General features: G+C 44.1%; 1 pseudogene; it reads left to right on the top strand.

Moving 5' to 3' along the window:
• Positions 1-57,941: 57,941 nt before the first annotated feature.
• Positions 57,942-58,117, top strand: LOC120849273 (annotated as a pseudogene).
• Positions 58,118-72,089: the final 13,972 nt, after the last annotated feature.

Below are 72,089 nucleotides of genomic sequence, written 5' to 3'. Positions count from 1 at the left end.
CGAATCTGGTTGACTCCACTTCTCCTCTAGTGTTTGTCTACAGGCATCGCTCTTTACGTGCTATCGATACACATTTTCTATTATTTTTGGTCACACCTATTTGCTGCCTCTCTTTAATTTGTGTTTTTCATTTTGTTTTTCTACTGACTTAGGCAGTTTTATCTTTTTCTTTCCGGGGCAAGGGAGTGATCCGTTTCAGTAGTTATAGTCGTTGATTACCATTTAGAGTTAGTTTAAAACTCATCCCGCGCACCGCTAGGACGCACTTAGACGTCTATATTCCCTCCTCCGTCGTATGGATGCAATCCATCTTTACTTGTTTTTTTTTTCTTCGGTTTGTGGTAGTGGAAGATGCCAACTTTAAACAGTTCCATCCTAAACTCTACGTCACTCTTAAAGTTGCAAAGTTTGGGTAACACATCTGTTCTTTTTTTGAGTGCAGCTCTTAGGCGCCCGTTTTCGGCTTGAGCGGCGTCGGCGTCGGCGTAACCACGCGTTGCAGTATGGGTAAATTTCCCCGCTAAATCTAGCGGAAAAAACTCCCCAATAAATATATCGGAAGCACTTTGCGTTAAATTTAGCGGACAAAATGCCCCGCTAAAATTAGCGTAAAAAATTTACCCGCCAAATTTAGCTGAAAAATTTCCCGCTAAACTTAGCGGAAAAATTTCCCCGCTAAATTAAGTGGAAAAATTTCCCCGGAAAATATATCAGAAAAAAATGTTCAGCCAAATTTATCGCAAACCCCGCTAGCGGGATATTTAGCAAAAATTTTTCCGCTAAATGGAGACGGGGCAGGAGGAGGGGAAGGTACGGAAACGAGGCCGGGTATGCCCCATACCTTCCTTTCCGTACCTTCCCCTCCACCTCCTCAAGAGCTGCGCTCTAGTTCGGCTTTACAAGGGATTGTAGACGTCTTCTTTTAATTTCGTGTTTAAAAATATTTTTGTTACATTTAGGATTGTTCGGCTGACTCAGATGTGAGTCCTTTTGCTGCCCAGTGTCACTGTTCTTGGACCTCTGTTTTTAATAATATTTGACTTTCTTGTTATTGTTTTTTTTTTTTTTTCTGGCGAGCTGTAAGAAAAGGGGGAAGCAGAACCCGCCATGAATCTACGAGCAAAGGCTTTTAGAGGGGCGCCTTTCTCGTTGTTTGTAAAACCGTTTGCAGAAAGATGAAAAGACGAACGCAACTCTATTTAGTATCTTCCACCCCGTAAAAGGACGGAGCATAAATAACACAACAAAGAATTCCCGACTCTTGAATTCCCTTACATTTTCATTTGATCTGTTGAAATAACTTCCGTTTACTTAATTTTACACTTACTAAACGAAGAGGGGTAAAGTATCTTTGGAAGATACTGTTCCTGGGTTGGCCCTCCCGCAAAAAAGGTCCTCCCATAAAGCCGAGAACTCGCTCCCTGGATTTAGAAAGGCTGCGGATGAATCCTTTTACAATTTCATCTCTCTGTTTACTCCTTTACTGACTTTTTCGCCTCACTAAGTTTTGAGCCTCGTTATGAAATCTATACGTTGCGATCCCGTGCCCCCGAAAAAGCGGGTTGTCTTAACGACACATCAGTCTCTGCGCCGAGACATTCAGGGAGGCTGCTCTGAGACCTGTCCTTCCCAGCTTCTGACGCCTTGTTGTGTTACCCATTATTTCACCACAGCAATTTCATAAAGTATACAACCCGAAGTTCTACGTAAGCTTTGATTGTAACAACGTCCATGTCTAGAGCAACGGGACATTTCTTGTGTCCAGCCTCATTTCACTATCATAATGCTAGAACAAACCTCGCAACTAAGTCAACATTGTAATTAATATTATTAAATAAACCAGCAAAAAAAGGGAACGTAAAAAATAGTCAGATTTATGACTTGAAATTACCCCGCGATAAAATGGCTGTTTGAATTCCATAGGGCGTGAATAAACTGGTGTCAACGTTGTGTTTAAAAAAAAGCTCGTCTAAGATACATGAAACACACGCCCATTGTGATTTAATGCAATTTTATAATATTTTGTACGTCTTAAAGCTTTCTACAAGTAGTACCAAAACATTTTCACTCCCTTTTTCAAAAGGGTTACGCGTCGAGATCATAAAAAAAGACACACAGCCATTGGACCGCCCACGAACACCTCAGCGGTTGTGGCGACTCTTACAACCTTTTGCGAACACATGTTCTTTGTGGCATATTTGTTACCTGCAATAGTACAAATAGGTCGTTCACAAGGTATATTTTGACTTGTGCGCGAGATATAGTTCTCTTGTTCGCACATATGGACTATGCTCTCATCTGACCACCCAGTGCTATTCGGAATGTACAGTTTGCCAATATGAATGACCCCTGTGTTTTTCTTTTCTTTTTCACATTTCCTTTTCTCTTGATATGCCGGTGCCCGAATCGGCAAGACGGGAGCTCGAGCGGCTCGCCGTCGTCAACGCCGACGACTTCTGGCGACTGCGGTCTGAATACCGATCGAGTGTGCCCCGGACAAGCACGACCCTCCACGACGGCACCTCGGAGGCCGTACCCTTCTTCGCCTCGGAGCCCGACTGCCACTCCGACGTCGCTGTTGACCGAGCAAACGTCTTCGGGTGGCCTCCGCCATTCTGTTTGCAGGTGCATCAGTGTGTTGCTTCGGGAGAGCCCTGCCCAGGGAATCGCGCCATCTGCCCCCGAATACGAGGAGGGCCGAGTGGCGAATGAACCAGAAAATCGAGAGTCCCCTCCGAGGTGGCTGTCGAGCGGAGACGGGGAGCGGTGGGCGCGTCTACTGAGAAGGGGTAGAAGGCGCACCCAGATGTGCAAGCGTGGTGGCCGAAGTCGTATACTGTAGTGTAGGGTTGTACAAGCGGATCTTCCGCTCTAAACGGAGACAAAACAAATCGGCATCTGCACATAGAAAGCTCGAACTTTCATGGAATGTGCACAGAGCAGGTCATTTTCACCTTGTGAAATTTGAAGGCGTAACTTTTTCTATCAAGAATGATGCGAGAATCCTGGCAAAGTCAACGTTGATCGCGTTCGCGGACGACCCGCCGCTAGGACGCCCATATTGTAAAGAGGGCCAATCTAAAATCGTGGGGAGCGTTTGCAATTGAATGTCTAACGCTTCTCGCGCCGATTAATCGCAACTGCGCATGCGCTGCATTGTCTCCTGGCGAGGAAGAGAGCAGGCGGAAAGGCAGAGACCGCAGAGACGTTCGCAGAATAATCAACGCGTTCGTTAATGCCGCGCAGCTCGTGTTGCAAACACAACCATAAAACACGTGACCCCAAACGAGCCATTCGACAGTCTTTGTAATAAGGCTCCCTAAGCGCTGCTATCTACTCGTGGCGCTATCTCTCGATAGGCGCAGCAAGCCGACAATAAAGTGCGTCGTCTGCTTTGTGCAGTAAAAAAAATATTAATTAAAACGACAAAGTGTATAATCATACTCCAATACTTGCTGTTATTACGCATTTAGGAATTTCGCACTCGCGTCATTGGTGGCACATCACTAGAAACAGTACGACCTACGGCCTTGCCTACGGTATTCTCATTAACCATGGTGGCAGTTTTATTGTCCGTTCCATCTTGATATGAACTGTGGGAGGGGAGGCTATGAGCGCCATCTGCTTTATTTTCAATGCGTTTGCGAACTACCAATTTTCGCTTGTCAGCTCTGCCACAGTCCACGTCAAAGTAAGACTAACTACAATCCAGAATTTAAACAAAACGTACCGTTCGTTCACTGAGCCTATGAGCTCCCCCGGAGAGTTCCAATGGCGGCCTTGCCGACGTATCCATTGGATTTCTTTCGCTTAAGGACTCCTCGGTGAACACAAGAGGGAACGAAAAACACTCTAAGGGACCCATTGTGCTCTTCAATTTTTTTTCTTCTTTACCATATAGACCACTTACCACTCGCTTTGTGCAGACGGATGGTCTTAGCGGCGGAAATGGAGATGATGCACTCGTGAGACGCCTCTGCCAAAGGAACTCTCTGCGGGGGCTCTGTGCTTTGCTGGCGAGGAGGGAGAGGAGGTCATCTAAGACGCCGCGTTCCTTTTACCTTTCTTCTGTTTTTGTCTTGTTTATCTCTATCTCTCTTTGTGCGCACGGTGTGTTTTGTTTGCTAGCAGTATCGAACGAATTATTCGTCCTTGCTTTCTGACGTGTGCTATCGAATTGCGCTGGCGGAGACCGGATGCCTATAGGTCACCTTTCTTGACCTTTTTGCCTTTTTTTTTATCGGCATGTGTGTTTATTCTATATTAATAGGGGATGGCGCGCCATTTGATTTCAAAATCTAAGGCACTCGGCAGCTGCAAAAGGTCTTTGTTGTTCGAGAATGTTTGTTTTGCTTGCTTGTGTTATAGTATTCGTTTGCTTGGTTTAAGGCTTGACCGGATTGGACTGAAAGGATAAGGTCTCAGACGGGTGATGAATGCTCTCGTTCATGGGGGGTAGCGGCAAAGCTCAGACTGGTTTTGGAAGTGGTAGTTTTGTGAAGGACTCCTTCGACAAAAGAAACCGAATGTCAATAGCAAACATAATAAAATTGACAGCTCATGGGGCGACCCATAAAACAGTTTAAAACCCAGTCCTTGCCTAAGGCCTTCTTGTTTTTCGTTTTTTTTTTATATATTTGACAAATTTATCTTTCGACGAAGCTTCGCATTGTGGCAGAGCTGGTTTATTTTTTGTTCAACATTGGAAAACCGATTTCGACGTGGGATATGTCTCCATTTTAATGTGAGATATTCTTTAAAAATTTATACATATAGAAAAAAAAAGATTACCAAAGAAGAGGGGAAAAAAAAACACGTTTATTGGAAAGATGAAAGATCAAGAGGTAATCCAGCGGGAAATTGCAGGATTGCTACTTCATACATAAAAAAGGTGAAAGTAATAAAGACTAGAAAAAAAAAAAAAGAAGAAAATTTAGAAGATGATTGTTAATTACTTTTGGGGCTTGTTCTACAGTGTTTTATCAAGTTTGGTCACTTGGAAAAAACGAATCAATGATCTCGTCGACTTGACTCCTTGCGATGTTGACGCCATAGCCCAGGGAGATGATTGAGCATGAGCACTTCTCCGTTGTGAAGAGCCTGGGAGTTTATCATTTCATTTCTTTTTTTCAGGGTCGAAGACTCAGTGACAAAGGACGTGTTCCAGCGTTTCTACGATGTCACAGCTCTCGCAGTCCAGCTGACCGGTTAGATTTAGTTAATATTTCGTCGATGCCACCTTTAGTCATATTTGGTGAAGAGCAGTTTGTGTCTGACGTTTGAGACCCTGGTGAGAACAAAACGCTAGAAAGGGGTCCATCCTATGAAGGGGCCTGTAATTATATAATGAATTCGTCAAGAGGGTGTTTACTAGAGCCGCAGTAGTACGGTTGGTTGTAGCTCTGTCGTCTGAACGTGAGAACGCAGTTACCAGTCTGGATGTATAGAATGAGCATTTTTGACTGCAAAGTCAGCACTTTCATTGCCTTTAACCATAATGGCTCGAGATCTACTGTAAAATTAGTGTGTGACCATTATTCATAGCATGTTTCTGAATTTTTTCGCGATCTGATGTACGAGCTGAGCATTGATGTTCTTGCGTTTAGTAGATTTGAAGCCCTGAAGAACTTCCCTTGAATCAGCAAAGAGCGACCAATTGTTTTGGGGAACTTGTAGAAATGACGTGGATGGCTTCTCAAATCACTACTAGTTCTGCTGCCGTCAATGATGTTACATGGCATAGCTTTTCTTGGAGAATTTTATTTATTGATGGTATAACAATGCCGTAGCTGGAAGTTTGGTGAGTAAAAGACCCATCAGTGTACAGATGAATTCGGGAACGGTGATGCATATTAATGGTTTCGAAAGAATATTGCCTCAATACCTCCAATGAAGTATTTTTTTATGTATCCCCGGAACATCTAGTTGTATAGCAATTACTGGATACATTCACGGTGGTAACAACGAGAACTCTGCTGGTTCAAAATCTAGTGGAAGATCCGAGTTTTCAACGTTCACAATTTGGGAAAAACCAGACGCGCTTCTGCTGTTTGCGACATTCCCAAAGGAACGATATAAAGTTTTGATTGAGGCTTAATATTTGAACTATTTGATTCCATCTTTTCGCTTGTTTATAGTTTCATTTTTATTTATTTGTATTACCTCGAAGGCATCTAGCGAAGCAATACATTACTGTAAAAGCTAAAAAAAATGCACGCTCGAAGAGCAATACTTTTATGTTGGTACTTACAAGAAACAAAAAGCGAGATCTTGAACAAAACTAAAAATATATTGAGATGCTTTTTTTTTTTTTTTTTAATAACAGCGCAAAAAAATAATTATTAATACAAAGTTCAAATACAGCGATCGATGTGCTGATTGTACATATAAATATGGTTCTTGATTGCTTTTTTTATGAATGCCAATTACGGCGACAGTTTATTGAGCACGGTATCTATACTCCCTTTTCAGCGACATAAGTTGTCACCAACCGGCTTCATCAGTTATTAGCGCTGAGAAGTTTTGGTGGCGCCCTCTGATGGATTCCGCTCCCGACGTCACGACCAGGATCTTCCTCGCCGCGATTGGCAAGATTTGCCACTGCCTCGCTATGATTGGCAGGATTTGCCTCGCCACGAACTGACGATTGAACATGCATTGTCAGTGTCCAGGAAGCAATGGTTTGACCAATAGCGAACTTCAATTACAACGACGCATTTGTTGGCGCACGTCGCTGATAAAGTCACTGACACCATAATGAACGTTTAGCGTGGTGGGTTCCACGCATCTCATTATTGCTCCTTGGCCAATGAGATCGCGGTATTCGCCTATAAGAACTGCGAAAAACCAGTCACGAAGCACGAACATCAGAAGCCACGCCTGTAGTTTCTTGAGCTACCGGTGGCGACAACCAATCACGGGCGCCATCGTGACAGGCGTTTTATTGCTACGTTTTATATCCTCCAAAACCGGTGTACTAGCTGCCGCTACAAAAAATAATATAAAAAAAATGTAGTTGAAGATATTGCGCGCCCGAATTTCCGGAACATGACATGGGAATCCAGTCAGCGTGTATTCATTATTGTTAAAGACACGAAGTTGCGAAATGATGCAAACGAAAACACGCTACGAACGCGTGGGGATCTGTGACACGTTATACATTTGAACGCAATAAACCGAGTGGAACACTGGGTTTATTGCAAATCGGGGCTGCACACGGAACGCGTGCAGCCCCGACTTGTTTTCGACAAACGCCCTTGTTGTTAGTTTTCTTTGTTCGCCGTTAGGGTGACCTGCATCAGGAGTTCATATTAGTCAGGTATAGAATAGCGTACGCGAAAACTCTACGTCCGCAAAGAAATAGTGCTGTCTCCACTGGGCATCAGAGAATCCCAAACTGCGTCTGTGATTTGCGCATGGCGACTTCACACATGCGCAGTGAGGAGCACGGAACGCTAACGCAAACGTGCAGCACTCCCGTTTGCTCGTATACGGGATACTAAAACTCTCTACTGCTGAAAATATACTATGCAGGAATATCCCGAGAAAAAATAACCGTGTTTTTCGGCCAGAGTATGTAAGCAATGCATCGTAGAAAGCTTCGTGAGAATCTTAAGCTAGCGGCTGGGATACAACGCGAGAGTTCCATAACATGACGTCACCTGGATAAAAAAAAAGAAATGATGTTACAGGCATATAACATCTATTACAGTGACAACAAACTTGTCAGAAAAAAAGAAAGCAATATCATCTGTCTTGCTGAAAATTTTTTTTTTTTACTCAGCTTTTTTAAGGGGTGTAATAAGCGCTGGAAAGATCTCTTGACTAGTCAGAAGAGCTGTGATTTTGGATTCATTATTCGCGCTTCTGCTTACAAAAATGGCATAAAAAGGCTTTGTTTTAGTTGAACCACAGTGTACTCGGAGAAAAAAATACGTGTAGATACACGCTCACAAAAAAACTGCCTTAAAAAATAGAAACAAAAATGGAGTGGAATGCTTAGTTCGCACATTCAAGAAGCCGGTATGTTGACCGGGCAACAGAAAGAAGATAAGGCGGGATTTACTGTCGTTCGTTCACTTCATTTTATTGCCTTTTTATTCGATTTTCGGTGCGTTTATTTAGTATTCGTCTTTTATTGAGTTAATCCCATACTGATCTTGATTCCGACACAAACGGCGTCTCCTTTCTTCCACGGCGCCTTCAGATTTTTTTACTACTGTCTTAGGGCTTATTTTGGTCTTCTTTTACTTGATTTGCTTTCGTGTTTGTGTTTCATTCTTGCACCAATAGAGCGTCTGGTGTGTATCTTATTCTACCTATATCGCCCATTGAATATATTTTGGTTAATGTTTGAATAGCATAGTGTTCCCCGTGCAGTTTCACGTTGTTTATAACCGTCTAATATAATTTTAAGCGCGATTTTTTTTAGTGGGCTCGAAACGTGTGCGGAAGTTAATAGAGTGAGGTAATATATTTCACGTGCAACATCAACTTCGGACAAAGTCACAAAATTGTTCGGCGCACTTCCAAATGTGTACATTTCGGTTTCTATATAATGTGACGTTTTATGCCTTTTACATGCGGAAAACAAACCTAGAATAGTGCAAATTAAAAAAAAAAGAAAAAATATTGTGATAGTCTACGCGGCATCGCTTAATAATCCAGATGATTCATTACCACAAGTTTGTAAATTAAGTGCAAATAATATATATATATATATATAAAGTTCGTAGCGCCGGGTCCCGCAGAATACTGCACCGACGAACTTATTACGGGCTTGAGATGATGACGTACATACAACCTACTCTACTGAATTTTAATTTTTATATAAAATGTTTTTATTGACAGGGTAAATAAGAAACCGATCGCCAAAATATCTTCCTCTTGCCGATCAAATTCTCATATCTATATCACTGAATATGTTTTCTTTCTTATAAGGTAGTCATTTTTATGGCGGCCTATCTCTCAGTAGGGCGAAAGGGGTATTGTAAAGATGCACGTTTACACCTTCAGAATGACGCTTGTCATTCTGAAGGTCATTCTCCTCACCTGCGTCGCCCATTTCTAATTGGGGAGTAAATAAAAATACAGAATGCACAGAAAGCATAAAACACATGAAGGACAAACACAGAAACACACAGTTCCTGAAAGAACTGTGTGTGTCTGTCTTTGTCCTTCATGTGTTTTATTCTTTCTCTGTATTCTGTAGTTTTCAACGCGCTCTGCTACGCCCTATTGAAAAAACCAGCTTAAGCTGGTCCCAGCTTCAAGCTGGGTTATTGCCCCAGCATGCCCAGCTTGGCATGCTGGTCATGCTGGTTGATCTGGTCATACTGGTCATGATGGTTGATCTGGTCCCAGCTTCAAGCTGGGTTATTGCCCCAGCATGCCCAGTTTGGCATGCTGGTCATGCTGTTAAACTGGTCATGCTGGTGAACTTCCCAACCAGTTTAACCTGTTTAAATTAATACACAGAATAAAAAAGCCAAGCTCGTCAGAAAAGCCAACTCGGCATCCAATTTATTATTTTCGTACTTGCGGCAGCCTCACATGAACTCAAATGCTACACATCCTCGGCGCTGACACAGTACTAACCGACGCACAGATTCTCGGTGCAAATTGTCTACAATGTTAATAAAACCAGATTGCTTATCTCTCAACACGAAAAAAATACTAGACACAGGCCAAAAACAGGCAATAGCAGACGAAAATACTACACGGACGAGAGAAGCGAACCTGGGTCCCGCCAGCGATGGGGGCGAAGCGGCAACTTGCGTGGTCGGCAGAGGCGAGGAAATCCGTGTGGCTTGGATGGCATTGGCGATACTCCTCGGCACCGCCGTCATTCTTGGGCACACACACGTTCGAAGACACGAAGCGACGCCGCAGTCGGGACGTCTGACATCTTCCCGCACTGAACGGACTGCCGCTCGCTGTCTTCTCAAAACCCGCTTCGCTTGCACCGTCGTTCAACTAGTCTCCAAACAACGCGCACACAGCCGTCCCTTCGATCTGCCCTCTGCCCAAGCTATCCAAACGCGTCTTCGATTCTCCGTTTCTACCACTCTCTCTCTCTCTCTCTCTTTTCTCGCACACAAAGGTAGCTTGCAGCGCGCCTGACGCGCCCGGTGGTCTACCAAAAACGAGAGGACAAAGAACAGGACGTGGCCTCGTTCCAGCAGCCGACCTTGTCGCGCGCGCTCCCAGCAATGCCAGTTCGGCTATCTCTAGCCGACCTTGGCGTGCGCGCTCCCAGCATGACCAGCTTGACCACCACGATTATTATTTCGACCAGATTCACCAGCTTGTCTCCCAGCATGACCAGCTCGTCTCCCAGCTTGACCACATTGGCTCCATGAAAAACCAGTTTGACCAGTTAAGACCAGACTGGCTCCCAGCTACACCAGATTGAATCTAAAACCAGATTCGAGTGAGACCATGCTGGTTTTTACTTAGACCAGACTGACCAGCTTAAATTCCAGCTTGCCCAGCTTAAACCAGCTTGATTGCCAGCTAAACCAGTTTAATTACCACATTGACCAGTTTGACCACCTTGATTACCAGCTTGACCACCTTAATTACCAGCTTGACCAGTTTGATTTTCATGCTGGTTTTTCCAATAGGGCGTGTGCTAAATAAAATTAATTCAATTTAATTAAATTTTTGCAGTAGACCAGAAGAGGCTGCGAAGTTGTTGTAGGAACATCGGAAAAAATTCTAACTACTTTAGGAAGTCATAGTAGTAAAGAGAGCTGAAAGTTGAAAACCATAGATCACAGACATATTCATAAGCCAAGACTTTGATGCGTCTGATTCTTCAAACGCTTTACCTTCGCTGGCAGTTTCTCTTGAAACGGATTGTATCCTTGAAACAAGCGATACATTTTTTATAATCTAAGATCAACTACGAGCCGTGCTTGTTATTATAACACGAAGCTGCCGTCTTTACTTTGTGTTTGTTCCAAAAAAAGGCGCTCTTTTGCCACCCACCCCCCCTCAAGAAAACTACACTACTCGTCGGTTGTATGAATCAAACTTTGATTGATTTGATTCAGGTTTACCCAATCATTGTCTGGCTCCAACTGCCGCGTGCAGACAGGAAGCTCCGGCTGAATTCATAGTTACACAATTGACTTCCAGAACAAGGACGTAGCCACCATGATGGCGTATTGACGTCATGTGGGTAAAAATAAAAAAAAGCGTGAGCACTACTGGTAATGATCTCCCATAAAAAACAACTTTTTTTTTTTTCATTGTGACTGTGATTTTACGATTAAAGGATTGAGGTTATTTGGATTGAGGTTCCTTTTGGCCGGTGTCGTCCAAGACCTGCTCGAAACAGGATTGTGGGCTAATGCTTTGGCTTCGCCAAAAAAGGACAGAGCTGAAGGCGGTAGAAGAAAAGAAGAGAGGGATATAGCATAATCGTTTGTTCGAGCGACTGTAAACAAAGCTAGCGTTCTAACCTACCGTTTCTCGTGGCTTGGGCCCGCGAGCGCACGGAGAATGGCGAAGGAAGGTTAGAGGAAAATGGCCTTTGAAAAATGTCGCTCGCGTCGGTGACGCCGACGGACTCAAAAGGAAATAATCTTCGATGCTGCTTCCCATCTACAGCCACTTGTCACCCCCAGGGGTCCTATTAGGCGCGTTTTTTTTTTTTTTTTTTTTCTTCTTACGGTTGTTTTGCTGTTGCCGCTCCGTCTTCTTTTGTCTTTGTTTTTATTTTTTCGTGCCTGTTTTGGCAGTTTTGCTTTTTACGTTTCCTACCCGTTTATTTATCAATAGAGATAGCTCTAAGCAGAAAAAATAGCGTTCCAAACAACGATACCTTTCTGAGGGAAGTTTAGAAAAGGCGAGGAGAAAAAACATAAACGAAAAGTAAATAAACAAATAAACTAGATAAAGGAATAATAAATGAAGCCTTCGCACCGCGAACTGTGACTCACGGCGTATCGGTCTTATTTAGAGGTAGAAACCCCGGTCATAAAACCAAGAGTAAATGTATATATATATATAACGGGAATAACACTAGTGAGGGGATCAAATAAAGGGGGGGGGGGGGGGGAGGGGGGGGGGGGACGGCCAGACAAAAGTCTGAGACTGAAACGATTTAAGCGACGTGTTTGTGTTTCACCGTCCTGCTTCGCTTTTCGGGCTGGAAAGGACGCTTCCGAAAATCTGTCCCGATTTTTTTTTTCCTTCTTCGTTTCAGGGAGAACTCCGTAGATGACAGATGAACGCCGACAACGACGCTCCGTCGTATTTCCCTTCACAAAGCGTACAAAATAAATGGATAGGGAAACAGAAACAAAGGCCATAGGTCATTTGCCTGTCTGCTTCAGTTGTACGCAGCCTCGATGAGCTATATATAATGACAACGGGATCAATAAGTTTTTGTAAACTACCACAATATCTGTGTTTTCTTTTGTCCCCTTGGGGTGTCACGGAATACAGTTGATGAAGGTTACCCATTCTTTACCTTAATCTTATTCATTGATGTACTTTTTCACTTGATCCTGCTAGTTTAAGCTATAGAGCTGACTTACTACGCGGACAGCGAAACATGTTATTGACTGTTGTTCACCGATTGTGTTGACACGGTCGGTTGTCGGTGTTTACGTCTAGTTTCAACACAAAATAAGTTTTATCAGACGAATCTTCATTATGATAAAACAGCGATAAAGATAAGTCACGAGGAACCGTCACGAAGATTAATCGTCACAAGAGATCATCACGTCATGTGATTGTGACCTCCCAGGAACGTGCGAAGTTCTGTGAGTTTAGGTCGCCACACAATGACACAGAGTCGCATCACGTCTACCTTTAATGCTGTAGGTGATCTTGCCTTTATTTTATTGCCTTCGTCTAGTCCCACCGACTTGACGTCATCATTGATTTCTATCTCATTATGAACTCGTACCCGGAAAACAATTCCGCGGGATTTGCTGAAAACATTTTTGTTTTCTTACGATTGAAGATACAGAAGGAAAAAAGAGGAAACTGACAGCAGTGATGGATTGCGCTTCGGAAGCTTATGTCGCAGCAATGGGAATGTCTAAGTTCAGAGTGAATTTAGTTTTGTTGTACTGCGATACCTAAACTTTTGAAACAAATTTTGTTCGAACGGGATCAACGTTGTTTCTTTCTTTTCCAATTTCAGGTGAAGTAGACTTCCGTTCTACATTAGCAATAAAAATAAATAAAAAAACACCAATTCACAAAAGAAAATGGGACCGATCTGAGAATGCATTCAAATATTTGAGGGATGTTACGAAAAAAGTCGTAATTTGTAAAATAAAATAATTTTATTGTGACAAAGAAAACGACGACGCTAGTGAAATGGCGTGCCTGACCATCGAGCATCAGGCCGATGCTCAAAGCCCGGCGACGATAAAATCTTTCTATCTTATGAAGTGGACGCGCATTTGTCATTTCCTGTCGGCCGCACATCTTCGTAATTTTTGGTGAAGGTGCGGGGTGTATCATCTTCTGTCCATCGTTGTCATCGCTCTGAACCTTAGATGCAGCAGACCTCCGCCAAAGCCGATCGACCTTCAGCCCATAACGCCGCCGCACAGCCCCGCTCACCTGTACAGCCGCAGATGCCAAAGTGTCGACAAAACAAATGCTCAAAGAACGTAAGTTATGAACGTTTTAATAAAATAATAAATTAAGTGCGGCTTGAACAAGCTGAAGTATTCACGTTAACGAGTGTTAGACGAGTACTTCTTTCTCCTGCAATGTCCTCAACCCAGTTTGTGTTAATAACGTTAGATGAATTTTCCATCCCGGATCGCGACGTTAAGGTGCTGTGACTGGCACAGAAGTCTTGAAGGCTGCGGAAAGGGTCTGCTAGTCAAATGACACTGGAACCAGGGTGTCGAACCGGAACTGAACCGAACCGAAAACCGGAACAGAACCGTTATTTTTAGCCGAACCGGAACTGAACCGAACCAAAATCTTTGCCGCCATCTTGGAACTGAACCGGAACTGAACCGGAAAAAAATATAACGGTAACCGGTTCAAAACGGTTCACGGTATTTTTTTTTGTTAGTATTACAAATTTTATATTTGGGAATAAAAAAGTGGCACGTGTATTCCTCTACATATTGATCAAATCGTCATATACAGAATTGCAATGTATAATAAATCCTGGGTTCTTGCAGCACTTTCTTATTGGCACTACGATTAGGCATGTGTCACATCGTCACGTGACGTCATGATGTCAAGACATGCTGTAAAGTAATGTCACATCACGTGACCCCGTGACGTCACGTGACTCACCGCGTTAAGTCGATTCAAATTGAGGACGTCGCTATATCTATTAACGTTGTTGATACCGTGACGTCACATGACATCACAACTTTGCACTGAGAGTCACGTGACACCATGATGTACCCGATTGTCATGATCCCGAGTCGAATGCTCTGGTTCATGACAACCAGCATCGCCAAACATTCGGGTAACGGCTCGTGTTCAACACAAAGATTATGATGGGCCCGAGTCCCACTAGAGCTAGAAACAGAAAAAAACGACAGCGACAAGCCTCAGACACATGCCGCATGCTCGCAATGGTATACGTTTATACGGCTTTGAGTTGTTCGGTGCTCGTAAAGTTAGCACGAGTGTTTACAATCCTGCAAATGGTAACCTCGTGTGCGTGATGCTCGTGTTTGAGCATAGCCTTCTTTATTCTACAAAGCCTGTCAAATCGCGAAACACTCTGGTTTAAGGCTTGCCGCTGTCGTTTGTTTCTGTTTGTCACTTTAGTAGGGCTTGGAGCCCAACTAAAACTGTATCTGAAGATCAGCCCATGTTCTATGCTTTGCCAACCCTCCGTATGACTATGATAAACACTGAGGATGTATATATTAGGATCAGATCACGTGGCTGATAGTTCTAATTGCGAGTTGAGGAGGGGAAAGCCGTTTCATTTCTTTCTTTCGACTGCGTCTACCATTCCGCAGAGGGGCAAACTATAATGGATGGTTTTGCAAGTTATCAACGTCAGGGATTACATCTTAGCGGTATTTATTGAACTTAAGGTAAAAAAATGCTGCACGACCCATTTTGCATGTATGCACGCCATTGAGGCTCCCAAACATGTTTTCGTTGTTGCTAAACGGCCTCAGAAAGTTGTACCGGGAATAGAAGTGTTAAAGAGTCTAAATGTAACGTATTAGTCCGACATTACATAGAACTATTAGTGTGTAGGGGAGGGACACCTGAAAAGAAAGATCCTAGTGGCCTCACGGGGATAGCCGAACGTTGGCAGCCGCTCTAAGTCTCACAGGAGTGTCGTTCTCAACTTCTCCAAGTTTAGACCGCCCTGTATTTTGTTTAAACTTCACAGTGTGGTGCAAAGTAAAAGCAGGGAAGAATTACTGTTAACAAGTGACACAAATATAATTGTCGAATGAACACCACCCAATAAGGAGCAGGCAACCCCTGAGGAATAAAAAGTATCTTGAGGAGCAACTAAAAAAGAAAAGGGAGTGGGGAGGGGGTGTAGTTTTAAAACATAATGTGTAGTAAAGAATCCTCTGCCCCGCATTTTCGGCGCAGACTAGGAAGCGTGGCCTGGAAACGATAGTGACAGATGGGTAGTGGGTACAACTTTTATTTGTGAAAACACTCTTGCCAGAAAGCACGTTTTTGTCGTGCCAGATACTCGCGTCGTGCCTAACGGCGATGCACCAACAAGAAAAATATGTGCCTCTCAGATACATAGCTTGCACAGAGTGCGAACCTTTTGCAGCGTGCATTTTGCCCCACCGGATTTGATTTTTTCAACAACAACTCGCAATGACAACCAGTATATAGTGCGATTACGTCACGTGCAAACCGTGTTAAATACTTCAGCTTTCTGGTGAAGTGCTACGTTCGCAACACTAGCCCTAGACGTCCAAGGTGTAAAGTTGTGTAGTATTTATAGCAGTATCGCGATGATATACGGCAGCCTTATGAAATGTTGGAGCACATGACTGATAAAGAACAGTCCTGAAGTATGGTCCCAAAACAAGTGAACGTAAAACCTGAGATAACATTAGCGTCCCGAGGCAGTATCTCGCGACGTTATGAGCTGAGGCAAGCTAATGCCCAAACGTGATTTATATTAGGATTCTAAGAATATTCGTTTGCCGTTCGCGCAATTTATGTTTAATTAGGAATACTGCAAAAAGAGATGCATTTCTATGCATCTCTTTTTGCAGTAAAGCATTGTGTAAGGGATTATTTAGAAAAATAACGTGTTATCTCCTTATTTCTGCACATTTCCCGTATTTGCCTTCTGATATATCATGTGACCACAGTGCTTTTTGGCATCCCTGCAACTCAGTATTTTACACTGCAAAAGAGCTAACAAAAGCACGTTTCCGAGAACTCAACATGCAGCTGGCGTATTTTCGAGTATCGTCCTTCCGTGTCGGTCTCAGGAGGTTATGTGAACTTCATAAAGTCAAATTTATCGATGATAATAAAAATATACTTAATTCCTGTCTGAAGATTTGGCAGCATAAATAAAAGATCCTCAGCTCAAAGATACACATATAAGTAAACGCACCTTCAAATTATCTGAAAGATGTTCTGCAAATCTTTTTCGGTGCTTTAATCCTCTATAGACACGTTATAGGTGATTTGGGAAAGCTTTAGATAATGTTTTTTTTTATTTTGAAGCTAATTTAAATAGCTATGTGTTCCTCACGCATATATAACTTCTCAAATATATAGACGTTTATTATCGCGTCTTTTATCTGTTAAACAGAACTTTTACGTGTCTGTGGGTCGAACCAAAACAAAATACACTGGGACGAATGGTGGAACTATGGCGATTACACACGCAAACTGTAAGAAAGTGTCCAATTAAGTAGCTTCCAAATTGAGTAGAGCATGAAATACCACTTTGTTCTATTTAACAAAAATCATCAATTAGCGAGGGTGATGCTTACTTGCAAATTAAATTGACCGGCATCTTGTCAAGAACAAACCTCAACCGGCTATGCCAGTTTATCCAATATAAGAAAATGTTCACATGGGTAAGCACTGTTTTAGGTGAGATTCGATCTCAGTACGAAGGTGCTCATAAATTAGAGTGAACAATTTCAGCCACTCCTTTTTGCATGATTCGTCGCCCGCATCATGGTGCTGAGAGCAAACAATGCTGGTTAGAAAAACAAGCATTGTGATCGTCGCTTAGTGTATCTATAAAATATAGACTGGAAGGGCTTGTCTCGTGACTTTCGTGACATTTTGAAAATTATATTGCCTTAAGCTCAGTCGTCTCGTCATTATATATATATTGTGCAACGTATTCCGTAAAACAGATATCATAATATATATGGCGACGAGGTGCCCATTTTATGATTTTCTTCACTGTAATTAATTCCTTAGTTTAAGGGCAAAACAACGATTCAGCTCCTAATACTGCGATACGGAGTTGTACCAATCACGGTTTTTTTAGGCAACCTACTTCACTTCGCGAAAACATTTCGATTCAGGTACAATGTATGTGACTGGTAAACGAAGGGATGTTGAGTCGTATAAACACGATGTTTTGTATGTTAATGTAGATTTTTTTTTCTTGTTGTGTAGGAATAAATAACAGAATTTTATAATTTCGGTACCTGAAAATAAAACTGGATTGAACAAATGATAAAAAAAAGAAAACTATATACTGTAAATGACTTACTTTTCGTGGGCTCAATATTTCGCGATTTAGGTCAAAGCTGAAGTTTTGGAATAATTCGCGGGTTGTAATTTTCTTGACGCGGTGGAATCTCAATATAAATTCCAATGTGTTTAAATTTTAGCGAAATTGTTCGCGGGACCCATTTTTCGCAAATTGTAGGCGATTCGTGAAATTCTAAAAAATAGGTCCTCGCAAAAATCAGATCGTTTACAGTAGTTAGTTTCACGGCCTAAATAGTGCCTATTGACAGAACAACGCGGAAAATATATTCTCAATTTAGCGGTTCAAACCGGTTCGAACCGGTTCGAACCGGTTTGAACCGTTATTTTTGCGCCCCGGAACTGAACCGGAACTGAACCAAAAACCGTGAACCCGAACCCGAACCGAACCGATAAAAATATCGGTTCGACACTCTGACTGGAACACATTTTCATTATTCGCAGCCTCCAGCATGCCTTTCGTCTATCTTTGCGTCTTCGCCTTTTTCGTCTTTGGCTGTGTCTCTGTGCTTTTTACTTTTCACTCGAGTCTGCTACATTCATCGGAAGGGTCGTCATCTTTAAAGGAGGGGGAAATATGACGAGGAAAACAACGCGGCTTGGGCAGTGGCGCGCCTGACCATCGCGCACCATGCTCCATGCGCACGGTCCGGCATCCATAGAATAATTTCATCTCATTGAGCAGACTCTTCGTCGACATTTGCTGCCTAACGGACATCTTCGTAACAATATCGTAATATTGTGTTGTACTGAGTAACAATTTAAAAAGTTAAACAGTATCACAAAAAATGTCAACCCGCATCCTCAATAAACGCCGCCATATTTTTAGTTCACCTTAAGATGAAATGATTGGATATCACACATCACGCTTTCTGAGCAAGGGTTCACCTCTCCATGAATGCATGCGAAGTGATGCAGGCTGCGTTCGGAATGCTGGAATTGACCTAACCCCGTGTCACGTGATCTCGTGACGTAATCAGACCTGACGTCCGGACACTTCTTAAGAAATTACTAAACGTTCATTTTTCACTCTCCGAAAAGTCTGTTTAACGTCTTCCAGAGCAATTGAACCCGTAGCACCTTAATTGCATTATTAGATTTTGAAGATAAAAATGACACCCGATTTTGAATGTATTTATCTATAAATGCTTGTCTTAAAGTTCCGCAAAAAAAGAAGGGCAGCCAATATGGGGCACATGATAACAAAATATATAGCTTAAAGAAAATACAACGAAATAACAACTGCAGTCATTGGCAAAATAAGCACGTACTCTGTCTTTTTCCGTGGTGTAGCTGTGTACGCGGGCTTAAGGTGAACAAAGCGCCAAAGCGTTGCCAATGCAAGAAAGCTCGCGCTGAAGGCGGGTCAACATAAGCTGCTACCTTTTGTCCTCACCTTTTTAGGAGAATAAAAGATCCCTAGCACAGATTGAGCCCGCGTTGTTTACAACTGCATTACAATATGACTCATCGAGGTTTGGATTTTATAATACTCATTCGACGTTTGATTGCATCCTAAACATATACCTCTGCAGGATGCAGCGGGTCCCAGCGATAACTTAGCATAACTACCTTTTCCTTCCACGAAGAGTCTTGAAAAGTTTGTAATGCTTTAGCGAGCACTTTTAGGAAGATATAGTAAATGTACACCTGGACAAAGAGTTACTTACTTCACATTGAATGTGAACATCTTTTTCATTTCCTGAACTGCAAATTTTTTTTCTTCTTTTTGTTTTCTGCCAGAGGTATATAAATGAGTTATAGAACTAGTAGTTAACAACCTGACGACAACATAACATAGAAAATGACCCAATAAGTGGAACGAGGCAACTTAAGGGTGGAGTGGTTGAATCCTTACCTGACTGTACAAATACATAAACATATCTATTTTCTTTCTACATTTCTACAGAAAGGTCCTACTCTAATCCAACGTAAATCACATAGGCACTATGCAAATACCGAAAAAGGTTGAGTGGGAAGGTATGCTCGTCGAGATTTAGTCGGAACAAGTAATACCCTTGCCTCAACTAAAAATAGGTATGTTTATTTTATTAATCTTTTTTTTTTTTCTTTTTTTTTTTGGAAGTACGGCGGCGGATAAGTGACGGGAACTCGACTCAAGCGCCTACGCAGCCGCCGACGGGGGTTTCACGCTCCCAAGTTGTCCGAAAATATGTGCGTGCGTGCGTGCGTGCGCGCACGTGTGTGTGTGTGTGTGTGTGCGAGAAGGGGGAGGGGGAGGGGCAGGGGGGAATTCTTCGCTATCAGTTTTACTGCGTCGTAAACCGAGATGCGAGTCCAAATCTGGCGACGCGATGGATCCTTGTGCATTCAGCGGTCACGGATTAGCAAACAGTGGCCCGGGCGGTCGCTCGCACCAACATGTTTGGCCAAGGAGCTCATGTGGAACCGACGCGTGAGCGTTGATCACACATGATCCTCCCCCCAACGAAAGCCTCCGGGGATATTCGCGTGGTCGGCTTCCTTCACGCGCCTCTCAGATTGGTGGGTGACGAATTTTATGCGGAACCGTAATTGCCGACTGCGTAACGAAACGAGGGGCTTGGGCGTGACCCAGGCATCCTTTGATCACTCCGCAGTCAATAAAATTCAGGTATCACCCGTTAGGAAACAAGAAGAATTAATCAGAAAGCAAGAAGTGCTAATATTAAAAGCAACACCTTGCGTTTATGAGGATGTCAGTGACAGTAGCATTTACCTTCAAAGTCACAAATATTTCGTACGAATGTCACCGCGTACAAATGTCAGTCGGCCATAAAAAGATATCTCGTCTTTTCATCCTGAGAAGCTCTGTTTGGTTTGTACAGTATGTCTGTTGACAATGGATGAACACGGGGCTTACGAAATTACTGTGGAGTAGTCTTGAGCGGGGACGAAGCTAGATAGATATGTTTTATGTTTATTCAAAATAAAGTGTTGGTGTCCTTCCTGGAACGCGGCGGCAGGTCCTCGAAAAGCACGTCATTATGGTTGCCATATCGACATATTTACTGCAAAAATTATTTCAGTAAAGCTCTATAAGATGATAAAAAGGGACAGCTTATATAGATCGCAAAAGTGCATGTCTAACGGCGGTTTCTAAACTGTGTTGTTCGTGCTGCTGATATGTTTTCTTTCAGTCAAGCGAGAGTAAATTATTGTTTTGCACACACCCTGCTAGTGAAAATATAAACAAGCTCGTAGCATTGTTCATGCCTTACTCGGTCATGTGCTCCGTTGTGTGTTTTATATTTTAATGACCCAATTAATATATTTTTCGGTATTCGAAATTATTTTGTTTTAATAGCGAAATATAAACTGCGCAAAATGATTTTCTGTTGCGTGCATAAATAACAAAACAGGAATGCAAATAGGAAAACAATATAAACTCTACTATTCAATTTAAAACACTTTATGCAAGGCCTTCATTAAGAAGGAAAAAAAAACTAAAACCTGCAGCCCGGAAAATATTAGGTCTTTCCTGTGTATTTGGATCCCATTTTTTCCATCTTTTTTTATCATAGGTCATAAAGTATAAACAGGGTTACGAAATTAAATTTTATGGTTTGAATTATCCTCCTTCTTTTTTTTTCTCACGCTCCTCTCTTCACCTGTTCACTTCCTTCCTCCGCTTCGGTACATATATTAATGATTGCGCATTCCATAAACACCGGGAACGAGAGTGGAAAAGTAAAAACAAATCGCCTTATCCAGTAGCTGAATACCGGAACGTCTCGGCACAGTAGAAGGGGATAGCTCTGGCCCCTGGCGATAATTGTCGCCTAATTGGACGTACTAGTGATATAGATATCATGAGCAACCACTAGTGTGCTTGTTGTTACTTCATATTATTTTTTGAGGTGACACCCCTTTTGAAGTTACTGCATTCATTGGCTGTCATATACACTGTACTGAGAGCAAAACGGCGGCTGTGTTAAACAGAATTCTGGTAATATTTGCAGAACGGGTATCTTGGGTATCTGGCAGCGGGGCCCCGTCTGATACCCAAGACCAGAACCTTAAGCGCAATCGTAGAAGCGTAATATCTTCTAATCCTTAATTCCTTTTCAAATTTTTTTTCGGTTAATATCCTTTTGTTTGGGAGAGGCAGGGAAGATGTAGCACAGCGTCACTACCTCATACCAAGTCAGCTTTGTCATCGGCACGGCAGCTGCACCGCTAGGGCATACTGTATATAAGGCCTCATGGTGCGTCCCATAAAAGTTGTTGGCCTCGCTACTTGCGAACAAGCCACAACGCCCATGCGCAAAAAAAAAACAAAAAAAACAAAAAAAAACTTTTATTTGGAGGAGGCTGAAGGGACGGAGAGGGAGAGAAAAGAAAGGTGAGGCCACGACAAAAGGGAAGCTTTCAAACAAGAGGATCAAAAAAATTCCACGGCAGCAGAACTAATGAAAATCCGCGTCGAGCCGCATGTTTACCTTGGACGAATGAAAAATGGAGGCCTGTTGCCTTCGCGTTCCGCTACCGTTTGTCATGCCGAACGGATCGATGATCACGTGGGTACAGAATTCACTGCTCCCGGCATGTCCGATGTTCCCGATGCAGTACGTCTTTTAAGATATAGTACGTAAGTGGAAAATAAGCACAGTAGAATAAACCCTTTCGCTCATTAGGTGAATCGGCGGGTATCGCCGGAGGTAACGTTTGAGACCGAAAGCGTGAGTGCGTCGTCGTTGGACAGCACGGGCGGTGACTGTAGCACTGCAGACTCTTAGACATGACTTCGATTAGGTTTATTTTTCTCACAAGGTATGAGAAAAGCGCTGCTTTGATGTTCGACATCCTCGCTTCGCAAAGAATCACATTCGCTACTTCCTTTCGTTCCCCTTTTCTTTGTCACTTTTTCTGCCTCTTTTGATACAGGAAGACGCGGTAGTGGCGTGAGTTCGCGTAATTACTTTCTTGTAATGTACCTTTTGACATAGCGTCATTACCCTACTAAGGTGTCTAAGAAATAGCCGTCTTAACAGGTTTTTCAATTTAAAAAAAAAAGATAAAATCCGAGACTGAAAACACTGAAAAAAGCGAAACGTTAAAGCATTACGTTCATTATTATTTCTTTCAAACATAACCCACAGAGTGCCCCTCTGACAGAATGGTAAATGCATTCTTGTTGTGACGGTTCTCCGATACGCGGTAAAAAACTATGAACTCGCCTGCGGGGCTCGTCATTAATTTTCAAAAGCGACGATCCGAGTTTCTAGAACCCTTCCCTCCTCCCGTTCCTTCCCATTCCACTCCTCACCGTGCCGTACTCCTTCCATTCCTTCTACTCGAAAGAGCCGAACCCCCTCACGTTTTATGGCATCGCTGGGCGTTCGAAGTCCCCCCTTTGAACCGCCCAAAGCCCTCCTCCTCCCGCCTAGACCCCCCTCTTTCTCTCTCCCCGTCTCACAGCCGAAATAACGAAAAAAGAGGGACGCTTTCTTCTTGTTTTTTTCTCACCGCTGACCAAACGATTTCCCTCTTCCGTTATCCACAAACCTCTTACATTTTTCCAGTCTGAGGAGGTCGGGGAATTTATAGTGGGTGGTGGCACAGAGAGTCTGACGCGTGACACCTCATAGGTGGCGCTGCAGAACCACGTCGTGAGACTCTCGCGCCTCGGCACACCTGTCCTCTGGCCCCCTTCCCCCCTTTCACCCCCCCTCTCTCTTCCTCTTCCCTCTCTTATCTCTCCTTCGCGATCGATGACGGTGTTATTGGGGAACAGAGGCATTACGAGCGGCCTCCGTCTCGGAATTCTTTTCTCTTTCCTGCGCGAAGTTGTGCGGCACTTGGTGCGCGCGTGTGTGTGTGCGTTTGTTCGAGGCCGCCTCTCCGTGTGCGTGCGTGCGTGCGTGCGTGCGTGCGTGCGAGGGAAGCAGGCTTTTTAGGAGTCGTGGTGGCATGCGAAAAGACCTACCCATTGTCCCAGCTGGAGGCAGCTGCTTTGGCAATGAACTAGTCCCCGCATTGCTCTTCGGGCGTGATTACTCCATTTTCCCCTTTTTCTTACCGCTTTAATTCCTCTCGGGCTTTTTTTACTTTATTTTTGAGAAAGAAAAAGTGAAAAGTTTCTTGTGTGCAGCGATGCTGCATCCGTGGTATCGCAAAACCGGTTTCGGCATTAACGGAGTGAAGCGCGGAATCGTGAAAAAACCGTAAACATCGTGTGTTACTTACACGAGCCAGTGTTTCGAATATGGCATTCACGTCACTGGACACAGCTGTGACCTGCAAGCAGTTTTCTTGTACGCGCGCTATGTCCGAGAAGGATCAAAATTTTGCCATTCAACTTACACTCCTCGAATATACTGTCTTCTAAAAACTAGTAATCACGGGTTATGCGAGGCGTAAAGTGGTATCGTCTATGCTCTCTTCGGGGGAATAACACCTGCGAAGACGGATAACTTGGCGATGACTAATTTGTTAAATTAGGTTGGCTGAAGGTGCTAATAAACACTACTGGTAAAAGTATCTCTTAGAAGAATGAATAGTTGGGCGAGTTGGTAGTTTTCCTCCTAAAAATAGCACGAAAACATATAAGATGAAGGAAAGCGTTTCAGTCAAAATATATTGGCCAAATAGCAGGATTTCCTGACCCAGTGATTACCTCTGCCTGCGAAAAAGTCAAGAAAGTATCAAGGTAGATGCTGGGAAAAACTACGTGGAAAAGACGTGGAAGACAGAAAGAAGGTTGCTACCACCACTTACGTTAAAGGGGGCCATCCCAAGATACGGAGTGCGTGTCTGTTTTTCGGCCAGAAACAAGTTGAGCCAGATTTGCCCCGGCGTAGAAAAGCGCACAAGAAATTAAAAAAAAAGCGACATAGTCAAGGTTGCACCGTGAAACATGGTACGAAGTTTGTACCGTATACTGTTGGCGCAGTGTATAAGATACTTTAACTTGCCGGCAGGTATATACCGCTCAAACGGGCTGTGTTCGAATATCCGTTTAAAGATCACCAAAGTTCATTGAAAGGAATTGCTTACTCTCATTTTGCAATGCATTGTGATTCTGGTTGATTATTGTGATTGGGAGTGTTGGCCAAGATTAGGTGACACTGAAGTAATTTTTAAGCACAGTGGTCAGCTGTCTAGTGAGATAGTGGAGGCGTACAAAAAAAGATACGGCAGGTTTTCGCGTCTGCCTACCTGTCGTTGGCTCTGCTAGATAATGAGATTACATTTTTGGGTTTGAGATAGCGTTTTAGTTTGTGTCACTACGCTTTTAATTATAGTCATGTAATGCGCTCGCGCGGGATAGCGCTGCAATAGAATGAAGGGTAGTTTTCTTCTATCTTCCTAATCAAATTGGTCAGTTGATAATCAGCGCTCGTCTCGTGTCTATATTTTACACTCTCACGCTTTCGCGCTATTTCCATGATGAACGGTATCATCTTGCATTACAAAACAATAAACAAAAGCAACAAAAATGCCTTAATTAACACTTCCCTGGAGTATGTCTACTTAAACGATCATAGCCATCAAGTTTTCTCCAAGCATACCACGGTTCGAATAACTTGATGAGTGATAACAAAAAGCACGGCATATCAGAGTACTAACATCACAAACTGCCGCCGTGCCTATTAACAGCTGCTTTTGGCATGGTGGCATTCATCCAGTGTCAGATCGAGTAGCGGACGACGTTAAGGTGAGCCAGACACAGGTGTGTCTCAGTTGGTACTACACGTACTGCGAAAGTGCTCTGCACATGCATCACATATTACTAACGTTCGCCTGAGTAGTGTAATCATGGATAGTTGAATGGCAAGATGTCAGGATCCCGCTCCGCTGAGATAAGTAACCGACCATGTCTTATTGCAGACCGATATTAGTGGCTCTAACCGGTAGAAGGGGAGTCCTCCTGTAAAGCACGCTCTGCCTGCCTTGCACACGTGCTTTAGGAAAAGCAAACTCTTGCGCAGCGATGAGCTCATTGCTACAACTTGTACACAAAAATAACAAAAAACAAGACGTCGGTTTAACTAAAATTTTCCACGTTGGATTGAAAATGGTCAGTTTTGGCAGAGTAAATGGCGGCCTATTTTGATTGATAGATATATTTTTGTTTGCTCTCAAGGGCACATTTAAGAAATTGCGCGGATCTTTTTAATTAAAATTTGTGCCAGGCTTGCGAAACAAAAGTAGACTTCGGCCCGTCCTCGCTTGACGGGCCGAAGGAGTCCCCGTTGAAATGAAACGGCAGCACGACATTCCGAGCGAGGACGGAACGCATATATTCCCCACACCCCTTTTTCAGTCTCCACATCGCTTATTTCACAAACTCTATTGGCCATTTTTTTTTTTTTTTTCAAGTATCGATGTATTTTTACTTTCGCATTTCCAATCCTGTGTTAGAAAAGCTAGGTAAGATGGATCACCTTACCGACTCCAGACATAGAGAGCGGGCAAAAGCGAAAACACACACGACAACAATGCCAAAATAAAGTTTCGGAAAGTGTCGGATGAAACTCATATAACGAATCCGCTAGTGGCGTTTGTTTACGTCGAAGTGTCAGCGTACCTCCTACCATCGCCTAATTCGGCGGAAATCGGCCAACTTCGGGAAGCCTTCGGCTCCCTGTAAAGCAAAATGCTATGTGTGCTCACGGGACCAATGAGCCTTCTGCGCTATATCACGCGACTGCGATCTCAACCCCAGCTGCACGAACAGGAGGCCATACCCAAATGGCCACCGGGTCGTCGAATGTATACGAAGCCCAACTCGAGCGCACAAGGAGCGACCACGTCCAATCTCTAAAACGGCCTCGTACATCGTCACCGTGGAGAAAAAGAGGGAGAGAGAAAATAAAACCAAATAGTCCGTTTCTTACAGTTTTGTTTTCACGTTACGCCGCCACAAGGAAGCTTCTGTATCAGTGGCGTTGAGTGCTACGGTCACCGACAGCTGAAGAAACGCGAAGAGTGGACAGCATTGGATATCTCATTATCGTATAACGGCCAATGACATAGCGGCATCGGCTAATTAGAGCGCACAATAACCAATGACGACGCGAGAAACGCGAGCACATTAGGCCACGCCCCGCTTTTTTCAAGATGTCACTGACTGTATGGCGTGCAAGTTCATCTGCTCCCTGCGTACCTCGTGTGATTGATTTACCCCCCAAACGTGCCCGCGTGCTTTTTCTTTAATCCCGTCATGAGCCAATGGCGATGCGGGCTTGGCTGCCTCGTCATCGGTCGTTACCTGCGCCTTCTCCATGTTGTCTTTCGTTCGCGTGCTCCTAGTCCTTGCGTTCTGATGCGCCAAAGAGGCATTTTGGAACGCATACTTGCCCTGCGCATAGCGTAAATGTGTTCACACTTAGTGGACCTCGCTTGCGTAGAGTGTCGTCGTAGCGTTTAAATCCAATATCCTCTAGCAGAACTTTCAACTATCGTGAGCACTGCTACTTTCGGGATTGTAACGACGTTTTCCATTCAACCTTTTGTTTATGATTACTTTGGAAACTCTTTTTGATTAATGAGTGTTGGTTTTTGTTAGACACATTTCTACTCCTGTTCGAACATAAAAAGCACATTGGAAAAAAAATGTTTTAAGTAAGAGATGTGAGACTCAACTTAATCCGACGCTCATGAATCTTCTTTCTTCAAGTCTTCTCGGAAAAGGTATTGCAGTCGTAGAGATATCCGGTGCAAACTTGAGAGGGATGGAGTGACTACTGAGAGAGATCTTTTAAGCTGGTGGGGTGATCAGTTCCCAGCACATTTTGCTGTGCAATCGGAATTTTTGAGTCCCATCGGAATTCGTGATCATGTTTATATTTGTACTTCTGCCTCTCCTCGATGTTTGTGACGCTCTTAGTTTTATTCGTAACCGCGAGTTTTCAACAGCTCCCGGAAATGTCTCGTCTTTTATTGAAATATTCGAGCCAGTACTCATTTATATTACCATCGACGGTTTGTAAATTATAAATATTCTTCAATGTTTATATTTTATATTTTAACTCCGAGTTTGGAAATGAATTTTTTAGACGGGCATCGTTCTAGAGAATCAATCTTAGTTCACCGAGTCTTAGACAACGACAGATTAGCGTATGCACTCGTAGCGGTCTAATACAGTATAGGGATGACTATTTGTACCGCAAAAAAACAGTGGTTAAGTGGTCAAAACCGAACATTCGGGGGAATTTACCTTGTGCTCTGCTCAAACTGTTTCGTCATATTGAACTTAGTATATTACTATACAACGACGTGTTATGGGTGCATAATAGATGGATGAATGAGTCGGTACAATTCAAACTTTTTAGTCCAGAAGTCGTATGCACCACTTAGCTGCTGCTTTCATCCCCCCCCCCCCCCCCCCCCCCACACACACACATACAAAAAGAAAACGTAAAACAAAATTAGTGAGTTTTCGTTTACCACAAAAATGAACTAAGCATCACCGGCACTCATTCTCCTCCCAAATATAGCGCTAGCGATCCGAACCAGAAACCAAAGTTTCAGAACTAACCGCTTTCTAGTTTAAAAGTTTGAAGTGATTTTTTTTTTCAACACTTCAATGGGGAAAAATGCGGCCCATCTTCATTCGTTTTCGGCACCGGCGCCATAGAGCGCCATGCTATTCTAGAGCTGTGTCGGCCACCATTTTACCATTTCAAATTTCATAAAATCACTATAACTTTCGAAGAAGATAACGATTAGTTCTGAAACTTTATTATCAGGTTCGCACCTCTAGGGCCTCACTGAGGCAGAGAATGAGCGTTCGGCGATACCTAGTATATTTTTGTGGTGGAAAAAAAAAACCCTCTAATATATATATACCTTTTTTTACACCCTGTACATTCAACGTTTGTTGTCTTGCGGAAATTATATGTAGTAAGATGTGAAGAAACCTCAAAATATTTGGTGGCTACAAAAGTGCAAAAAGAATTACGATGTTCAACTTTGTGAAATTCGGAAGTCGCGTTTCATAAAAGAGTAGATAATTGGGCTAGTTAGTAATTAAACATCTAAACTCTATTAGCGCACACGTAGAGAGAAGAGAGAAGCGCTCTCTTCTGTATCTCCTCTCTTCTCTCTACGTGCGCGCTAGTACCGTTTACACGGTTTATAGAGAGTGAAAGAATGAAAACAGCAGGTACCAGGTTTTAATTCATGTGCCCTGTCCCACATCTTCTTTTCATTTTTTCTCGCATCTCCTTTATTATTTTACATCTCATTTTTGTTTCGTTGTCTGTTTCTCGATGCTCTTGGTCCCGACGTGCGCGACCAAGAGCATCGCTGCGGTCGAAGTTAACGATTGGCCGAAGCAGTTGCTTCCTGTATTATCATAGCCCATGCCCAATCGCCGGTTCACTGCGAGGCAAAACCTGGTCGTAATGTCGGAAAAGGAAACGATAAAGGGGTCGCACCCGAAACATCCCGGAGCTAATTGTGTTTCTTGCCTATGTTAAGACAATAAAAGTATTATTCAAGTACCGACACCGCACGGGGTGGTGGTACGAAGATGTACGCTTGTTTCGATGGTGGGTCGATAGCAAAATCAAGGTATACAAAGTGCGTCTCTATAAAGCTATCCGTCACCAGCGAATTTATGTCCGCTCACCAAGAATGAAGAGGTCAAGAAGAAAATGCTCATTTTATGAACCGAAATAGCGACTGTGCTGGGAGTTTGGCACCACTTTCCCAGGGTTACGTAACTTCAATGTGCGCATAGCCCAGTCGGCCACCGATTCTCACCACCACTAACCGCTCAATCGCACTAGAAATGGATCCGCGTTCGTAAAGCAGTTGCGAACGCGGTTGTATAAAGATCCAGTACAATTGCACGCGCACTCGATGACATCAAGTGCAGGTTCAGTTGTACTGGATGTTTATACAACCGCGATCGCAACCACTTTGCGAACGCGGATCCGTTTCCAGTGTGAATGAGCGGTAAAGTCAGTTGAAACCTTTTATTTTACGAAGCTTCTCGATCTTGCCGCGTAATACCTTGTTTTCTTCATTGCAAGTGTGAAGCATTGACTATTTGTTTAAATTGTCGTTATAACAGTAACTGAGGAGGACATGTGCGCCTATGGTGGAGGTTTTGCAACTGCGGCGGCTCTCGCTTAATGCTCTTGTCTGTGTGTGCGTGTATGTTTACCTTCAAACGTTTGATTCTTTTCTTACTTTTATCGGAGCGAGGTACGGGAAAACTGCGTGTATGGAGCAGAACTTTCTCTCGCATCGCCATCAAATGCCTCGAAGTACGAGTACAACATAGATAAAAACAAAGTTATGAACCAAGCACAAACGGAGCAAAATCCCCGTGTTCGCAAATTGTGGGGAACGGAACATATGTATATTAACCATTTGCACATGTGCACGGAGCGCACACTCGAAGGTCCGGCCGAGCGCGGTCTCACATCGGCAAATATCGAAAATTGCACTCGGGGCGATTTCGAGTGGTGGAAACTGCTGACACCCTCGTTGAAGGGCGGCAACAATCATCGCTGTTCGGAAGAGGCTTCCTCGGCGGCATGAAAGGTGGGCTCTGCGGGAGCTTGTCGGACCCCCCGCTGTTTCGCCCGAGCACCGGACCCACGAAACCTCCCCTCGAGGCAATAAAAGGCCGAGGGCGTGATTAATTGGGCAATAGCGTTAATTAAACGGAAAAGGCGTGAACCCACCGCCTGTAATTAAAAAGAAAAGGCAAAGCACTAAAGCAATGAAACCGCCATTCCAGAATTGGGGCAAAGGCAGCCAAGCGCCGTTAGCGAGAGCTTGCCCCCGCCAAGACAGTGACGCGAATGCCTCGAAATAAAGCGCTCAAATCTTATTTTCCTGTGAAACATTAAAAATTACTAATCTGGCCGTGGATATTCTCATATCAACATATGCAAATTATATTTCAGGTCAAATTTGAAGACTGTCTGATTATTCTAAGCTATGCAGAGCGCAAATTCGTCTGCTTTTTCCGCGGACGTCGAAGGTCGGCGTCGTTCGACGTCACCTTAACTCCCGCGCAAGGAGCACAAGACTTGCTCTCGGCGTAGTTGATGACAACCTAGAAAACGCAGGATGCGGCTTATACTGTTCACTCTTCTTGCATCCTGATTGGTTCTTTGACTTTCGTGCCGGCCAATACAGCCATCTGATTGGCTGTCGGGCGATAATGTGATGAGCGTGATTCGCCATGCCCTGCTTGTTCTAAGTTGTCGGTGACCCTATCTACATTCATATGGACTATCTCTTAGCAACCCGACGTCACGGCACTGCGGTGGCGCCGCTGTCGGCACTGTGCTTGCGCAGATGAAAAAGTCTTATTGATACACGCAGCGGTCTCAAAAATTACAGGAGTTCGCTTAAGCTTCGCCTTTAAAAGTCGGAATCGACAGCTAAATATAAGTCCCCGGTCGTTCCCAAGGCGTGCAAGCGTGTCTGCGTGGTCTGGAGAAAGAAGCAGACGCCGTTTAAAACTGCTGAGGCTTCGGCCAGTACCAGCGTAATGACGTCTTAGGAATACTGGACCGTACTTTCCCGTCTCCGACCGGTAATTTTGCCATCTATTTTATTTTTCTACAGGAAGATCTCGCCGTACGGCCATATCAAGCAACGGACTTCCGAGACGCTTTGAGTGACATGGTTGACAGCCAGGATATCATCAGAGGCGGCAAATTGCAGGTGAGTCATGTCTGCATGGGGACTTGCGCAAACGCCTTAACTAAAATCAGGCTTGTAAACAAACTGGAGCTTACCATGAAGGGCCGCATATGCCTCGTAATTGGTCCCGACAACAGGAATCTTCAACTGAAGCTTCACTGGTTGCCTGTACACATGAAAAAACCAGAGTCAAAGAGGCATTGGCGCCTTTTGGCACGGTCTGTTTGAGCAAATGTAAACGATCAGCAAAGAGGTAACCCTAAAATTTAGAGAAGGAATGAATGCCACGAACATTCTACATCAGCTCACGGTTTTCGGCTGCCGAAGCATGCTGCTAGTCCTTGGTCGGCCGCCGCTGTGCCTTCGGTGTGACAGAATTGGCCACATTCGTCAAGAGTTCAGAACCCCAAGACGCAGCGAGAGCCGACGCTACGGACATGCCACGAATGACTGCGTCATTACCTACGCAGACAAGCGAAGGCAGTCAAGAAGCCTAACCTACGATGTTGTTCAGGACCATCTTATGTACATCAGTGAAGTCTTGAATGCTACAGGTGGCATTGCCTTCTCGCCTATCAAGACACAAAAGACCAAAACGGAAACGTGAACACAGCGACCAGATGAACTGGTTTCTAATTTGGAATCTCCTAGCACCCTGCCAGGACTATCAACACCAGACGAGCCTGTCACGAAAAGGAAGGGAAGTATGTCAAATAGCGGGCACCCATCCCTTAACGTACCGCTGGAGCTAGCATGCCAACAAGCAGCACCTCGACGCGAACGCGCCACCACATCCAATGGAACAGCGGTGAAACGACCTGCTCCTACGACGACAAATAACGCCCAGCCCTCGCACACAGATACTATTGCCGAGAGCAAGAACAACGAGGGAGGCGAAGTGAAACGCAAGCCATCTGCGGTGCCAGAGTTCTTCGAAAACAAGACGTCGCCATCTGCAACTCTTGACATGAGGAACGATGACGATGTGCTCAATCCCTTACTAACACCTTCCTGACATCTCCTACACTCAGCTTCGCAGTCATCAACGTCAAAAAAACTCTGTTTACGTGCACGACAATCACAATTATACAAGCTCCTTCTAAAGGAACATATTGACTTTGTTCGTGTCAACAAATCACAAATTTTGCATATTTGCTCAGTGGGTATGTTTCAAACAGGAAGTTAAGAACGCAGCGATCGTATGCGCAAACATTGCGTCCTTTTATGCAAAGAAGAAAGACACTACATTTTTGAAAAACCTAGATATGCTTCACGAGTTGGAGTGCAAAATCCCTGGTATGTTCCAGTAAGACATTATTCGCGGAAAATGTCGGCTAAAGCAATACGAGCTCATTTGTATACATGGTGCACTGTTAAGGTCCGGGGTGGGGGCGCTTCCTCTCCCCAGAGGTACCCTCTCGTCGTGCACTCGATGATGAGAGACGTAAAGGCCTGCCAAAGAAAATTAGAGCTTTGGAATCTAACAGGACACTCTCAAACAATAGAGAAAACATTATAAACGCATTTGAGTTGCATTACAAAAACCTCTTTAAAAAAATGCAACATTTAAAGGTCTAGTTGGCAAACAGCTTAGTTTTTTTTTTTTTTAATGCGCTTGGTAAACCAGCTTCCGCGAGATCTCTTTAGTGGACAAGTAACATTGGAAGAAGTTAGATGCTCGCTAGACGAGTTGCCAAATCCTAAATCACCGGAACCTGATGGACTGCCTGCAGGGATTTACAGAACATAAAAATACCTGCGATGCCCTTTACTACTTGATGTCTTTTTGGAGGCGTATGAGGTGGGGACTTTACGGCCGTCATTTTATGATAACCATACCTTGTTGATACCTAAATATCAAGACCGAGACAAGTTAGTATGTATTTAAAGCTATCGACCAATTAGCGTATGCTATGTTCATTACAAGATTTGTGCTAAAATTTTAACAAAACGACTACAGTGTGTTACATCACGTGTTGTTTAGACCACACACCTGTGGAATTAATGGGAGACGTATACAAACTAGCATTCACGTTGCACGTATACGGTAATAGGAAGCTGCGATCTTCACGCTGGTCAAGTCGCCATAGTTCAAGTGGACTTGGCTAAGGATTTTATTCACTTGTCCCATGCTTTTCTCTTTGCGACTTTACGTCATATAAACTTAGTACCAACACTTTTAACTGCATTAATTTATGTTGCCGTAATTGTGAAGTTGAATTCGTTTTATCGAATTCATCTAGAATCGTCCGTCAAACAAGGATGTCTGCTATCACCTCTTTTATTTTTGCTTTATTTAGAACACCTCTGTTAAATTGTACTTAACAGTCCTATCGCAAAAGGTTTTCATTTCTACTCAAGGTGAAGTACCGGCCTATGCAGATGATATAGCTTTCATTTTTGGCGTTAAACGCAGCGTCGACAATGTCCTTACGATAACACAAAACTTCTGTGGCGCGACCGGCGCACTCGTTAATACAGCGAAAAGCGTAGATTTCTGTGTAATGTTACAAGAAAAAACGGATCTGTGAAATACGCCTTTGACGATAAGTATAAACTGCTTCGTGCAGGCGTCTATTTTTATGGTGTATCTTACATCGAGCCTGGTGACTTCAGACACGCTATATCTGTTAAAGATAAATCTAGAGGCTGGTTGCTGATTTTCGTTTTCTTCAGTTTAGCACAATTTGTTACAATATGCGGGTCCCAGGCCATTTTGCATACTCAATAACGAACGTCTCATGAACGTTTTGTACGAAAGAGTTTTTATTTCAGGTGTTGGACTACTCAGGTCTCGTCTGAGGCTCCACAGTGTCCAATTAACTTCGAGCAAGCATGCACGAAGCAAACGTGCTTGAAGCATGGGAAACATGCGCTTTCTTTTGCAAGGAACGTTGCTTCGTCGTAGGCTCCGAAGATAGGCGCGAGCACTTGGCGTCGCAAAGACTTCTTGTATCGGACAGTCCGCTAATGATAAGGTGGAGTTCGTTCCTCCAGCAGAGCACGTCTCAAGGGGTGTCCAAACAGGACACTACAAAACCCGCGACTCCGGCAAATCGTGCCGCGCTCTGCCGCGATCCGCTTCCGGCCGTCGGAGGGAAATTTCCCTCCGTCAATTCTTCCCGGGGGGAAACTTCCCTCCGTCAAATCTTCCCCTCGCTTCCTCCACGGCGGCCTTGCTCTGCCTATCACGTGGGTCCGGAGAGCCACTCACACGCTCTGTCGGCTGTCGGTCAATTGCTCAAGGCCTCCGCTCACAATACGGAACCGCATCGGACGCCATCACGACGAAAGTGAATCTCGACAAAGAAAGCAGATCCGAGGCGGGCGAAACGCACCCTTCGACGCAGGAATGTCCCAAATCCACCCAAGGCCGGACCTCCTTGGCCTTCGAGCCGAGGCAACGGCGGTACGCGAGGGCGTTGGCGAGGTGAGCCAGACGCAGGTGGCGTGTGACGTCAATCTGAAGAGGAGAGCAGTCGTGATCGTAAAAATTTTCACGACTCCTGCAAACATTTTCACGGCTCCGATAGACCGTAAAAATAGAAGCGTCCGCTTCAATTTTCACGATTTGTCGGAGTCGCGGGTTTTGTAGTGTCCTGTTTGGACACCCCTTCAGAGGGAGGGCTGCAAGCGCGACGGAAGGGCGCAATGTGACGTGGTATTTTTTAAAATATTTGGCGGGTTTTCTTTTTAGGCGAAAACAAAAAGGAGCGCGCAAAGCGTGTCGTGTAGCAAATATCTTAATTGGGTGAATTCTTAAAGCGGTCTACAGCTTTCCAATTCGCACCGCGGCCCTTAGACGGATAATTAAAAAATGACTAATTAATTTTAATCAAATAAAGAATTATGATCATTGAAATATATGCGTGCACTTTAATAAGATATTTGCTAAAAACATACAGTTACTTTCACCCCTCCAGCGCGCCCCGTTTTCTTTTTTTTTTTTTTTACTTTATCTATTCAAAATCGTTATCTAATTGAAAAGTCATATAGACCCTTTTTAGGCGGCTAACAACTTTAACAAAATAATCATACTCTAAAAAAGGCTGGAAGGAGTGTGAAAATATCCCGACAAGTAGGCAAAATCGAATTCCTGGGGAGACGACGGCGAGGAGAAAAGTATTGGGAAACGGAAGGGGGGTCTAAAGAGAAGGGCAGCGAGAGTATTAATGCGGCTCACATCACGTCAGCCTGACCCCGTGACGTGCTCCCCTCTTCGCCTGCATTTTAAATAGAGGCCGGGGCGTCCTACAAACAAGATTTGCCGCCACGCTCCAGAACTCGAAATAGACGTCGCGAGCGGTTGTCAAGCCAGCTCAAAACAGACAGCTGAAGTTTCGTGTCGTGCCTTTTTTACTCCCATCTTGGTTTTTTTTTTTTTTTTTTCTGTCCATTTTTTTTTTTTTTTTTTTTTTTGGGGGGGGGGGGGGGGGGTGGGGGGACGTGAAAGCTTACTGCTGGAGCTTGGTTCTCGTTGATTCGTGTAGGAGCAAGCCCGGATTGGCAGTCGAGTGGTGTTTGCGGGTCCTTCTCTTGGTTTATACCTGTCGCATATCGGCGAAACATAGTTGTTGGAATGCGGCGCACGCCTCTGAATTGACGTTCGAGTGGGTTTTTACGCTGTAGGTTCTAGGCGACATCTAGGAAATGCAAATTACACTGAACCCATGTGAGCTTTCAGTACTGCGTAAGCTGTACATCGGAGCACTGAAAGGCTATGACAATTAACGCAATATCTTGTTCTGATGGTATTATAACTATCACATTTAAAAATATTTCTTTTTTTTCAATATAATTGCCAGTCGTTTTACAATTAAAGCGGTTAGTCATTGCACAGCTTTGGATTTCGTTTTATTAACAAAAGCAAATTAGAGTCGAGCGCCTCGAGATACTGTGTGTTGGAGCGCACCGCATGAATTACAGGGATCTTTGAGAGCCTTGCGTAAATAACCCGTTCTTACGGTTTCTTTTAAGGGGGAACTGAAGCGGTTTTGTATTTTACAAATAAACACTCCAATTGCCACACAAGCGACACGCGCTTGGTGGCCCAAAGATCCTATTATGACGCCACGACTGGTCGGAGGTTTTTTTTGTGTGTGTGTGTTTTCTCGCGTTTACGCACATCTACGGGGAAAACGAACGCGCGATTCAGATTCACGGATAAAACTACGCCAAAATTCATATCCAACTTGTTTTTTTTTTTTTTTCAAGATCTGTTTTAGCTTTTTTTTAAGTGAGACCAGCATTCAGTGAGTCATTGCATAAACGAGTATTTTGAAGGAGCCCTTCAAATCGTTCCTCGCCATTCCTCTTTTTTTAATATTCATCGTGTCCACTGTTCCACTGTAACTAGCGAGTGGGTCTCTACCAACCACTAAAAATGAAATGAAGAAAAATATTATGTATTTTGAACATAATACGTGAATGAAGTTCAGAATTTCGAGCACATTTTATTTTGTTGGTCTGAACCAACAGTGAACCGAAACGACGAAACCGTGCAACAGCCATCTTCAGTCTCTCTACTTTTTGGAATTAACATTCATTTATGAAGACGCGAAGGCCCCGCCGATCGACGGGTGTTTTGAGCAAAAAATTACGCGCTTGCGAGGATCACAAAGGGTCATGCGCACCTAATCAGCCAGTCCTATACCTCTAGAATTTTGTCGTCATCATCCGACGCTGTGGACCAATGTCGTCACTGAACGCTCGTGTTTGACACTGATATTCACGCCCTCAAGAGCAGCCCTTGGTTTTCTTCGTCCCTTTGCAGTACCCCCATAAAAAAATTCAGTCCGACTGAAATTTATTATTCAGGCGCTTTCGCGTAAAAAAAAGGTTGAATATTTGCTGGCTTTCGTGGAGGCTTCACAAAGTTAAAAAAAATGACGATAACAGATACCTGGCAATTTTATCTTTGTTTTACTTTGATGTATACAATCCACTTCAAATCTAAAGTTGCTGTCTTTTTTTTTCCTCCTGGGCACAATGGCTTCCCCTGGAGCATTCGAACAATAGTCAGAATATACCGTCAGGAGAAGTCGATTGAAATTCTTATTAAGATCGAAGTGCTACGTTTCCGATCGGTTTGCGCTTTTAAAGCGAACTATTCCCGATAGTCCCTCGCGTTCATCATTGTTCTGCGAATCAGCTCAAGTTTCCCATCGGACTGCAAGCCATAGATTTTCAGCGAAATTTTCAGTACACCAATTCCCCTGCTTCTTTATCGTTTACCATCGCTACAGTAACCAATTAGCTGAGAACTGCATGGTGTACCTTTCGAACGCCCGGCTTTCGGTGTACACCGCCTTCCACCGTGCTTCGGCTGCACGTTTTTGCTCGAAGCTCAAGAGGCGCCGAAGCACCATCGAAGGTAGAAAACACGCGCTTCAGGTCAGGCAGGACTATTGAACCTTTTTTTTTTCCGCCGCTTTCATCCCGTTTATGACAATAGAAGCGCTACATATATTGCAATAACTAGCTTGCCTAGTGTCCTCAAAGAACGTGTTGCAGAAGGGTAAACGACATTATCACCGCACCTTATCGTTCCGCTCAGAAATTGCTTCGCGTATTCCTTCGGAGAAAAATTAAATTGAAACCGTGGTCCGACACAGCAAAGTTATTTGTCAGACTGGACCAGATATGTACAAGTTACTAAAAAAGTCGTTAAGTTATTTAGTATTGGCCACAGAAGTTATTTGAGTAGAATAGAAATTAACTACCGTAAAAATTAACGAATTACTTTTGAAGTTACTGTTCTATTTTTTTTTATGATAACAGGTAAATACATAGGTTTTGATCCGTTAGCGAAATTCTGCTAGCTGAATATAAAGCGGCCTGTGTTTTCACGAGAATGCTTTAATAGCGGGGTCTCCCTCTAAGTTCCAAATTCTTTTGTACTTTTTTTTGTTTTTTTGGTCAATGATGTACTAAGGATTATAATTTCTACTTTGAGGTTTAGTTTTGCCTGAGCTTGATTTTGCAGATAGTGTTTAGATTTTACAGTGTTGCATAAAGTACATCTAAAAGGTACTTGAAGTGAAGTACAAGGTAAATCTGAGGTAATATACTTAAAACAAATTAGTAAGTAGAGCTATTCAATGCGCTTGAGCAAGTAAGGTGCATTTGTTTAGTGGTAATCGGAGATGCATCAGTTTTTTTTTTTTTTTGTTGTCAGATATAGTGACAAATATTGGATAAAGTCAAGTTGCCACAAAGCAGTCGTCTTACTCTCGCTGATGAACTATTTAACAAAATCAACTTCTGAGGTATTTATTTGTATCGGTCTTATAGCCGCCCTTTACTCAGAGGAATGACCAGAAGACGTCTCCAAAGACGATAGCGCGTTCTCACATGACTATATGCTTTTTGTTTTCTTCCAAATTCGGGGAATGTGTGTTGAAGACTTGAAGTTTGAAGTCGGAAGTTGTAATTTCCTCGGAAAGTATTAAAAAACAAATTGGTAAAGTACAGCTACATCCTCAGAGAATGTACTTGAAGTAAAGTGGAAGTTTTCTAAACTTACTTGAAGTAGTACTTTAAGTACCATCTACATAAAGTACTTCCCAAAACGGCTTGTTAATTTTTTTTTTTTTTTATGTTGAAACGCTGTGGGAATTACTAAGGCTTCTCGAAAGATCTTCGAATCTTGGAAGACCTGCATATTTTGAGTTTTGAGAGGAAAGCAACACAAAGAGGACACCGTTGCGTTGCCCTTCAGCACGCGATTCTTCAAGTACAACACAAACTCTAAGACCATCAGATGAGCTTCAGATCAGGTGTGGCATTTTCTTGCTTTTGAGTAAGGATACAGTGTGTAAAACTCCTGGAACAGGCGAGAGTTTCTACGTTGCGGACAAGCGGGGACAAGCCCTTCGGTCAAGTCTTCTTGAGCTTCGGAACACAAAAGAAACGCCAGTCCTCGGCGCTTTTCCCGCAGTTACTCGGCCTCACTTGCGACGTGCCTGTCCGCTCCCTGCGCCTCGTAGCAAGGTTGTTGCAGTGGGGGGATCGTGAAAATTTTGCAGGGTTTCGGACTCTCCCGACCCCTCGCCACCCATCCCCTGCCGGTACGCCAGATGCTTTGCCCTCTTTTTTTAAATATCAGCTGATCATCCAACATCTTATCTCTTTTAGTGCAGAAATGTTTGTTGATAAGCAACGTAACCGGTTAATCTCGGAAGTAATATGTAATTTGAGTAGAAGTTACTCGGAAAAGTAATTAGAGTTAACTACTAATTACCAAAATAAAAATGTAATTGAAAACTTACTAAACTAGTCAGAAAAGTAGTTAAACTACAGTAACTTGAATAGAGTAGTTGAACTACGAACAAGTCCGGACAGGACCGTCCCCGCATCAGTCCTTTGTCTCGACGAAGTCTGAAGCCATACATGAATGCTTTGCATGTCAGGACAGAAACATGTTTACACTGGTAGCACCTAGAACAAACGATATAAAATCAAAGTTCTACCGATGTGGCCTCTCCGAAAGGCATTGAAAACAGCGCTAGAATATTTAAGTTCTCAAATCCTTCTTTAGTTTAACCGAAATGACGAATTATTTTTTTTTTTTTAGGATGAGACTCGGTTATATTGTATTTTTGGCGATCTAACAATCGAAAGTGAGAGAGTAATATGTCGGCATGCTGATATCCACATTTTGCACTACCGGGTGCATTTCTAGATTGTTGCGCTTATAAGAAAAATGTGTTAGTTGCGCCGTAACAAATATCTGGTACAAGACAGATACTTAAGCCGAGTTTTATCCTGCATGCTTGAATTGTTTGCCAAAAATTGTTTTACCGCTCCTGCAGGAGGGTAATTTAATTGCAAGCCTGGTAAACCAAAAATTGCAAACTAATATTTTCACTAAGAAATGACAACAATAAAGGACCTACGCTGTATGTCTGCGTAGGCTGTCTTAAAATTGTGAAAAAAGAAAGGAACAAAAAAGGAAGCACAGCAATTTTTAGTTTTTGTTTTTTTTTGTGATTACATCTTTTCTATACCTTGGTCAGTTTTTCATGAGAATCTTCCTGGCAAAAAAAGGGCTTATTTTATAAATGCCTTAAACACCTTTACGATCATGAAACACTACTTCAACTACGCCCGCAATATCCAAACCTTCGCTGGATAGGCTCATTAACGTCCTGATTCCAAAGAGGGCGAGTTTACATATCGCATCCCTTAATGTTCTTCCGTGGTCCTTTCGGCAATCTAATACAAAAATCCATATACATCAATGATCAAAGAAAGCCGACATTTGAGTAGATGCAGCATCAGATTCCCAGCCCTCACGGAGTTAATCTTCTATTTAATAATTTATTTGTGATATTTCAAAAACCCCTGGCACCACATTACATGAGATGCGACGTCCCAACACAAACACTAGGTTTAGCATCGAAACGAAAACAACAGTCAGTCTCAACATAATCCCTCATAAACTCCTGTCAACCCATATTATTTTGAAATTATTTGCTTTAAACGCATTGTCGGTGAGACCATGCAGGTCTCACGGGCATTCACATTTTTCAGCAGTTATAGGTTGCTCCGATGGCCGAACAATTTGTTTATTAGACAGTAGAATCGCATGCAGGTCCTCTCCCAGTGGAAATAAAATATAGTTTCAAGATTTCACCACTACGCTGACGCGTCGCCTGTATGCGATCGCAGCGTTCTAAAAACGTAAGTTTTAAAAAAATGTGACTTTAAATTTTTTTTAGTTTATTTCAAAGTTACCCTATATAATGTTATTTTACATATCAACTATCCAGTTCGTCAACCAAAATCTACCCTGGAGCCACGCGATTGACTCACGACTGTCAACTTTTTGTTTATATACATAATAAATCACTTTCACTGTTATTCCGGATAATTAGAAGTCCACTCGCGTATTTTATTTCTTGCCGCAGTTTTATGCTTCCCTTTTGTAAGCCCGGTTGCCTTCGTCCATTGACGTCAAGCGAGCACTCGAGACGCGTTACTTCATTCAACAACGTCCTTATTTAATTTGTTCTCCGCTGTCACCGTCTCCGTGTTTTCTCAAGAGAAACTCTTGATTTCTTGAACTCTTTTCTTATCTATGCCCATCTTCCACACCATCGCAAAAAAAAATTCATTACAGCAAAGGGTTTATGCCACCAACACTTTTATATATCTATTTCCTATTTCATAGTGAGGGGCGCATAAGGCGTACATTTATTTCCCTAATTTTACTACCTAAAAAAAAATTCTTTCAATGTCCGTTTTTCTTCGTTTTTCCCCCAGTATTTTTGCTTAATCATTCCCGAGAAATTTTTTCTCGAAATGGGTGAGTCTCCCTCAATCCCTGACCCAGCTATTAGTACGCATCACCAAAAACCACTGCCAACATCGCGTTGCTAAAAAAAAAAAAGCTAAATAAAAAAAAAATTGCTCAAGAATAAATCATAACAATGAAATTAAATAATAATTCCGAATATTTCGTTCTCCCCTGTCCAACTAATAAACGAAAGGCACGAGAATTGCCACAACCGGCCGAATATTTTGCCAAAGATGAAAGAGCGTGTTAGTGAAAATACGGGAGTAAAAGAAAGAATAAAAACACTTAATAAAAACACTTAAGAATAAAAACACTTATGAAAGAACTGTGCTGTCTGTCCTTGTCCTTAAGTGTTTTTATTCTTTCTTTCTTTGACTCCCGAATATTTTGCTTTCCTCGGTTTCCTGACAAAAGAGAAAGGCGCTCTGTCCGGTGCACGCAATCTAGTTTTGCTCGGGATACGGCACTTCTCATCTTGAGCAGGAACTCCTAAAGCCCCTTTATACGGAAAAGTAGCGACATCCTTTGAAGAAGGCCGCCTGCTATCTTGGGCCGATCCAGGCGGCGCTACAGTTGACGTGCGGGTGTAAAGAAGCAAAGCATAAAGATAAAGGGTGTGCGCGTCAGAATAGTACGAAGATGTCGTTACCTTTCTTATTCAGGGGCATTAGAAGCTCCTCTTTATGGTCCCACTTACGGCGGAAGATAGGAAGCAATGTTAGGGCTCTTTTCGACCTTGGGTTACGAGAGTGATCTACGTGGGCGACATAACGCCGGACGCACCCAAGATCTCCCGCCGAATCAAACTGGACTGTGCCTAAGGCGTCGTTGGTGTTTACGTTTTGTCTCGCCTAATCTCGAGAGTCATCACCCGCATGAAGGCCTAGCGCCAACCAGGGTCTATGTGTTGCGGGGACTCAACCACAGAAGCTTGAGGGTACACTCCTGCAATTCCCAAGTAAATTTGATATTACACCATCGTCCACCGTCTTGTGTAAGTGGGGGTTCCGTGTCTTCGCTACCTAGGCGCGTTTATCTCGGCCAGAAGGCTCGAGCACGTCCGTGTGAATAAAGGCCCGTTTACACACTTCCAACCGAGTACGACCGAGAGAGACAAGACCTGTTGAAACCTCTTAAAATTTCTTGGGACGAGAAAGTACACTGGCACGCTGGCGCCATCTATGCGGTGACCCTGAAACAGCATTTTACAAGAGCGAAGGTTTTGCGGGACTTCTGAGGTCAAATGTTTGTGATACCTATGATAATGGCTCATTTATAACGTTGACCAAAAATTTTCGAGCCAAGAAATAAAGGATAATGCGCGAGACAAATAGAAATTATGCCGGACCACCAAATTTACACTGCGACCCTATAGATGGCGCTAGTTTGCCCTCAGGTCGAAAGAGATAATAACAGATTCCAAGGCACTCGGTTTTAAGAGGTCGCAAGTGTGTGAACGGGCCTTAAAGCACTAGGTGGATGTCATTAAGTAAGACGCGACCATGTAATGCTTCCATCGAATAAAAATCGCAACTGCAGCGTTCGATTATGAACGAGCCAAGGTCGTTTGCATGCGTGTGTCGGCACCTGTCTACGCGTGATAACAGAGCGCGTTTGCCTCCGAAATCCGACGTACAAATTCCAGCATGACGGCCTTGTTCTGTGGGTGGTATTTGTCCCTCTGAGGACGGGGAGGGAGAAAGGGCGAGGCGGCGACCGGAGAGCATTTTCAGTCGGCGCCGATAGAAGGCAGGCGGGTCGTCAAACAATGTGCGCCTGATTAAACACGCTCTCTCCGCTCGACTCGGTGGCTAGTCTGCTGGCGTCGTAAACAATGCGCTTGGGCCCTGGGTCCGCCCCCGTCGGGGTGAGGTCGGCCAATTTAGCCTGCCTGTCCCTCCTGGCATGAGCCCCTGCACAATGGCGCATTCCTCGCTACGCACTCCCCCGATACCTCCGTGGTTCCGGTGATCACAGGACGCGCACGCCGGTTGGAGTTGTCCGGGCTAAGAGGATTTACATAAGGCGTTCAATGGAGACCGTATTTGAGCGCGTCATTTGCGAGGCGTAAAAGCTCTTCACGAGACAATGCCCAAAGAGCTAAAATAGAAATAAAATGTTTTAAGTGGTTTCCCGGGTGGCGTTAACCGAGAATTAGAGCTGACCGGTGGCCTCGCTGAGGTGGTCGTTTAATTTTGTGAAGTTACGCTCGCACGCCGACAGTGCCATTAGCTCGCTTAACTCGGAATAAGGTTAAATATTTTGCAACTCATTGCAGTTACGTTTTAACACGCTTTTAAAACGGGCCTTTTTTGTGTTTTTGCAAAGGGGAGTTTGGGTTATATTAAACATTCACTATAAAACACTACGCAATTTAAGGACGTTAAATGCCTCTCGGCCAATAGGTTTTGGTCTGCAGTTTATTTTTATTGTTGCGTATAGTAGACACTGCTCAGAGTGCGCGCAAAACGTACTTTTCTGCCATAGGCTGTTCTGAAGGCGTTCATAAATTTGAATGCTGTGATTTAAATTAGAACAAGAGCAGATCTCTACCTGCCACACAGGTCGCGTCCTTCCCGGCGTTCGCTTTGCTAAAGTTGAAAAGGGTGCGAGAAATTTACCCTGAACATTTAGCCTGTCACTGACTATAGTAAAGCGCAAGATCTGGCGTGACGGCAGTGTAAATTGCACGCCAGTGTGAACTGCATGCCAAAAAACAGAACAAAAAAATCTCCGATGCTCGCTCTCAGCCCGCGCTCAAAAGGAGCCGTTTGGTGAACGTCCCTACCTTCTGACCAAATGATTCATTTGACGTCATGAAATGCTAATCCGAAGAAGATAATGCACTCAACTGGACCTATAAGTTTGGGATTGAACAATGTTAGGTTCTGTTAGGTTAGGATGAAGGTACAGTTACCTTTCACGTATATGGCAAGGGTCTTACGTATGTCCGTTTAATGTAATGTTTAGGTTTATAAGTTTCGGTGAAGGATAGGTTTAGATGAGATTCAAGTTATGCTAGGTAAGGCTTATTTGAGTTAGGTTTAGAATAAGTTTTCGGTTAAGTTTGTCTTTGTTTAAGACCAATTTGTTAGGCTCCTAGAGGTAAGTCAAAGCTAAGTTTCATCAACTTGCTTTACGGATTGATAAGAAATATGTTATATTAAGGGTTAGGACTGGTTGGTTTAGGTTAGGTTCGGCTAGATTAGGTTAGTTTTCCTTTAAGGTTTGTTGTGTTTTGAATATATCATGTTAGATTATGTGAGGTTAGCCAAAGTGACTGCAATCAGCTTATAAAAAATCAATAACTACCCAAACAAAAAAAAAATGCTTTAAAAATGTATTAGTGCGGTTCCTCTACAAACTCCTGTGGTGCACCCATTGAAATATACATATCTCCAAGCTTCGCTTATTAATGAGACTTTGACGCGCTCGCTTCTAACTAAACCGAACGTAAGACGCACATAGGCAAAAACTAATATGTATAATAAAGAAGAGTGGAGATAGCCCTCTTCAATCGGCCCGTTCTCCGGGAGCCCCTGTTCCTCTTTGCACTTTCACTCCCTTGGTTTCACGATCCTGACTAACTTTCCCTCTCTCTCTCTCTCTCTTTCCCTCTGTCTCTCTTTTCTCCTCTATTGAGAATACAACCTGGAATAATGAGACTGGAAAGCTGGGAAGAGAGCGCCTGCGCGACGGAATTCGCCTGCTCTCCGCCTCCTTTCTTATCTGACTCGATGCCCGTGCGCTATTGCACTTCGTCTTCATTAAGTCGCACAACAAAACGTCTCATTTTCGCCTCAAATCAGCCGGGACCAGGTTCACCAAATGCCATATTTCCAATGTCAAAATAAGCATCCTGAGATTACATTTTCTTAACGTGAATTACCGCGTTTTTTTTTTTTTTTTTTTTTTTTTTTACGTTAGGTTAAAACATAGCATAGTGGCTTCGATCGCGGAACAGGAGAAAGCGCACGCACAGATAGACATGGCATATAATTACTGTTATATCGCTGAGCTTAGATTTGGCGAGTTAGGCTAGTTGCTTCCGTACTAAAAGCGCCAAAAACAGGGATAGAGTAAGGAGGAGAATCTTTTCGCTATGTGTCGTCGTCAATCCTTATTCCGTTCTGTTATTAGAACGTCTTTGACCACTTTCGTTACCTGCATCGTCGTTCGCTGGTCGCGCTTCGTTTGTGTCTCGCCGTAGAATTTTCTTGCTTGCGCATGTTGGTGTTGGACACTATGGGTGATAGTGTGAGACCAGGGTGTCGAACCGGAACCGAACCGAACCGAAAACCGGAACCGAACCGTTATTTTTAGCCGAACCGGAACTGAACCGAACCGAAATCTTCGCCGCCATCTTGGAACTGAACCGGAACCGAACCGAAAAAAAAATATAACGGTAACCGGTTCAAAACGGTTCAAGGTATTCTTTTTTCGTTTTTGTTAGTATCACAAAACGAACATATGGGAATATGAAATTGGCGGCTGTATTTCTATCTATTGTTCGAATTGTCACTTACAGAATTGCAATGTATGGTAAACTGTGGGTTTTCGTGGCGCTTTTGTACTGGCACTATGATTAACCATGTGTCACGTTGTCACGTGACGTCATGGTGTCAATACATGCTGTCAAGTAATGTCACGTGACCCTGTGACATCACGTGACTCACTGCGTCAAGTCGATTTAATTTGAGAAAGTCACTAGATGTATTAACCTTGTTGACAGCGTGACGTAACATGATATCACGATTTTGCACCGAGTCACGTGACACCGTGACGTAAACAATTTTCATAGCCCCGAATCGAGTGCTCAAGTTCATGTCAATCAGCATCGCCGAACATTCGGGCAACGGCTTGTGTTCAATTAAAGATGATAATAGCCCAACTCTAACAATATCTGAAGCTCCAGCCCAAGCTTTTGCTTTCTAAACCCTAGCGCATGACTATGATGAACACTGACGGTATATAATTAGCGTCAGATCACGTGGCTGCGTGTTCAAATTGCGAGTTGAGGAGGGGATCGACAGCTATTTGTTTCTTTATTTTCTTTTGCATCTGCTATTTTTTTTTTCTTTTCGCAAGCTATCAACGTCAGGGGTTACTTCTTAACAGTATTTATTGAAAGTACAAAAACAAATGTTGCACGACCAATTTTACATTATTGAAGCACCCAAAAATGTTTTCGTTATTGGGGAGGAGGAGCGACCGTGACGCCCCAAGCGGTTAACTTTAGAACTACACGGATGGGGACAATAAATACAATGACTCAGCGCTCGGCCGACATAACCGAACGCGGCGTCAGCGTTCGGCTGGAGTTCGTGTTCCCCGGTGAGGAAGCGGACAAGCACCACGGATTTTGGCCAAGCAATGGCCAGTGTCTTGCGATGGTCTTTTGGCCAGTGGCCAGAGAGTGGCCATTCATTGGCCAATGGCCTCATAAAGGCCAGTCACCGGCCAGTCTCTGGCCACTGTCTGGCCACTTGGCCAAGGACCACAGCCAGCCACTGGCCGATGACTGGCCAACTCTGTGCTGCTTGGGGGGGCTCTTTTATTTCCACTCCGGCCTGCCTGAACAATGCAGCATGCATGGTCCCAGCTCAGCACAAAAGCCGAAGTGGGCCCAGCTCGCATTCTCTGAGGATAGATCCGACACTTAACGTCGCTTCGTCGATTGTTAGTATTTTTTACATTAAACTGTGCCTTGCGCTCTACTGTAGAAGATGACATGGACATGCGCATAAGGCCTGTGTGCACGTGCAGAGGCCTTGTGTTGAGTAAACACCTAGGTGTGAGGAAACAAATAGGGTGCCTACATGTTTGTCTGTCTCAGGGTGAAGACATCCATTGTTGTCCTGAATCTGCCAGCGCGTGACGCTCTCGCGCACTCGGTGCGTGACTTGGGCGGTAAAATGGCGTCTATGCATTAGCCAAAGCTACGCGCTCGAGCTGAGTGACACTGGTATGCGCGCACTTTGAAATGCATAAAGAAAAAGATTGGGCGGAAGAATGGCTGAGATGTCACCACTCAAGCAAAAGCGCGCGTGTGCATGAAGGCACTCTAGAAACAAATCTGGAAACAAACGGGTAAGAACGCCCCCTATAGTTCGATCGCTTGCCCAATTTTTGAACTGTACGGAAAAAAATACTTGAAAGAAAAACAGAAAAAAAAATATTGACCTCAGAGGGAGAGCCGAACATTGGCAGTCGCATTAAGGCTGTGTTCCAAATCTTACCCAAATGGATCCGAGTTACTCCCGCGGGTCATGTCACGTGACATCACAGATTGAAAAGTGCTGGACGCGGCTAGGTTTTGGAACGCCAGAAAACAAAACCCTTACTCTGGAGTAAGATCATGTAAATTTTGGAACACGGCCTAAGTCTCACACGAGCGTCGTTCTCAAGGTTTCTACCACCTCTGTATTTTGCTTAAAGGAACAATACAAATATTTCTATACATTCACATAACGCTGCTTAAAATCACTTCCTAACGTTAATAACTAAATAAACTTGGCTTTGCTATTTTTTTAGGCAATGGCAGTGGCCAAAAAATTAGAGAAATATGAGCATCGTTGATCCCCTCAGCTCGGAGCCAGAAGTGGCCTCCTGGCCTGGTACCTATCTGAGGCGGCCAACGTTAATCATGCTCCCGTGGTGGGGTTGGAAAGGAAGAAAACGCCTGCTGGAGCTCCAGGCATTTTTAGAGTTCGGCTAATCTCATCACCGCAGTGGTTGGACACAAGCCACTACCCGAGTGTCCGCCGAGGCATTGATTGTTACGAGCCGATGCACAGTGCTCACGCAGTTCTCGTGTCTCATCCATGAGCCGCGCTCGACTGTCGTCAGGCGGGTGGTTTCGATCCCCCGATTACGTCGTCCAGCTTTGCGAAGGCAATACTGAAAGATATAGTTCGCTTTTATTCTCGTAATTCCACCGTGACAAGGGAACTTCTGAATCAGTGGCGGCCTGTGCGAGTATACTTGGGTCAGACTAGGACGAATACGCCTCTGAAAATTCATGAACATTCCAACCCGATATCATTTGATGACCGCTTTAAACTTCGCGGGGTGCAAAATAATAATAAAAAAAAGCAATGGAGGGTTGCTGTTAACAAGTGACAAATAAAATTGTGGATTTAGCACACACAAACGGAGGAGGCAATTCCTCAGGAATACTTTCAGCCTTTCCACCTTGGTGAAGAAGGAACACCAGTGAAGCAGTACTATGGTGGGAATGAAGTAATGAGCCGGCCGCAAGTCGGCAAGCCAGAGTGCAAAGACTGGAGAGGTTGTCGCCATCAATGCGTGACGGCGGCAACCAGACAACCGGGAAGCCGGTTGTCTGGTTGCCGCCGTCAATTATAGATGGCGGTAGCTGTCCAGAGTTTTGTGTCATTATTTGTTTGCTGACTGACATGATGGGAAACTGACCCTTAATAGCTCCGCTGTAAAAATAAGCGCGTGTGTGTGCGTGAGTGTGTGTGTTTGGGGGGGGGGGTAGTTTTAAAAACATACTCTGTTGTAAAGAGGTTCCTCTTTCCCTCATCTTTGGCGGAGACCAAAAAGCGTGGGCTCGGAAACTACTTTGTTTGCAAAAACACTCTTGCCAAAAAGCACGTTTTTGTCGTGCCAGACGGTCGCGCAGTTCCTCGCAAAGATGCACTACGAATAATAATACGTGCCTTTCAAATACTTGGCTTTCACTGAGCTTGAACCTCCTGCAGCGTGCATTTTGCACCATCGAATTTGATTTTCTTAGCAAGAAGCCACAATGACTACTAGCATATAGTATGATGACGTCACGTGCATGCCATGCTAAACAGTTCAGCTCTCTGGTGAAATGTGATGTTCGCAACACTAGCAATAGATGTCCTACTTGTAAAGTTTTCCAGTATTTATTGAAGTCTCGCGATGATAGATGGCAGCCCAGAAAAATGTTAGAGCGCATGATTATTGAAGCACAGTGTTGTAAAGCGAGGGCCCAAAACAATTAGTGCAGGTAAAACCGAATGTAACATTAGCCTCGCGAGGTAGTATTTTGCGAAGTTTCGAGCTCATGCAAGCTGATGAAATGAGATTTATATTAAGATTTTAAGAATTTCATCGGTCCTTCGCGCTATTCGTGTAAAATTATTAATTTCATTGCGTGCACCTTTACGCATCTCTTTTTGGAGTAAGGCGTTCTGTAAGAGATTATTTAGGAAAATACCATTATTTTTTCTTTTTTTAACATTTCGAGTATTTGCTTTCAGATCTGTCATGTGAACACAGAGTCCTTTTTGGCGTACCCTGCAACCCGATGTTTCACACTGCCAATCAGCAAACAAAAAAACACTTTTACGCAGACTCAACAGCTCGCGTAGTTTCGAGTATCTTCCTTCCGTGTCGGTCTCAAGCGGTTATGTGAACTTTTAAGGTAATATTTATTGATCATTATAAAAATATATTACATTGCTAACTGAATATTTTACAACATAAATAAATGACCGACCACCCAAAAGCTATGCCCCCCAAAATTATTTGAACTGTGTTCTGCCAATCTTTTCCGGCGTTTGTATCCTCGACAGGCACGTTGAAGGTTATTCGGGACAGCTTTACATACATTTCTGATTTTGAAGCTAATTTAAACCACAATTTGTTCCTCACAAATATAACTTCTTAAACATATAGAAGCCTGTTATTGCCTCTTCTATGTGGTAAACATTGCTTTAATGTGTCTCTGGGCTGGACAAAAACAAAGTAAACAGGGGCGCGCGGCTGAACCATGACGATTACGCACGCAAACTGTCAGAAAATATCCAATTAAGTAGCTGCCATGCCGAGAAGAACTTTAAACACTACTTCGTTTTACTTAATAAAGAAGGTACTTTGGGGGACGCTTAAGCTTCGGCTTTAAAATCGCCTCCTTACTTGCCGCGCAAGCGTGCCTCGGTTGCCTAGTCAGGAGCGTCTGACTCGCAACCGAAGGGTCGTGGGATCGAATCCCTCCTAAAATTCTTTTTTTTTTCTTTAAGGCAAAGAGAAATTATTAGACATACGGCGAACTGCAATTTACGTTACATGTCATGTTTTAATCACTTTCATTTCATGCGTGATGTCAAGTTTCACGTGAGCATTATGAGTTGTTTGAAATTCTTGAGCGAGGGCATGTAGCTCTGACGTGATGACCTTATCGACCATTCAGGATTTTCCAGTCAAGCCACCGAAATCGGCTTTTCTGCGTCATGAGCTTCTCAGTGCTATTGCGTTAAAATAATCAATTAGCAAGGGTGATGCTCATTTGCAAATTAAATTGACCGGCCTCTTGTCAAGAGCAAACCTCAATAGCCAGGCTATGCCAGCTTATCCTGTATAAGAAAATGTTAACTAACGTGGGCAAGCGCTATTTTGGGCCAGATTCGATCTGAGTGCGAATGTGCATATAGATTAGACTGAACAATTTCGATTGCTCCTTGCTGCATGATTAGTCGCATGCATCGCGGTGCTGAGTGTAAGCAATGTTTGGTTAAAACAACAAGCATTTTGTTTGACGCTCGGCATTTCTTTAAAAAATAGACTGAAAGGGATTATCCTAGAACTTTCTTGACATTTTGAAAATTTCATTGCTTTTTGCTTAGTTGTGTCGTCATCATATACATATATATATATTGTGAAACATATTTAGTAAACAATATTTCGCGATATATATGGCCACGAGGCGCCCATTTCATAATTTTGTGCAGTAATTAATTCCTTAGTTCGAGGACACAATCACGATTTAACTTTTAATACTGAGACACAAAGTTGTACAAATCAAGGGTATTTTTGGTGACCATGCCACACTTGGCGTCAACATTTTATACTGTGTGAATAAATCAGCTTGAATTTTTAGAATTTTACTTAAACACAAAGAAAGGACAGGAAAAGACAGTATAGCTCTAAATTCCAAGCTGATCAATTTACAGGTATGTACCAACAAGCTCAGCTCCTTACTGTTATACTGAAACATTTGGATTCAGGTAAATATATGTTACTGGTAATGTGTATGTTATGTCGTATGAACACGCCGTTATCTATGTTAAGAAATAAAAAAAAAAATGAATTTCATACTTTTGGTATTTGAAAAAAAAGTTAATTGCACAGATGAGAGGAGAAACTATATAGTTGATTGTTTCACGGCGTAAATAGTGTATAGTGTCAGAACAACGCGGAAAATATATTATCAATTTAGTGGTTCAAACCGGTTCGAACCGGTTCGAACCGGTTTGAACCGTTATTTTTGCTTCCCGGAACTGAACAGGAACCGAACCGAAAGTCGTGAACCCGAACCGGAACCGAACCGATAAAAATTTCGGTTCGACACTCTGTGTGAGACACGAAGCGCTAATTTTGGTTTGACGTAATAGTGCGTGCGACCAATGGCGTTCAGCAGCGGGGGGTAAGCAGGGGGAGGAGGGGGGGGGGGGGTCGGGCGGAAGCAGTGCGGTAATACTCAACACCGCCTGGAAGAGAAGGGTGCAGTGCTGACATTTTTGCGCCATCAGCGTAGTCTAAGGCTGGACAGATCTTGCGGATTGAAAACCACTGCTACGTCAACTCCCGGCTTCAACTAAAGTTTGAGCCGAACGTTGAGAGAATCGTCGCGTCCAATCTTCGCCCATCAGTGGCCTTTACTGATGACGCCATCTCATTCAGGATTACGGCTTTGTTATCTAGGAAGTATTGTAACACTCCCCTCTCTCTTCTACACCCCGTCCCTTCTTCCACTGCGTTGGAAAGGGGGAAGCGCGGGAGATGGTGGGAACTGCGTATAAGTTATGTCGTACCTCCAATGCATTTGACGGAAGCTCCAAGTGAGGAAATATCTTTAGGCAACTCGTCATTCGCTTGGCTCCGTCAGTAGAATCGCTGCGATTAATTTACAGCTTAGCTTTCTCAAACGTTCACGCACAGTCTTCGGTGGAGTGAGCTACCCAGGTCATATTATGTTAATTAACGTTTTTTTTTGTTTTTTTATCAAAGAAGGAAGGGCGAGGGAGGGGGAGCGAAACATTCAGATAAATGAGTAACAAAAAGACATATTGCTAAGCTACCGATCCGCCAATGAGAGTGCTGGGAACGTAGGTACGCGCGCAGCGCACACTCGCCTTGTCTGTACAAAAGATAATACATAAATAACCTAGCGAGGCCCGTTAACGAACGCACGTGTCAAAAGCCTTTTGTTTTAAATTTTACTTTAGAACAGTTACTGCAACACACTCCAGCACATGTAACTAACCCGACAGCGTACCCTTCGTTCCAGGCGTAGTTTAGCAAACGGTCTATTGAGAGAAATCGCGGACACACATGCACGGGGCTTACTCCATGCATTTGCATGTCGCACGAGGAACAGCCGCCGCGGGTGTCTCTACTTATTTGCCAGCTCCCGCCTTTTGCCCAACGTGTCGCCAGAGGCAATTGCGACTCATCCGGGAGTTGGACTCGGCGCGTATTCATGACCTCCCTTCATTCGCAGACTGCGGCGCTGAAAGCAGAACCGGAATCGGAGTCACACCTAATGAAAGAATAAGCGCGTCCGAATTAATGTCGCCGAGCGACGAACTTGCTTGTCCCTCTCTATCTTGCTTATCTTTTTATGTATTTCTTTGTTTCTAAAAAAAAAAGTTCCTTATTAGGACACTTATTTATTCTGAATGGAATGCTTTTATACAGATATACTTTGGTAAGCTTTCATATTTTACTATACGAATAAGTACTTTAACTTTGTTTAATGCTGAGGCTTACGTACTTAAATTTTAGGGTTGGTGTAGAAAGGTTAGGCGAGGTTAGGTTAGGATGGGTAAGATTTAGGTGAGGTTTTAGTAACGTTTCACTTGGGTAAGGGCAAGTAATTGGGTTTGCTTGTTCAACTTTATTTGGTTCGTTTGATTTTAGAATTGACTCCTTAGGTAAGCATGGTAGCAGCAATGTGTTGGAGATTGCTTTTGTCCCGCACTGACAGCCAATAAGGGTTACGACCAATGTGGTGCATCTAATGTTGTGGGATATTTAAATAAAACTTTGTGCCACTACAAGTGCACATATGTCGTGTCAATGACCAACCCATATGCCAACCCGAAGGGGTAGTGAAATCTATGTAATTAAATATAGCAACAAATTATTCCCTTCCTCACCTGCTAAAAACCACGCAAACTCCAGCTCTCTTTGAGTTAAATCGAATAGTCTAACTCTAACTCTCAAAGCGTAATGTCAACTTGCGACACCACATAGGTTAAAAGAACACAATACAGAAGCAGTTCAGTAAGAACACTGCGAGATTCAAACAAAAACCCCAAATATCTAAAGTCCTTACAAAATCCCTCCCGTTACTTTTGGAGCGCAGAAGCGCCCGTTTCCGGCATGAGCGGCGTCGCCGTCGCCGTCGCCGTCGGCGTAAGCGCGCGCTGCATCATGGGACGTTTCCCATAAGGAAGTCATACGGGACGTCACGTCTGACGTCCCGAGGGCAAAAATTTTCCGCGAAACTTAGCGGGACAAATTTCCCGCTAACTTGAGCGGAAAAGTTTGACGCCAAATTTAGCGGTGAAATATCACCCCCTTTGACGTCACACGTGATGTTACGTCTGACGTCAAATGCGACCCTCCCCTCCTCCTCCTCAGGAGCTGCGATCTAATTCAGCATTACAGCGAATTTCAAAGCTCTTTAATTTGTTCTTTGTGTAGGCTGTAGAATGTGAGAGTCCCCCATTCCGGTTCACGCTATTTTTGATTACGGAGTTTTCATATACCAAGTTTCCCCCTCCGCTAAGCCTTCCGCAACGCAGAAGTTGCTACTGCGCCTGCGCGCCGATAGCCTGACTGTAGATTTTCGGGTATCGTAGCGTGATGCGGAGGGCGTTGTGGGACGGCGAAAAAGATCTACGAAAACTCTCTATATTGTGTTGTTCTTTCTTGGGGTGGGCGACGAATGGAAGATAGTCAATTGTTGGGCGGTGAAGCTGAGGACTTCTCATTTTTACGAACTTGGGTGCCTAAAGATGTTCACAATGGGCATGAAAGCAGCGTTGGGAGAGTTCATTCCACGTCCGGGTAAAAGACGAGGTACCGGGCCTGTGGTAATAGTGCAATTTGTTTGGTTTGCTTTCTGCGCAATGGGAAGACTGCTAGCACTCTGCAAGCATTGCTTCGCTGCTCATTAAGAAAACCCCAAAGTTTGTAGAGGTCTGTAGCCCTTCTCCTTCCTCCCCCTCCCCTCGAGTTGCCAAAAGAGAAAAGTTTTGGAAGCTTATAAGAAGTTCCAAAGTTACCCAGTTGAACCTTAAAGTTCGACGTCGAACCTGATGTTTGACAAAAATTCGCTGTATCCTTAGAAATGGCTCTAAAATAGCAACACTGCCTACCACAAAATTTTGAAGCCAACCAGAAACAAAAAGTAGCCCAGTTTGGCTACTTATTGACAATATGAAATTATCTTCTTCGCCCCCCCCCCCCCTTTTTTTGGAATTTACAATATTACCCCTAAATTTTTAAAGCATACAAAAATTTACATCTCCGTTTATCTTTCTGAGAATTTTGAAAAATCCCTTAGCCTTGCTGTCTTGCAAAATGACTGGAAATATGGAAGGTGATTCCATTTGACAAAACAGGTGACAAACAGTCCTCTTAATTATCGACCCATTTTCTTAACCAGCACGGCCTCCAAAATTTGTGAGCACATAATTTACTCTCATTTCGTGAATTTCTTGGATTCGAATTTTTTCTGTTCTCCTTTACAACATGGCTTCCGCAAACCACTGTCATGTGAAACTCAACTTCCAACTTTCACTAAAGATCTACATTTTATTCTTGACCTTCGATCCCAGGTTGACTGCGTCTGCCTTGACTTCTGCAAAGCGTTCAAGAAAGTTTCTCACAAACTTATCATTTTTAAACTAAGTAAATTTAGAAAGGCACAGAGACCCCAAAGGTTGTATTTTTTTCTTTATTGTCTAAAACGATGCAAATTGTAGTCAAGGACACGCAAAAAAAGCGCATGCAAAAAAAAAAAAAAAGGTTTCCTTACGCGCGCGTTTGCTTTTTTGTTTAGGGCTTTTTTTTCTCCCGTTCCTCACCTCCTCGCTTCGTTTGATTTGTAACGTAAAATATCATGAAGCTTTGTAGGCGAAATTTCTATAACATTTAATTACGGCAATCGTAAAACATGTTTTTTAACGCAATTGCGAGCGCACTACGGCCCTCCTTTTTAAAATACCAAAAATCGCAGTCCGGTGTGATGTCGCCTCCTGGATTTTTATCCTCCCTCGGAAAACATGGCGGCGCTCGACGCATGTAGCAGAGGATGATCGGTCAGTCGGGAATTCGGACGAAGTGGTCTTTTTGGAGCAGAGCTCTTACGCGCCCGTTTCCGGCTTGAGCGGCGTCAGCGTCGCTGCCGCCGTCGGCGTAACCGCGCGGTGCATTGTGAGACGTTTCGCAGGATCACGTCACACGTGACGTCACTTGTGACCTCACAAGAGTCACCAGGGACGTCATAGTTGACGTCACCGCGCGTTGCATTATGGGTAAATTCCCAATTAAATTTAGCGGAACATTTTCGCCGCTGAATTTAGAGGAAAAATTTCCCCACTAATTTTAGCGGAAAAACATCCCCGCTAAATTTAGCGGAAAAATTTCCCCGCCTAATTGAGCTGGAAAAATTTCCTGGTACATTTAGCGAAAAATTTCCCCGATAAAATTAGCTTGAAACTTTCCCCGCTAAATTCAGAGGAAAAATTTCTCGCTAAATTTAGCGCAAATATTTTCCCCGCTAACGCCAGCGGGAAAATTTACCCCTAAATGGGAGGTCAGCAGGAGAGGAGGAGGGGAGGGTACGGATGAGGGGGGCATACCCTCCTCTCCGTACCTTCCCCTCCTCCTCCTCAAGAGCTGCACTCTAATTCGGCGTTACAGGTGATTGTAAATGTCTCATTTTTTAGGTGTCCGACCTTCCCATGAAACAACAAATACAGGTACATATATATATATGTACATATATACATATATATATATATATATATATATATATATATATATATATATATATATATATATATTTATTCTTCTGGGGGGGGGTGTATTTTTTGGAAAAGTTGCGCGTGTCTGTGCATACAAATATCGAGAATGTATCTGAAGGCTTCGTTTTGTGATTGAATGTAACGTATGGATAGAACTAACTTGATTGTTGTAAACTTTCTGGATAGAACATTGTTATAGGTTCGTTTGTAGAAATCGGCAAATATGATATAAAGCTATGATGTACTCCGCTCTCGCGGTAAGCTTGTCGTAGGTGGGGCAAAATTTGTTGCGAGCAGCAGTATCGCTTCTCGGCCTTTTGGCTAAGACCATCTGCCTCGGTCCTGTCTGTGTGGACCGAGGCCCGGAAGGCCTCCCGCCGCCTTGAAGTAGGGTGGGAGCTGCAGCCCGACGGTGCCCGAATCACTTGCGGAGACGTCTCAGTCTCCGTCAAACATCGCCACAGGGTGATCCGGACCCTTCGGCTCATCCTGACAGCAGCACAGGACACGGCCCTCCAGCAGAAGCCCAACCAGGACAAGCTGATGGAGCGTGTCGCCTCTGACCCAGCCAGTTCCCACTTCATGAGGTCAGGGCGGCACACTCGGTTTGCCGACTGGAGGTTTGTGCACATTGGCCGACTTAACCTGCTTCCCCTGAACGGCGCAAGCCCATGGGTTGCAGCTGCCGACCAGCGCTGCAGAGCCTGCGGCTACCCCCGGGAGACGCTGCCGCACGTCCTCTGCCACTGCATGGTACAGAGCCGGGCCCTCACGGACAGGCATGACCAAGTGGTGAGCCGTATCAGGGCTGCAGCCGCTAGCCGGTTCACCATAACTCATGAGAACCAGCCCGTCGGCGGCACAAGCCTGTGACCTGACCTGGTGCTCGTCCGGGGTGAAGAGGCCCTCATCATCGACGTCTGCTGCCCCTTCGGGAACCGTCGCGCCGCACTGGAGGAAGCTTGCCTACAGAAGATCACCAAGTACGAGCCCGTGCGGCAGCTCCTACTGTGGAGGTTCCAGAGGGCGGTAGTGGAGGCAGTGGTGGTGGGGGCGCTCGGGTCGTGGGACCCTGCAAACGACCGAGTCGTGCGTCGCCTGTGTAACAAACAACATGCACGGACCCTGAAGAGACTGATAGTCAGTGAGACTATAGCGAAAACGAGAGACATGTACGTAAAACGCGTCGGGAAGTTAGGACCATCAACGTCCACACATCTTCCCCCTCCCTTTTTTTTTCATTTATTGTTTTTGAATGTTACAGCTTATTTTGTGCAATGAACAAGTGTTAGAGATCAATTTTTTAGGTCACAAGCATCAATAAAATTTGTTCTTATCAGCTTAATATCTGACATGTATCCAATTGGTCCACAATATTGAACTTATTTTTGTAAGTGGTGTTCCTAGGAGGCTTGCTTTGAGGACGCCAGGGTTGGTCCGGTATTGCACTACTTCCGGGAGTGGCCCGTTCCCGTCTAGGGGAAAATAATAAATTACAAAATTAGATCAAATGGCATTTGTGCCATGTATTGCTCTCGGTTGTTATCCCGAATCGGGGAAGGGTTGCAACGTTTGTACCTGAACATGCATTACTATGTCGACGTCGGACGCTGCGCTGGTGATACAAAGTGGCGGACGTGAGAAAGTCGGTTTCTGTCTACACTGGATAATAACTCCACATACGCCGGGTAAAGGAATTTCGGGCCCTAAGCAGGGTTACGGTGGTAAGATTAATGACGGCAATGTGTAAATATGACCCCTCCTTCCCTCACAAAAAACAGATATCGTATATATTATGATACGTCTTGGGCAGTTTCGGTATCCGTAGATTCGCTTATTAGAAAATGAATTGTTTCACTGCATGCAAATGAAGCATGGGAAATTGTTGTTCAGAGGCTACTTCGGAAATAGCCGATCGCTCTAGCACTTAAATCGAAAAAATTTGAGGTACACACCAATGAACGAATCGGGAAAATGTTACACTAATTTTGCTGGATCAGTGGATGGAAGCATCTGAATAACGTTAGCGAGTTTTGCTATACCGTTTTTTACCATATTCATCGGCCACTTGCTATCATAATGTTCTACATGTGTAAAAGTTACATATCTGTCGCTGATCAGTCGTTGCGAATGACTGAGTTTTACGTTTACGTCATTGATTATAATCAAATGACAAAATCTTTGTCTTTATTTGAATCAAGAATGACACTTCGATTACAACTTTTAGGACTTGAATGAAATATCAATTTAAGTGTTAAAAATTATTCCATTCCAACACTATTTCAGTAGAATGTACTAAGATTCAGTTCACCCAGCCGAGTGCAGCTCCAGCCTCCACCGTGGCAAGGAGAAACTAGCGCCACAAGGCGCTAGTGGCGGAAAGGCGAAGATATGTACGGTCAGACATGGCCTCCGAGATCCCGATGCGCGCGATCTCGGAGGCCATGGGTGGAAGATGAAAGTATCTCGAAAGACGACAAGTTGGCGCAACCACTGTCGTTGGCTTGCTTGTTGGCGTGCGCCCTCCTTGCCTCCTCCTCCTCCTCTCTTTCTCTCTCTCTTTTCTGTTTGTTTGTTTGACAGGTGTCGCGCTGGCCGCTGCGAGCGGCCAGCAGAGCACCGGTTGAGTAGACGAGCCGCGCGCGCTATACTTCACAACAAATGCGCTTCGCGTGATATTTCCAGTGCAATAAAACAGAAACAGCATGTTTATTGAAATGTATTTTTATTGAACACCATGCAAATAAGTTGCGGTATTTCAAACACGTATTTACAAATTCCGTTGGCAGTTTACCGCCCTCCAAGTGGAACCAAGAACTGTAGTAAGCAGTAAACGCAGTGAACGTTGTCAAATATGCAAAACGATATCAATTACTTTAATTTACAAGCTAACAGAACAGCACTTTTCACACTTTGAATTATCTAAATGGCCCTAAACAACTCCTACAACCAAAAATGCAAAATACCCAAACAAACAAATAAACTCCCAAATTTCATTTCATTTATTGATCCCTTAAATGCCCACGTGGGGCTTTATATAAAGGGGGGGGGGGGGAGGGGACAGGCAGTCTTTGTGTCGATTCAATTACAATAAAGCAAATCTAATTTAATATTTAAATTCTAATAAGCATTCTAAAGTGCAGAAAGCCCTATAAAAAAACATCAAGTCCAAAAATCAGGGATGTGGACGAAAAATACCAACACCGATTGCGCAGGTAAGCAGGTTTTTATGATCAACCCAGAAGCTATTCACAACATTCAACCCAACAAATACGTGCAATTAAATATAAAATACTAGGCGCACAAATAACGTGTTTTCGCTATATGCCAGGTTTTTGAGTATCAGTGACAAGACGTCCATTCTGCAGGGTGCATATCAAAGGTGAATTGTGTGAAGTTTATTATGGTTTGTGTGAAGTTAGTCTGCCAGGGGTGAGGCGACCGGTCTCCAATTTTGAATTGGCAATTTGAGCAGCGCACTCTAACTGCTAGATATGACTTCCAAGTTATACCGAAAAGAATACTTTCGACATCCACGCAATGATGCACAAAAGCCATAAACAACTCTCTACTTGGTCAAATTAGGTTGAAAACGTTTCACGTTTTCTTTTTTCAGATGCTTTACGGGGCACAGTTTTTCAGTAGATCCCTCATTAAGTGGCAACGCAATGGAGAAAAAGAACAACCAATGTTTTGGAGGGACTACATATCTGACTGGGGATGCTTTTCGGTACTTTATTCTAAGTTATAAACACGAAGCTGTCAAATTAAGTGAAGATTGCTCTGAAAACTACTCACCTGGAGGAACCAGTCCTTGCGACAACGGACTCGTAACAAGAACTCAACAAGGGGAACGAGTTTTTCCGCAAACCAATCTTCCTACAGCTTGCAAGCGCGGTAGCGCCGAAGTGCTCGCTGCAGAGACGGCGCTGGTGCAGCTTGCTCATCGGCAGGCTTCCAAAGTCCTGGCGATTTCCGTATGCAATCCATTTCGATGCTCTAATGGAAATATTAAGAAAGATCATCTATTTCAATGCTTCCAGTTTCGAACGCTGACAAAAAAGTTTGATATAAAGGCTCACCTCTCATCTGTTGAAAACCGGAAGAATGAGCGCTCCGATTATTTTGTTTTTTAAAAATTGTTACACCCTTTTGTTGAGCAAAGATTTTGTAAAAGGCCGTCATGAGGCACGCAACACACTCGGCAGAATCTCAGCCTAACTAAAGACGTCTCTAAACATTATCTGCGCGCAGCCACGCAGCTCCATACTCTGTACTGTTGTAGAATCTGCACTATCGATTTCAACACGCGCGGAACGGGTTAAAAACTAGAAATGACGAGTTCAACAAAAAAAAAAACAAAAAAAAACGGTAATTTGCTTTTACCCTTACTGTTGATTGGTGTGAAGAGCCCCGAGTGTTTTGGTTTCGGTAGCGAAGATCATATTCACGACGTCGGCGCTCTAAAGCACAGTGGCGAATATAAACATAACAGCCTGGTGGGAGACGGTTGGGTAGCCCAACGACTCTGCTCTACGGATGGACGTACGAGAAAGAAGCTAGGAACGCAGCGCCACGTAGCGGCTCAATGGGAACTTCGTTAGCTGCATTTGGCTGGTTTACCTTTGATTCCGTGATAACCATTCCCATCGCTTTATTCTGTCCTTCATCAATCAGCCCATTTTTTCCCTGTCTGATGCTTCTGAGCGGAACTTAAGATCTAGTTCTGTATTTGAAGGAATCAAGCCTGCCTTGCAAGTGATGCTAACAAAAGGTTGAACACAAGTGGTGAGGCAAACAGACATTGTATTGCAGTTTGGCAGGCCAACACGTGCATTTTAACGTATGCATTCGCAGTGGTATGAATGAAAATGAAGTGTGTTCCCATGCTCCAACAGATTTTTTTTTGCTGCTCAAAAATGAACATTTGACTGCCCCGAAAAGTGCTCTTAAATGATACAGATTAATCGCATCACTGCACCAGGTAACGGCATGCTGATGGCGTTTTGTTCTTTATGTGTCGATCACTCTAGACTCTTACTGTGGGTCTTTATAACCACCTCTCCAATTCCCACGCCAGGTGCCACCAAACTGCGTCTTTCTTACGGTTCTGCCGCCGAAAACCGCTACAATTGCGCGTGTTCTGGAAGTTTTCTATCTGCCGACGTGATGCAGGCTACCGCAGTCTAGCGCAATCCTTTTCTTCGCTCGCCAGTGAAGCAACCCTTTGTCGGCCGGGTGTGACTTGTCCCTGGCGTGTTTTTGTCATTGTAATTGGTCGGCCTGGCCTGGTCGCAAAATGAAGTTGGCATCGCCCACCAGCACAATCCTCCCAGGTTCCAAATGACCAGACTGTGTCGTCTTCCGAGAGCCTTGCAACAGAAGGATGCCATTGTGGGGCCTCCTGCTCCGACGGTCAACAAAAGGGAGAGTTCTTGGAGGTGTGGCTTGTGGTCCGCTTTGAGACCATTGTGCCGGTTGTCCACGGGAGAACCTTCCGAAGGGTCTTCTGAAAGCCGATGATGAAGATCCTCTTGGTCGTTAGTGGCTATAGAGTGGCTTATGACGACGTGGGTTCGCCCCACAGAACTTACCGGCTGTTGGCAGCTCTGCGCCACGCCGTTGCGGTGGCGCTGCTGTAGGCACGCCGCTTGAGCAGAGGTCGGCATTTTAGGTCACCCTCACTCACCCTCACAGTCACACTCACCTAAGTCCCTCACTCACCTTCACCCTCACAGCTACACTCACCTTCAGCCCCTGACTCACCCTGATCCTTACAGTCACACTCACCTTCAGCCCTTCACTCACCCTCACTGAACCTCACGGCCCTCACGCACTCCTGGTCCTACGTCACTCACCGCCCTCATGACCCTTACACACTCATGGCCCTCACGCCTTATACCGCCCTCACGGCCCTCAAGCACTCATACTCCTTACGCCCCTCACGCACTCATGGCCCTCACGCCACTCAGGCCCGCTTCAGATGAGGCAATTTCGCCCAGAAACTTAACATCGCAACACCTGCAACACGGGCCGCTCGCGTTCACACGCAGCAACGAATTGTTGCAATTTGCCATCGTCATCATGAAATTTTATTTTTCTTTCACTAACTAGACACACAATTACGCGCTCTATAAACCTGTATTTATGCATTTAAATCTCGTTAAGAATACTAATGCATCTTTCTGGAACAGTTTATTACCAAAAATGATCAATTTGAAACCAGGACCAACTCTTTTGTAGTCATAATCACCGGCACGAGGTAACACGTGAAAGTATCGCGTCCCAGATTGAATGCAGCCGCTTCAAAAGTCTTCGAATTGCTCCAAGTTGATCACTTGTTTCGAGCCGGGCCCGATCTCAGCAATTCGTATCAATCTACGGAAAGCTAGGGGTCAATGTGCCAGCAACACCAAAATTGCTGAGAAAGTTGCTCCGTCTGAAGGGGCCTTACACACTACCCGCCCTCACGCCCCTCACGCACTCATGGCCATCACACCCCTCACGCTCCTCACACACTCACGCACTCACCTCCCTCACGCCCCTCACGCACTGATCGCCCTAATACCCCTCACGCACTGATAGCCCTTACGCCACTCACCGCCCCCACGCCCCTCACGCACTCATGGCCCTCACATGCCTCATGCACTCACCGCCCTCACGGTCCTCACGCACTCACGGTCCTCACAGCCCTCACGGCTTTCACACCACCCTCAGTCATGAATTTTCCTGTTTCAGAAACTCACTCACCCTCACCTCACCTGTGAATATGAGGGTGAGTGAGGGTGAGTGAGGGCCCTCATGAGTGAGGTTTGCCGAGGTATGTGCATGAGCAGACGACTCGTAATCCACACGAATCTGGTTTCTGCGTACGCACAATGCCCACTCCCGGTGTGCGAAAACAGTGCCCTGTTTATAAACATCGTTGTGCTTGTCTACAAAATAAGTATGTGACGTATTTCAGCTCTCGAGAAACAAAATTGCTAAAAACAATTTAAAAAAAAAAAACGGAATTCTATGATTTTGGGCAATGAAAGGGGCGGAAGGAGTTCGAGCGGAACGTGTGCCAACAAAGAACACCTGGAAGGGAAATGACCGTAGCAGTTTGGGGAAAGAACTCGATTCTCCAAAATTTTGGAAGGACGATTTGAAGAAGTTTATACTTGACTGGATAGCACAATCGCTGGTTATCGTCTCAGGAGTATCTATAGCTTGTAGGGACGAGCAGCCGAAGCACGTCAAGAGAATCCATTTTATTTTAGATTCTGTTGTAAAAGCATGTGGCGAGTCGAACATACAGGTTGATTGATGTTGGACGTCGTCAAGTGTAGCGTTTCTTTTTACACCACTCGACGCCAAAAATACTTGCACAAGTGCGTGGGTTCGTTTTGGTCTTCGCACGAGAGTTCTTGTGTCATATTTGCGCAAGATTCACGTCTAATTCTACTTTCCTCCCTTTGTATGCTCCAGTCTCCTCGCACTTGATGATCTGCTTCGCTGTGCGCAATTTGCATTTCTTTTTGCCTAAGGACTTGTGGAAAAGCTAAGAACTCGTAAACGGGCTTGACCCCTTGGAGAAGGGAGAAACTGACGAACTCGCCAGAGGACTTCTCCCTGCAGCGATATATTTTGCAGAAAAACGAGAAACGGACAAGTTCGTTTGATTTTATGATATTATGCACTGCGCGGGGCATAGGTGACCGAGTGGACTAGCGCACACCAGCTCGGAGCACGTGGAGCGAAAGTTCGCGCTGCAGAACCCAGCGATACTGGATTAAATTCCCACCCCTCCCCGTTTTTATCTGGGTGACCCTCGTACCGGCCTGCGGTCGTATATCACTACTGCCGTGGTACACGTTAAAGACCCCAGGCTAGCGGTTGCACTGCTCAGGCCAAATGACTCATCTACTTGAGACACCAGGGCTGACAAACTTCCGACTCTATACACATACACACAACATTCTGCATTATTATACATGATGTATTATGTACATTATATGCATTACATTCATTATATATATTATACAGTATACATTATATAATAGGCATTAAACCTACACACAACATATAAACATACACGCAACGTTAATACAGGGCAGTCTTGTACACGTTACTAAAAAAAGTAATTGATTACAATTACTATTACTCTGGCTAAAAAGTATTCGATTAGATTACTTGATTACTCGACGGCAAAAGTAATTGGACATTACTTAAAGAAGTAATCGTTACTTTTCCGATTACTTTATTCTGTGAAGACACATCTTTAGCGCTCATAACAATGAACTACTTCCAACCTATAATTCACATTTGCACAAGTATTGAAGAAGAAAAACTGACTCCCTCTTCGTGGTCGTTGCACCTTCACAATGCGGACACAAGCATAGAATTCGTTTGAAGTTTAATGATTTGGGCGTTCGCCAGTGTGTGTGTGGGGGGGGGGGGGGGGGGGGGGGGAAGCAAAGGGGGTTCTAGATCTTCTTAAGCTTGAGCAAGATTTGTCGCTCAAAGTTTGCGTCACTCATTTTATTATTCACATGTGAATGAGCTCAGCTCCAGGATTTGGAACGGATCATGTGTAGTACCCATTAGCAGAAGAGATCGCCCCGACCACTTCTCAACTCGAAACATTGCTTGTCACAAAGACCACGTAGGGGAAATGGGGAAATATTTCAACTGCCTTTGCTATATTTTGCATCCGCTTTAGGCATTCTTCGGTTCTGGTTCTCCTACGGGCTGCGAGTAGGTACCCTAAGCAGGATTTTTTTATTTTTTATTTCTGCGTGTGTGTGCCTAAGGGGGCTAGTTTGAACGAAGGACTCACAAAGCTACATTCTGCTTCTTCAAACTTCGCCCTGAATGGCCTTTGTCACGCACTGTGGCTTTCCTGAGGCTTTCCACTCCCAGTCAAGCTCGAAAAAAAAAAAAAAAAAAAAAAAAAACAACAACAAAAAAACGGAGATTTCACAGAAACTGTACATAGAAAGAGATTGACCTCGTTTCCTACATTTCCGCAAAAATCTTTCTTTATTTCGTTCGAAAAAAAAAAAAGCAAATTTTATTTTTGTCATTTTATAAAAAAATGGCGCGTTTCGGGGGGGGGGGGGGGGGGTCCCGTGGACAAATTGTAACGGTTACAAGTAATTTTATTACTTCAAAAAGTAATCAGATTACTCTTGTGATTACTGCCTAATAAAAGTAATCAACTGATTACAAAATTACTCCAAAAAGTAATCGATTACAAGTAATTTGATTACTTGTAATGCGTACGGTACAAGTCTGATACGGGATACGGCCCATTCGTCACATGTCGATTCGTCATAGGGCAACTGGTAACAGGCCCGTTCGTCACAGCGGAACATTGGTCATAGGGTGATTCGCTACGCTGGCAGTTTGTTACACATTGACTTCAAGATTGTTAAACTTTTTTTTTATATCTTGTTTTCTTTGGAAAGTTACGAAAGGGGGCCACTTAATTAAATCCGTGCAAGGCCAGTGAGGTTGACTACGGGAAACAAATTATGACCCAATGACCCCAAGTTAAGGCAGCATGCAGATTTTGGCCTGCATGTTGTCCTTATCGGGGTCACCTTTCTTACAAAAGAACTTCGAGAACATAAAGTTCACAATAGAAAAAAGTCCACCGAACGCGATTCTTTTTTTTTTTTTTGTGCCCCGTTTCAGGGCTTATTATGCCGGTTGCCATCCGATTATAAAAATATCACTCTTGATTTCTAAATGGAGGTAGTTACTACTAAGAAAGGCGGCGATATGCTTCTTCACGAAGGACATTCCTACACTTGCATTAAGGTTTACGAAACTGCGTTGTATTGGGCCTGCCGGCGAAGAGAAGTTTGTAAAACTAAATTAGTCACCGATCACGCCAAGACTCGTGTAATCTCTTATTCAGGAGGCCATACGCATGCGTTTGACAACACCAAGATTAATGTGCTTGGGTTCGTGATCAGATGAAGGAAAAAGCTGGTATGTACCAAAATCTGTTCCTGCTCTTATATTTCCAAAACAACCTCACTAATGTCCTTTATTCCAGTGGAAGGCCGTCTAGCACCACACCAAATACTTCTAGCTGCGGTTGCCTGTGTCAGTGACGACACTGCTTTGCAGATTCCCGCACCGCCAACACTTCGGCGCACCATCCGCAAGCAAAGGCATCGGTCGAATTTCGAGTCCAGCGTATCATCTTGCAGAGCCGATATACGATCGAATGACCACAGAGTTCAAAGTAAAGTGTATTGCAGCGCAAAATCAAAGTGCGCGACATATTATGATAATAATGACTGTTTTACCTGCATGCAGACCACTGCCAAAGGAGACTCCTTTCTCCTCCACGATAGCGGAGAGGGCGACGGCGAAAGAATCCTGATCTTTGCTACCGAGCGCAACTTGAGCTGTCTGGCTCAGGCGACTACGTGGTTCGCGGACGGGACCTTTAAAGTGACCCCGGCGCAGTTCTACTAACTGTACAACGGCGTGGTAAAGTCACTTGTTTACAGCTTGCTGCCCAACAAATCTGAAGCTACCTTGAAAAGGTGAGCATTCAAGAGCTCTGATAAACCTATGAAACGGAACGCTCGGTGGTCCTATTATTGGATATGTGTTCAAAAACTTCAAGATATGTTCGCTCGTTTTACGGTTTTTCGACGTCGTTCTGAGTCACATGGGGCTCAACTGCCTTGAGGTGGCTTACACGGACATCAAGAAAGCGGCCATCAACGATACAGGGATGCTTTTTTTTACTTATCCCAGTCGGTGTATAGGAAGGTGTGCTCCAGTGGTCACCTGAGTCGCTACAATTCAGATGACGAGTTTGCTGTTCTGGTATGCGGCATTCTATTTATATGTCTTACTGTTGTCTTCAGGTAAGCCAATTGGTTACTTTATTTCTTGTTGATTTTCAAATGGGAATGCATCCAGCGTTGGCCTTCTTGCCAATCGCCGACATTCTCGAGGTTTTCCCCACCGATGCCTCACTTGTGGCGGACTACTTCGAGGACGTGTATATCGGGAGACCCCGTCGAAACGGCTTGTCGTCGGCCACCTCCCCTCCTCGGGTTTGATTCCGAGTCAAGAAGTCCAACGCGTCAAAAGGTCCAACGAGTCAAGAGGTCCAATATTGGACCTCTTGACGCGTTGGACCTCCTGACGCGTTGGACCTCTTGACTCGCCGTGGATCTCCTGACTCGTTGGACCTCTTGACGCGTTGGACCTCTTGACCCATATTGGATCTCTTGACTCGTACCTCGATGTGCCAAGGTACAACGCGTCAAGAGGTCCAATATTGGATAGCTTGACTCGTTGCATCTCTTGGTGTGAAATATGTACAGGGAAGGGGTGTGAAATAAGTACAGGCAAAAAAGAAAAAAAAGAAAAAAACAGCTATGAGGGCACCTAAGCTTTCTCTTACGATGTGAGAATGCGCGAGCACTACCTTTTCCCGAGTTGTGTTTCCGCCACGGATAGCGCGCTAGTTGCGCGATCAAGAGGGCCTGGGTTCGAAACCAGGCAGGGGATGGTTTCGTGCTCACGTAACCAGGGAGGTCACGTGACCAGAAGCTTTTTCTTTTGTTAGGTCACGTGGTAAGAGAGATCACGTGACCAAAGATATCACGTAACTAGAGTTCTTTTTCTTTATTATTATGTTGGATTGTGTTGGACAAGTCACGTATTTTGCCGACGGATTTTGCCGACGGATTTTGCCGACGGCTTTTTCGCTGACTGAGCCAGGTAATGCTCGCGCATTAAAAAAAACAGACAACAGAGATGCTAACAATAAAGGCGGAGAAGAAAAATGTCGAAAAAAGAGCAAAAAGTTGAGCTGTGAAGACTTCCACATGGCAGGGGGGATCTCACGAACACTTCTTTGATACATCGTTTCTGGCCGGTAATGTGATCAGTGTTCGTGCGTATGACCCGTGGTTTGCTTGGTTTCTGAAGCGACAGATACGCGCGCGCTGGGCTGTGGGGATCGCATGCTGGGCACTGGATTTGTAGACACCGGAAATCATTGTGGTTATAAACTGTCAAGCTTATAGCAACATTCGTTCTTTGGGGACCTGTGTGCCTTCTCTCTTCTACCCCTGACCACAAAGTCGTAAATCTGCATCTCCCGTGTTGCTCTCCCTGGCGAATATCGAACACGTAACCGGAAAGGTCTTAACATTTCACGATTTGAGATGCCCTTTTTTTTTTTTTTTTTAGTAAGTGACCACTTTGACACCCGGGTTCGAAATAATTGTAAAACTATTTTGAACACACCTTTCGTCACATACGAAAGATATGTCCATAGTTATTTGCTATTTCGACGTCTACCATCACAGTAAAACACTATTACGGCGTTTGACGTCAGGATAACTGAACATAGTTCTTTGTTTTTTTTAAATTTTTGTGACATCATTTTCAAAAGTTGTAATAATTGTTTAAATTTGTTCGTCTCATCAAAATAGCTTCCTTGATATTTTGAAGTGTTTGGTCTTCGAAGAACTTGAAGAGACAGTTTGCCCTGGCGGAGCATGGCATGTAAAGTTAGTCATTTTTCCATTCGCCATGGCCTAGCACGGGACACACTAGAGATCTATCGGCTTCAGAGAACGAGCTGCTTTCCGACACGAACAGTTCTTTAATCGACTTCAATCTCTATTACCCAATTTTCTAAAACTGCTTGAGCAAGTAACCCACCACCTTACAATTACAAACGACTAACACCTCGCGTAATTTCAACTAAAAATAAATGATATCGACAGACAAGTGTTCGGTAATTCGTGTCAAGAATGCTTAATCATGAAATGTGCAGCTTTATGGTTTATTTCACAGCATTCTCAAAAACAAAGAGCAGTAAAGCAGTTACATATCGCTAACATAAGTATTTGTGGCTGCTCCGTGCTTTTGAGTAAGCCAATGGCCCAAATTTACCCGCTACAGCTTGCACCGGTCATAACGTTTCAAGGAGACAATGCTCACATTCATTTTCAACACTCTATTGGACGTCAAAGGGCCTAATTTGGCCTCGTTTAAAGACGCCCTCCAATGATATTTGAGCTTCTTCCCATGTAGTGTTATTTACCTCGGTAGTGATTCGGTGAACTCAGTGAATAAAAGCTAAAGCATAAAATAGTAGTGCATCATATTTTTAATAGAACATAGGAGAGCCTGGGACTGGACAGAGTTACCCAAGGAAGTATTTGCGATTACAAATACTGAGATACATGAAAGGTAAGGCTAAACGCGAGAGGCTGAGGTACGTTTGTATTTTATATCTCGGGAATTTGAGAGACACTTCCGTAGAAATGACATAAATCAATCCTAGAACAGAGAGACTGGAACACAGATATGAACTTGTCCAAAATATGTCGCCATCCATTATTTAACACTCAAATGCATATACACTGTGACAAATAGTATCTCGCTACTTGTCTTCAGTGGCTATGTAGTACTTGTATTGTCCAAAATAATTCAAATAGGTCAAACAGTCAGTAACCGTCACAAGCAGTCATTAATAGCAATATAATTATAAACAGAGGAGATAAAAATAAGGCTCGATGGACCCCTTGACGCGTTGGACCTCTTGACGCGTTGGACCTCTTGACTCGATGGACCTTTTGACGCGTTGTACCTCTTGACGCGTTGGACCTCTTGACACAAATTGGACCTTTTGACTCGTTGGACCTCTTGACGCGTTGGACCTCTTGACTCGAATTGGACCTTTTGACTCGTTGGACCTCTTGACTCGGCTGTCACGTGGCTATTGGACCTCTTGACTCGTTGGACCTTTTGACTCGTTGGACCTCTTGACCATAAGCGCTCGGGTTTGGTCAGTCAGAGAACCAACACTAGCAGAAAGGCCAACAAGGACGAACAAAAGCATCGAAGCGTGGCTCCGGGGACAGCACGTAAGAACTTACCTAATCCTCTGAGAACTTGGGCGTTTTCTGTAGCACATTTTTGCATTTGTGGCTCAAAATTTCAGTACGGTGCCCAATCAAAAAAGCTTTCTCCGGAGTGGGTGTGTTCTTTTTTATTTTTATCCTTAACAGAGATAAAGCTGGCTCAAGCAGAGGGCCGCACGACATCTTCAAGGGTGTCCAAGAAGCACGACGACAGCAACCGGCGTCCTCAAATTATTGTGAGCCGCTACAATGGTCGCAATCGTCTAGAAACCCTAAGGGTGCCAGCTCGGCATATCGCTTTTTAATTTTTTTTTTTTATTTCCCTCCATGAATCTATATTTTTCTAGGTACAACGATGACTTGTTTGGATGTTCCCTCTCTTTAGTAAATTTAAATATACCGTACTAATCGTTATTGCATGCACAGCCAGGTGAATATATACTGGGCAAATTCAAATATCCGGTTCGCACAGTGACAAACGTTCCTAGGGACAAATTCCCCTATGACGAATGTTCCGCTGTGACGAACGGGCCTATTACCAGTTGGCCTATGACGAATGCGCACATGACAAACGGGCCTACACCCGTCTGATACAGGGCTTCCCTGGTGTTTCCACGTCTCTCTTTCCTTGTTTTAGTCGCGCTGTATTTTATTTTATTATAAAAGTTATTATTATTTATGTGCTGTAGACGCGACAGCAAAACCCGCATATGCGCTTCACCCTACAACTTGGACACAGTGGGAAGGCGAAAAACCTGTAAGTTCGCTGCACCTTTCGATATTTTGCGTTGTTTAAAACCGAGAATCCCATAAGTGCACTCCCTATCTTGTGCACCGTTGGAAAGCGACGGGCCTCCCTTTTCATGTCAGCAAGGTTCACTTCTTGAAATATTTTTTTAAAGCTCTTGTTCAGTCTGCCACGCGTTGGCCTTTAGGTGACGCCGACAGCACTAGGGCTTTCTTATCAATAGTTGGTAACAGGTTAAGAACCCCTCTCCAGCCCGTGCTGGTTGCTTTTTACCGGGCTCTGGTTGTGCGTGCAACGAAGTGTTATCAAAAGCAGGAAGATTATGCTGCAGGCGAAGCATCTACGGCTTTTAGCCAGGCGTTGGCTCATTCCGTTTCCTGCTCCCCGGATTTCTGCGTCGATAAACAATGCCAACAAAGGGACTCCTCGCGGGCCTTTCCCCGAACGGATTCCGTAGCTCAGCCGGTCGGAAATTGCTGGGACGTCGTTCCCAGGTCGACACGACACCCAGCGAAAAAAGGAACTTTCCCGGGTGCCCGAGAGGGACGCGGAGGCAGGTGTACACCTGGCGGGCTGTACGACGGCGTCATCGATCGCCCCCGTCGGCACGCCGCCGCTTGCGACGCGCTCGGTTGGCTCCCTTATCGGCTCCCCTGGACCGAGAACCTCGATTTTGGCCATCTTTTGGCCGCTTTAAACCGCGGCCGTTCGAGAGCCCTGGGTGCACTGTCTGGAACGCGTCGTCGACTGGTGTATTTACCGTCCCATTCCTCCCAGTCATCGGATGGGAAATTTGA

This window comes from Ixodes scapularis, unplaced genomic scaffold (assembly GCF_016920785.2).
Source record: "Ixodes scapularis isolate PalLabHiFi unplaced genomic scaffold, ASM1692078v2 PGA_scaffold11__112_contigs__length_91849675, whole genome shotgun sequence".
NCBI classification, from domain to species: Eukaryota; Metazoa; Arthropoda; class Arachnida; order Ixodida; family Ixodidae; genus Ixodes; species Ixodes scapularis.
Note: the sequence above shows the minus strand (reverse complement) of the source record. Positions and strands in the feature narration are given on the sequence as shown.